This window comes from Bufo bufo, chromosome 6 (assembly GCF_905171765.1).
Source record: "Bufo bufo chromosome 6, aBufBuf1.1, whole genome shotgun sequence".
Classification (NCBI taxonomy): domain Eukaryota; kingdom Metazoa; phylum Chordata; class Amphibia; order Anura; family Bufonidae; genus Bufo; species Bufo bufo.
The window spans coordinates 232,442,505-232,514,593 of record NC_053394.1 but is presented as its reverse complement, the minus strand read 5'-3'; the positions used below and the strand labels follow the sequence as shown (position 1 = coordinate 232,514,593).

At 43.2% G+C, this 72,089-nt stretch overlaps 1 protein-coding gene across 2 annotated transcripts; it reads right to left on the bottom strand.

Moving 5' to 3' along the window:
- Nucleotides 1–12,523: 12,523 nt before the first annotated feature.
- Nucleotides 12,524–56,516, bottom strand: GHITM (growth hormone inducible transmembrane protein). 2 transcript variants are annotated; one of them, XM_040436324.1, is made up of 9 exons: nt 56,398–56,516; nt 55,440–55,607; nt 50,301–50,403; nt 45,724–45,835; nt 38,665–38,806; nt 21,252–21,360; nt 20,734–20,922; nt 20,479–20,650; nt 12,524–13,123 (listed from the first exon to the last, which is right to left on the bottom strand). In XM_040436324.1, exons 2-9 carry the CDS (start codon nt 55,566–55,568, stop codon nt 13,036–13,038), a joined length of 1,044 nt encoding a protein of 347 aa, XP_040292258.1. In that variant the 5' UTR covers nt 55,569–55,607; nt 56,398–56,516; the 3' UTR covers nt 12,524–13,035. The 2 variants fall into 2 exon arrangements, with proteins under 2 accessions (XP_040292258.1, XP_040292260.1); XM_040436326.1 differs by having other exon boundaries at nt 56,402–56,499.
- Nucleotides 56,517–72,089: the final 15,573 nt, after the last annotated feature.

The window sequence follows — 72,089 nt, the reverse complement described above, 5'->3', positions numbered from 1 at the left end:
GGCGCCGTGAAAAAAAACCAAACTCCCCAGAACCTGTCCTGCCGCAGAGTTCGTACAGGTAGTCGTTAACGGCATCAAGAATATACAAGGTGGAGTTCCAGCACGTCGGGCAGTCACAAATCAGACGTCTGATGGGCAAGTGGTGTCGCCGCTGAACGTCAGCAAGGCGATCCATGGCCGTATAAGATCTTCTAAAATGGCCAAAGATTTTCTTGGCTTGCCGCAAAATGTCCTGGACCATGGGGTATTTGGCAACGAATAGCTGTAGGACTAAGTTCAGGACGTGTGCCATGCACGGCACTTGTGTCATTTTGCCCTGTTTCAGTGCGTTCAGCAGATTGGCACCATTGTCAGACACCACTTTACCAACTGTCAAATTGAGCGGGGTTAGCCACTGATCGACAGCAACAGCAGGGACCACCCTCCTTGGGCTGATCTGGCTACTGTCGTCAGACCGCTGGGTTGCGGCCATTGCTACCTCCTCTTCCTCATCCGATGCCAAGAATGGCTGCACATCAGTAAGGTCTGGGAATGGATGGGAAAATAATTCCTCTGACTCGAGTGGAGGGGCTATGGTGGTGGTGGTGTCTTTGGGGGTGCACACAGCAGAGAATTAGCAGGGTGCAGATACAGAGGATGAGTAGAGTGCAGAAAAGGAAGGCTGAGTGAGCCACTCAATCAACTCTGGTGCGTCTTTTGACATAATCACACGCACCTTTTCCAACTTCCCACTTAGGCTTCGGCCTGGTGCACCTGCCCTACCCATACCACCCCTGCGGAACAAGCTGCCTCTTCCTCTGCCTGTCATTTTCAAAATGACCCTGTGTTAAAGTCCCTAGAGAAGAGCAGTATTTGTGGAAGCTGATATATGGCAGTCCTCAATTAGTTGTTAGTTGAAGCTGGTATATCACCCTCAAGCAGTAATTTTGTGGACGCAGGTATATGGAAAACCTCTATCACTATTTTGTGGAAGATGATATATGGAATGCCTCAATCAGTTGTTAGTTGAAGCTGGTATATCACCCTCAAGCAGTAATTTTGTGGACGCAGGGATATGGAAAACCTCCCTCACTTTTTTGTGGAAGCTGATATATGGAAGGCCTCAATCAGTTGTTAGTTGAAGCTGGTATATCACCCTCAAGCAGTAATTTTGTGGACGCAGGTATATGGAAAACCTCTATCACTATTTTGTGGAAGCTGATATATTGCTGGCCTCAATCAGTTGTTAGTTGAAGCTGGTATATCACCCTCAAGCAGTAATTTTGTGGACGCAGGTATATGGAAAACCTCTATCACTATTTTGTGGAAGTTGATATATGGCAGGCCTCAATCAGATGTTAGTTGAAGCAGGTATATCACCCTCAAGAAGTAATTTTGTGGACGCAGGTATATGGAAAACCTCTATCACTATTTTGTGGAAGCTGATACATGGAAGGCCTCAATCAGTTGTTAGTTGAAGCAGGTATATGAAAACCCGCAATCTACAGTCGTGGCCAAAAGTTTTGAGAATGACCAAAATATTAGTTTTCACAAAGTTTGCTGCTAAACTGCTTTTAGATCTTTGTTTCAGTTGTTTCTGTGATGTAGTGAAATATAAATACACGCACTTCATACTTTTTAAAGGCTTTTATCGACAATTACATGACATTTATGCAAAGAGTCAGTATTTGCAGTGTTGGCCCTTCTTTTTCGGGACCTCTGCAATTCGACTGGGCATGCTCTCAATCAACTTCTGGGCCAATTCCTGACTGATAGCAACCCATTCTTTCATAATCACTTCTTGGAGTTTGTCAGAATTAGTGGGTTTTTGTTTGTCCACCCGCCTCTTGAGGATTGACCACAAGTTCTCAATGGGATTAAGATCTGGGGAGTTTCCAGGCCATGGACCCAAAATGTCAACGTTTTGGTCCCCGAGCCACTTAGTTACAGTATCACTTTTGCCTTATGGCAAGGTGCTCCATCGTGCTGGAAAATGCATTGTTCTTCACCAAACTGTTGTTGGATTGTTGGAAGAAGTTGCTGTTGGAGGGTGTTTTGGTACCATTCTTTATTCATGGCTGTGTTTTTGGGCAAAATTGTGAGTGAGCCCACTCCCTTGGCTGAGAAGCAACCCCACACATGAATGGTCTCAGGATGCTTTACTGTTGGCATGACACAGGACTGATGGTAGCGCTCACCTTTTCTTCTCCGGACAAGCCTTTTTCCAGATGCCCCAAACAATCGGAAAGAGGCTTAATCGGAGAATATGACTTTGCCCCAGTCCTCAGCAGTCCATTCACCATACTTTCTACAGAAGATCAATCTGTCCCTGATGTTTTTTTTGGAGAGAAGTGGCTTCTTTGCTGCCCTTCTTGACACCAGGCCATGTTCCAAAAGTCTTCGCCTCACTGTGCGTGCAGATGCGCTCACACCTGCCTGCTGCCATTCCTGAGCAAGCTCTGCACTGGTGGCACTCCGATCCCGCAGCTGAATCCTCTTTAGGAGACGATCCTGGCGCTTGCTGGACTTTCTTGGACACCCTGAAGCCTTCTTAACAAGATTTGAATCTCTTTCCTTGAAGTTCTTGATGATCCTATAAATTGTTGATTGAGGTGCAATCTTAGTAGCCACAATATCCTTGCCTGTGAAGCCATTTTTATGCAAAGCAATGATGGCTGCACGCGTTTCTTTGCAGGTCACCATGGTTAACAATGGAAGAACAATGATTTCAAGCATCACCCTCCTTTTAACATGTCAAGTCTGCCATTTTAACCCAATCAGCCTGACATAATGATCTCCAGCCTTGTGCTCGTCAACATTCTCACCTGAGTTAACAAGACGATTACTGAAATGATCTCAGCAAAGAAGGACTATGCAATTCATCTGATCACTCTTCATAACATTCTGGAGTATATGCAAATTGATATTATAAAAACTTAAGCAGCAACTTTTCCAATTTCCAATATTTATGTAATTCTCCTCAAAACTTTTGGCCACGACTGTATATTTTGTGGACGCAGGTATATGGAAAACCTCTATCACTATTTTGTGGAAGCTGATATATGGAAGGCCTCAATCAGTTGTTAGTTGAAGCAGGTATATCAAAATCCACAATCTGTATTTTGTGGACGCAGGTATATGGAAAACCTCTATCACTATTTTGTGGAAGTTGATATATGGCAGGCCTCAATCAGTTGTTGGTTGAAGCAGGTATATCAAAATCCACAATCTGTATTTTGTGGACGCAGGTATATGGAAAACCTCTATCACTATTTTGTGGAAGCTGATATATGGCTGGCCTCAATCAGTTGTTAGTTGAAGCTGGTATATCACCCTTAAGCAGTAATATTGTGGAAGCAGGTATACGGAAAACTTCTATCACTATTTTGTAGAAGCTGATATATGGCAGGCCTCAATCAGTTATTAGTTGAAGCTGGTATATCACCCTCAAGCAGTAATTTTGTGGACGCAGATATATGGAAAACCTCTATCACTATTTTGTGGAAGCTGATATATGGCTAGCCTCAATCAGTTGTTAGTTGAAGCAGGTATATGAAAACCCGCAATATATATTTTGTGGACGCAGATATATGGAAAACCTCTATCACTATTTTGTGGAAGCTGATATATGGCTGGCCTCAATCAGTTGTTAGTTGAAGCTGGTATATCACCCTCAAGCAGTAATTTTGTGGACGCAGGTATATGGAAAACCTCTATCACTATTTTGTGGAAGTTGATATATGGCAGGCCTCAATCAGTTGTTAGTTGAAGCAGGTATATCACCCTCAAGCAGTAATTTTGTGGACGCAGGTATATGGAAAACCTCTATCACTATTTTGTGGAAGCTGATATATGGCAGGCCTCAATCAGATGTTAGTTGAAGCAGGTATATCAAAATCCACAATCTGTATTTTGTGGACGCAGGTATATGGAAAACCTCTATCACTTTCTTGTGGAAGCTGATATATGGAAGGCCTCAATCAGTTATTAGTTGAAGCTGGTATATCACCCTCAAGCAGTAATTTTTTGGACGCAAGTATGTGGAATACCCCTATCACTATTTTGTGGAAGCTGATATATGGCAGGCCTTAATCAGTTGTTAGTTGAAGCAGGTATATCAAAACCCGCAATCTGTATTTTGGGGACGCAGGTATATGGAAAATCTCTATCACTATTTTTTGGAAGCTGATATATGGAAGGCATGAATTAGTTGTTAGTTGAAGCTGGTATATCACCCTCAAGCAGTAATTTTGTGGACGCAGGTATATGGAAAACCTCTATCACTATTTTGTGGAAGCTGATATATGGCTGGCCTCAATCAGTTGTTAGTTGAAGCTGGTATATCACCCTCAAGCAGTAATTACATGGACGCAGGTATATGGAAAACCTCTATAACTATTATGTGGAAGCTAATATATGGCTGGCCTCAATCAGTTGTTAGTTGAAGCTGGTATATCACCCTCAAGCAGTAATTTTGTGGAAGCAGGTATATGGAAAATCTCTATCACTATTTTGTGGAAGTTGATATGGCAGGCCTCAATCAGTTGTTAGTTGAAGCAGGTATATCACCCTCAAGCAGTAATTTGTGGAAGCAGGTATATGGAAAACTTCTATCACTATTTTGTGGAAGCTGATATACGTCAGGCCTCAATCAGTTGTTAGTTGAAGCAGGTATATGAAAACCCGCAATCTATATTTTGTGGATGCAGGTATATGGAAAGCCTCTATCGCTTTCTTGTGGAAGCTGATATATGGAAGGCCTCAATCAGTTGTTAGTTGAAGCTGGTATATCACCCTCAAGCAGTAATTTAGTGGATATAGGTATATGGAAAACCTCTATCACAATTTTGTGGAAACTGATACTGTCACGGCAGGGAGTGGGGGAAACCCCCCACCGTGCAATAGCTGTGGCTGCAATGTCAGATAGCAGGGAACAGGGAGCAGGTCACTAATGTAACCCTGAGCTCTCCCTAGACTTCTAGTGCATGAGCCGCCTCAGAAGGTAAGGGGGCTCATGCTCACCAACCTGATGACAGGGCAGAGAATACCTGTGCATCCACGACACGGATGACAGGCGTCTCCAGAGGCCCAGTAGCTGACAGGATGCAAGGCTATGGTTGAAGAAGTACGGCAGGTAAGTCACACAGCAACATAACAATGCTATCTACACTTACCTGCCGCAGCCGAGATGGACGGAGGCTCCAGGCTGGGAAACCCACAGTCTTGCCTTCGCTTAACCCCTCCGGGAAAACACGCCCCTTCCGTCACACACCACAATCAAACCTCCAAGCAAAACCCACACCATAACTACATACACCAGGTGGGGGGAGGAATGACAGAAACACACCGGAGGGGACAACAGACACAGCAAAGGAAACAGAATAATAAATGAGGGTGACTCACACAGACATAATCACAAACAGCCCAGGAGCAGAGCTCCACACCAAGCTGACAACCAAAATCAAACTGACCTTCAGGCTCCACCACAGCAACATATAAGGAGGCCTGAGGTCACACCCACCACACCTACCAGACACACCTTAACCCCGTGCATACCAAAATGGGGAAACACCACATCCAAGGAAAAGTGCCTCACATGCAAATCACATTGCCAAAGGCAACCGCATGTGAAGACACAGAGTAACGACCTAACCAAGGGTCGTGACAGATACATGGCAGGCCTCAATCAGTTGTTAGTTGAAGTTGGTATATCACCCTCAAGCAGTAATTTTGTGGACGGAAGTATGTGGAATACCGCTATCACTATTTTGTGGAAGCTGATATATGGCAGGCCTCAATCAGTTGTTAGTTGAAGCAGGTACAGTCCTGATCAAAAGTTTAAGACCACTTGAAAAATGGCAAAAAATCATATTTTACATTGTTGGAGCTTAACAAGGTTCCAAGTAGAGCTTCAACATGCAACAAGAAGAAATAAGAGTGAGACAAAACATTTTTTGAGCATTTAATTAATTGAAAACAACGATTAAACTGAAACAGGCTGTTTTTCAGCTGATCCAAATTTTCGGAACACATGCCTTTAAAAGGCCAAATCTGCGCAAAGATGTGGATTCATTGTCATTTTCTGTCAGGTAGTCACACATTGTGATGGCAAAGGCAAAAAAACTCTGCCTTTTTTAATGTGGTCGGGTTGTTGAACTGCATAAGCAGGGTCTCTCACAGCGCGCCATCGCTGCTGAGGTGGGACGCAGTAAGACAGTCATTTGGAATTTCTTAAATGATCCTGAGGGTTATGGAACAAAAAAGTCAAGTGGAAGACCCAAAAAAATTTCATCAGCACTGAGCCGGATGATCCAATTGGCTGTCCGTCAAGACACTGGACGATCCTCGACCCAAATTAAGGCCCTTACTGGTGCTGACTGCAGCACCATAACCATCAGACGGCATCTGAAACTGAAGGGCTTCAAAAACAAAACACGTCTTCAAAGACCTCGTCTCCTTGAACGCCACAGAACTGCTCGTTTGGACTTTGCAAGAGAGCACCAAACATAGGACATTCAAAGGTGGAAGAAAGTTTTATTCTCTGATGAGAATTTTTTTTACCTTGATGGTCCTTATGGTTTCCAACGTTACTGGCATGACAAGCAGATCCCACCTGAGATGTTTTCTACGCGCCACAGTGGAGGGGGGCGCCATAATGGTATGGGGTGCTTTTTCCTTCAGTGGAACAATGGAGCTTCAGGAAGTGCAGGGGCATCAAATGGCCTCTGGCTATGTCCAGATGTTGCAGAGAGCATTCCTCATGACTGAGGGCCCTCGTCTGTGTGGTAACGACTGGGTTTTTCAACAGGACAACGCTACAGTACACAATGCCCGCAGGACAAGGGACTTCTTCCAGGAGAATAACATCACTCTTTTGGCCCATCCTGCGTGTTCCCCTGATCTAAATCCAATTGAGAACCTTTGGGGATGGATGGCAAGGGAAGTTTACAAAAATGGACAACAGTTCCAGACAGTAGATGGCCTTCGTGCGGCCGTCTTCACCACTTGGAGAAATGTTCCCACTCACCTCATGGAAACGCTTGCATCAAGCATGCCGAAACGAATTTTGGAAGTGATAAACAATAACGGCGGAGCTACTCATTACTGAGTTCATGTTTGGAAGTTGGATTTCTGTTTTGGGGGGTTTAGTTTTTTTTTGGAGGCGTGGTCCTAAACTTTTGATCAGCTGAAATACAACCTGTTTCAGTTTATTCGTTGTTTTCATTAAATTGAATGCTCAAAAAATGTTTTGTCTCACTCCCATTTCTTCTTGTTGCATGTTGAATCTCTACTTGGAACCTTGTTAAGATCCAGCCATGCTAAATATGATTTTTTGCCATTTTTCAAGTGGTCTTAAACTTTTGATCAGGACTGTATATACTCATGTCGAGGTAGAAATGTATGTATTATGTAACCAGCTGATTTGCTACATGTCATACTAGTTAATAAGTAATCATTTGTAAAGGGATGAAATACTTATTTTCATAACTGTATATATACATCACAGAGTGTTGGCGAGAGATACAAAAGTAATGTAAGCATTGTACCTGGACATTTTCTGTCACAGATCTCTCTGATCCACTCCGAATTCCTCCCCTTCAAATCTGTCAATTTTTTTTGTATGGCCATCCTACGGTCATTGCCCTTAAACTTCCTCTTGAGGTCGAAACGGATCTCACTCACAATGGCCTGCTTCTCAGCGTGGACCTGGGTCCGGTCATAGCCCCACTCCAACATGCGCTGCAGGATAAAGATGCAAGCATATAATCCCAATTCTGGGTAACTAAATGAACCAGCAAATACTGGCGGTAAGACAAAGAAAGCTTCTCCTGAGTCCTGACCAACAGGACACAAACTCTAATCTATAGACTGTGTTTGTGGGTGTGTGGGTGTGTGGGTGTGTGTGTGTGGGGGGGTGTATATAGTGTGCGGCAGGAAAATGGATGTGCAATGTGCATGTGAGAGATATTTTTAAGCTGTCCATATGTACATGCTACAGACATAGTGCTGTGATGTTACAACAATACTTAGTGCACGAATCAGTAATATCTACTTGGACATAATAAAAAGTGAAGTTATATGCGAAAAAAAAACAAAAAAAACATTCGGATCATAGGTGGCGATTTTCGCAATCACAAATATTTTATAAAACTCTATCTGCATATGAAGTGATTGGTCTGACATGCATGTGAAATGTAATCAAATACACTGGATTAATGTGAAATTACTTACAGTGATCAGGAGTTTTTCCTCACTGTCTCGAAAATTGCTTCCGACCATCTTTTCCAATCTCCTCAAACTTCAGGTAGTTTGAAAACAGTTGCCCCTTTTTGCGCATGCGTATTAAGCAAATTTTACATTGCGATTTTAGTAATGAAAAACGAAACAGTAATGTAAATGAAGACAGCGAATTCGCAAATATATGACGGATATTCACCCATATATTCGCAAAATATCGCGAAATATAATATTGCCCCTGCCACACTAATAATCACTTGTTCTTTTCTGTCAGGTGAATGCCTAATTTTTGGGGCCTGTACTGGCCTACAGTAAAATTGTTTTCCACTGACCGTCTAATATACCTCCAGCCACATAATCACTTGTTCTTTTCTGTCAGGTGAATGCCTAATTTTTGGGGCCTGTACTCCACTGGCCTACAGTAAAATTGTTATTCAGTGACCGTCTAATATACCCCCAGCCACATAATCATTTGTTCTTTTCAGTCAGGTGAATGCATAATTTTTGGGGCCTGTACTCTACTGGTCTACAGTTAAATTGTTATTCAGTGACCGCCTAATGTACTTTCAGCCACATAATCACTTGTTCTTTTCTGTCAGGTGAATGCCTAATTTTTGGGGTCTGTACTCCTGTGGCCTAAAATAAAAATTTTCTAGGCTCCAGTAGGGCACATTTTTGAGAGTTTCCCTTTAGGACACATAAAAACGGCCCCTGATTAAAATACATATTTTTTGTGGGAATTTTTGCCATGGATCCCCTTCTGGTATGTCACTGTCCATGATGTGGGACTATTTGTGCACTTCTAGTAAGTATTTGGTGGCTGCAAATATGACCTGAAGGTTTTTCAGGTTCGCCTGCCATTAAAGTGAATGGGGCCCGCAGCGAACGCGTGGTTTGTAAACCTTTGATCGCGAACACGTGTTCGCGAAAAGTCCCTGGCTGATGTTCGTCTATCACTAATAACAGTGTTATCCAGTTATTAAATGTATAGTGTAGGGATTGAATCAAGTAATTAGACACAAAAATCCTCGATGCAAATTTTTTGCATCAAGGATTCGTTTGTGTCATGTGACCCCAGAGCGGGAGTGAAGCGACCGCTCCGTGGTCACCAGCCGGCCCATACCACGCTGCACCCGCCGGCTGTTTAAAAGCAGCTTCATCGCCAACCTCCCGAATGGCTACATGACCAACCTGCAGTGCCCCGAGCAGGTGGCGGGGGGCTTCTTCTCTTCCATCACCAACGTGGTCAGACGGCAGCCTTGGCGGGCTTGGAGTAAGTCCCGTATCCTGCTGGTGGTAGATGAACCCCACACCGACTGGTGAGTCCTTGGCCATTATATGTGTGCACTGGATCATGGGGGCCCTTACCTGCAGGGGCCCCGATGTACACAAGGTGTCCCCTGAGACAGTGCATTAGGTTCCGAATAGACTGGGGGGAGCCCCTGGATCATGTCAGCTGTGGGGTCCCCAGGTCCCCCCAATGTACTGGTGTGCAAACTGGGTTACATTCCACAGGGACTGGGGGACTCCCTGTTAATGTTAGGGGTCCCCAAATAAATGTATGAAAAATATTTCTTTATATTCCACATCCTGAATTCTAGGGGCCCCTGTGTTATATTGCCATAGGACCCCCCAAAAAATATATGGAAAATATACGCGCCCCAACCGCCGTTTTCAAGCGCCACTCAGCTCATCAATATTCACTTCGCTGGGCAGCTTCTGCTGTCCCCGACGTTCCGAGATCCCATAGCTTTCTATTGGGCATGCGCGGGATCTCGGAACAGCGGTTGGGGCGTGTGCGTGCGCCCATGTGGAGCTGAAACGCCGCCCCTTGGGCAGAAAGAAGAGCGATTATATCAGGTGTTATCAAACATGATTTTGCTGTATTTATAAGGGTGACAGGGGTTATACTTATATGTTTTTAATACGCATAACAAGCCATGAGGGGAATATCGGACATAGCCCAACAAACAGTGTAAGCATACAGTAAATGACAGTAGGCTAGACAATTAAACAAAGTGCCCAGAGGGAGCATATAGCAGTTATCTATAAGTCAGTCCTAAAACTGGACATCTAATAGAGATCATGGTGAGGGAAAAGAGAAAAATAAAAAGGGGAGGGGGGAGGAAGGGAACAGTAAACTGCACTCTCACGCAGAGGATAATAGCAATCGACACTCAGCGGAGTCGTGGAATTCAATCCAATGACTCCAGGTTTTAGTGAACAACTTCTCTGTGTCTCATAGAGGAGGTGAGGTCTTCCATTCTCATGGTCTCCTGAACTTTGTTGATCCACATAGTGACAGTGGGAGCAGAAGGTTGCCTCCACATGCATGGGATGCAAGCTCTCGCTGCATTGACCAGATGTCGTATCACAGACTTGCCATAGGTAGAGAAAGGAATCTCGCATTGATGGAGCAGGAAGAATGCAGGCGTCTTAGGCAGGGCATAGGAGGTGAATTTAGATGTGATCAGCCACACTGAGTCTCAAAAACTCGTGAGAGTAGGACAATCCCAGAAGATATGCAAGATAGTGCCTCTCGCAGAGCCACATCGCCAACATAGCGGTGAGACTGTAGGGAAAATGGCATTAAGTCTAGTAGGGACCCTATACCATCGGGACATGAGTTTGAATCCCGCCTCTTGGACACTGTTGGCTATATACTGCAATATTTTAAATGGTTTTACTATTTGACTTTAAATGCTTTAAAAAATAAAAACCTTTAAAAAAAAAAATTTGATTTGCCATATTTTGACTTTCAATTTCAATGAGCTGCATGAGGACTTATTATTATGTGGGGGAAAGCTGTCATTGGTACGATTTTAGGGTACATATGACCAAGACATTTTTATTAAATTTCTTTTTTTTTGGGGGAGCACTTCCCTACCAATATTTCACTAGCTGACATTTTTGAACATGGCAATGCCAACTATGCTTATTTTAATATGTAGAAGTGGGAAAAGGGAAGATAATTAGAAATATATATATAATATATATATATATATATATATATATATATATATATATATATATATATATATATATATAGATAGGACTGCACTCCAGACGGTTTCTTCAGTAAAACAACAGGTAGTGTTTATTCACTCATGTGGTGGCAGCAAAAAAAAGACATTTCGGCTCAACATGAGCCTTTCTCTTGAGAAAGTTTCGGCTCAACATGAGCATGAGCCTGAGCCTTTCTCTTGAGAAAGGCTCATGTTAAGCCGAAACTTCGCTTTTTTGCTGCCACCACATGAGTGAATAAACACTACCTGTTTTACTGAAGAAACCGTCTGGAGTGCAGTCCAATTTTTTTCTATTATCTACAAGTGGGTAAGATCCAGTTACCGTACTTGGACTTTGCACCCGTCCTTACTTGCTTCCAAGGTGGTGCTGCCAGTAGTTTTTATTATATATATATATATATATATATATATATATATATATATATATATATATATATATATATATTTTAAACACACACACTTTTTTTTTAACTTTCATTTTAGAACCCCTTAGCGAATTTGAGTCTGCAGTTGTTCAAACACTTATACCAGTATACTATTGCACAGTCTATGGGATTTTACCTAACTCCCTATTAAGGCAGTTTCTGTTGGCAGCCCTGGGAGCCTTGAGATGGCCCCGGACTGCCATAGCAAACAATCTGATCCCCGCAATTTAAGAGCCCTCTGTCTAACCCCTCAGATGTAGCAGTTGTCACTGCCATTCTGAGGGGGTTAAATGACCGGAATTTGAGTTCCAGGAGTCATCTGTATTATGCTTGTCACCTATGGAGTTGGATCAACTCGTGAGCCCGCTTCATATCCATCTTGCACCTTTGATGGAAAGTTACGTCCAAATGTGAGAACGGTTAAAAAAAAAAAAAATTTTAATTACAAAATTGAAGCCAGAATGAATTGACATAGCCAAAATAATTGTTGTTTTTGATTTATGGCAATTGTTACTTCTGTGGCCATCTTTCCACAGATGACAGAATTAAAACACTCATAAGCCAAGAAGTATTAATGTAAAAGATTTAATGAATATTTAACACATAAAAAAAAAAAAAAAAAAAAAAAAAAAAAGAAAATTACAACCAAATGGAGTACGGTAATTGTTCCATGTGAAATGTGCTTCACACTTCACCAAAAGCGTAATTTATATAGTTACCATGTCACACACTATTCAAGCAAATAAAAGAAACAGACCAAGGACGATTTTAAATATTTTTAAGACAAAAACAAACAAACAATTCTAAATTATTTCACGCATTGTGTTTGCGTGAAGGCGATGCAGTGAGATTTTGACCTGCTATTTCTAACAACTCCTCAGGACTGAAAGGGATAAAATAAAATGTTACTTTCTGAGGTTGGCATAAATGCTATCTTTTTGCTTCAGTAAATATGCTTCAAAATATGACATGACTTCATTGAATTCTGTTGCACATAGGTAATTGCAAACAAATCTTCTCACCTCTACACCCTCTGCATTTATGGAAGGCTTTCTTGAAGATGTACTGTTTTACCATGCAATTTAATTTCAGAATATGAAATCATTTTCCTTGCATCCTGCGCTGTTACTGCTGGAGAGATGAATGGTTCTATAGCATTCTTTGTTCCTATCCTAAATTATTCTTATGAATTGTGTGTTTATTCAGAGTAAATGCTTTTTAGAACAGATTCAATCAACTTGATTCTGGCTCTATTGCACAGATAAACGTAGTCTTGTTGATGATGTATACATTAGCATATATTTATAGTCCAACAGATAAGTAAAGTGCTCCGGCAATCAATACAAGATAATGAGAGCTGCACCAATTTATTTCTTCCTGCTTCCGCCTCCACCAGCCAGCATCATGGCCACACGGATAAAGATGTTCAGAGTGTCGGTGTAAATTCCCATGCACCTGCAGAATAAAGTGAAAAACTTCTGTTTCTAGAGTATTTCAAATACATAAAAAAAATTCATAGTATATTTGTATTATTAAAAAAAAAAAAAAAAAAAAAAAAAAGAGGCAAAATGGCACCTAGATGTGGTGAGGTTCACAGTGTTATTCAATGCTTCAGAAACTTCTGAGTGTCCCATTCATTTATTGATTGGGACATGTAGAAACCCATGTGTATGCTGCAGAAACACATTCATATGCACGGGAGTCATGTCAAATTTGAGTGGAAATATTATCTTAGGAATAGTTCACACTTCAGTGATTTGGTCAGTGATTGAGATGTTGGAGAAGTTTTGGAAAACTTGATTAGGCTGCTTCGTCGAATTTTACAAAAAAATTAATAAAAATGAGCTTTGTCTCACTCTATCCAGTTAGTGCTGCGATTGTCAAGCCTAATAGGTGGCACTTCTTATTTGTATGTATCACTTTATTGCAGTTACCTGCTTATCTATCATTCTAATCCTGCCTGTAATTATATAATCTCTGTGTGTAGATAAGACAGTACCCACCATTCACAATAGGTTTATCTATTCTTTCCTTGTATAATGACCTCTGCACAGGACACAGAGCATGCCTAGAAATCGCTCCCATAGAAGTCAATACTATCCCCTCCAAACCATTGTGTCATAACATTTTTGGTGACACATTTCCTTTAAGGGTAACTGCCATAAGGAAGAACATTACAGAGAAATTTGAAATATGTCCTTAGTATACTGTAGGTGTTCATTTAGATTTCTGCTCCTAGGCAACACCATCATGACAGGCACAATGCCCCGCATCCACTGCTCCCAGTTGTAATACCCAGCTGATCAGTTTGAAAACAAATGAAATATGCCAGCTGAAAGCCTAATTGTTTCTTTTGACATGCCCATATGTATTGCTTATATGTCTGATGAGATGCAGCTTAACACCCATGTTGATGTGCTCTTTTGCCCAGAGACTTTCATTTCTGTCACTTGACAGCTGATAAACCAATAGAAGCCTCCTAGAAGAAACAAATCTTCGAATCGTACGGCCCATGCCAGCCATCGATAACCCAGGTACTGAATATGGAAGGAAGTGGAGGTATACACTGGGGGAAGGCTTTTCAACTATAAAACAAGAGAAGTTTTGGAAAATTACTTTATCACAAAGAGCATATTTTTTGTAAGTAGCGGGTGCAATGACAGGGAGCTGCGAAAGCGCCGCCCCACGTCATTGTATCCCTCAGGTGCTGCGTTCATACATGATTGCGGCATCCGGGAGTAATAATACAGTGTAAAATGAACACTAAAAAAAAAAAAGAAAATCATACTTACTGCCTCCATTTGCTTGCGACAGGCCGGCCGCCACCATCTTGCTTGAAGATCTTGCGTGGCCCGAGATGACGTCACCACGCATGGGATTTCGGCCGAGATCTTCAATCAAGATGGCGGCGGCCGGCCCATCGCAAGCAAAAGGAGGCTGCAAGTATGATTTAATTAGTTTTTTTTACACTTTCAGGTTAAATCGATTCGCTACCATGAAGCACGAGGAAATTCAGCTGAAATTCGAGGCAAATCACCAGTACAACTAGTTATATACACCAGTACAACTAATAAAGAGAAATCTAGAATGTCACTGCTGAGATCATAGGCAGCAGACATATACTATCCCAATACACATGCTGATAATACTGTGAGCCCTACTGCAGTATAGTAAGTATTAATTCCATACTTCATGTAAGATTCTAATAAACCTGTTGGAATAAAACGAAAGTTTTATATATAGTTAGTGAGTGAAAAATAGGGCAAAATTTTGTCTAATATGACTGTGTAAACAAGATATATTTGTTAAATACGCCCATCACCCACTAAGTGGGTCATTTTGGTATTTACTAAATCCGAAGTGAAGCCTACAGAGAGATAAGGTATAATGGAAAGATTTACACTTGTTCTGCGTTGTTGACTTGCACCTGGTTTTGGCTCAATCACTGATGAAAATCGCTGACCAAATCACTGTAGTATGAACTAGGAGAGGTAATCTGGGTCATTTTTGGTCAAAAGTGTAGATCGAAACCTGCAGTCACTTTATTGGTCACTATAGGATTCATTTTCTTAAAGGGAACCTGTCATGTGGATATTTGTATATAATTAGTTAGATTATAATCAATCATTAACTACTAAAAAGTACCTTAGATGTATTCACTTACTGGTGTGACAGATGGTTACCTCATAATATACACACAAAGATGCCGCATGCTAATGAGCTGATTGGAGTCCAGCGTGATGTCATTGAGTCCAGCGTATATTTAATTCAGAGCTATAGCCACTCCCCTGCCCACCTGCTGCTGATTCATATGGAAAAAAACTGTCATTCAGCAGCAGGTAGGCGGGGAGAGTCAGGAGCTCATGAATATTCAGGACTCATCATTATCAGCTGGAGCTTTTCAATACAAGATGTTGGCAGATTCACTGGGTCAATTCAAGAAAGTGACCCAGTATTTTGCTAAGAGAATCAGTCACTTACTTATGTTGCCCTTAGTTAGGACACCATAAAACTGGTGACAGGTTCCCTTTAACCACCTCAGCCCCCCTAGCTTAAACACCCTTAATGACCAGACCACTTTTTACAATTCTGCACTACACTACTTTCACGATTTATTGCTAGGTCATGCAACTTACCACCCAAATGAATTTTACCTCCTTTTCTTCTCACTAATAGAGCTTTCATTTAGTGGTATTTCACAGCTGCTGACATTTTTACTTTTTTTGTTATTAATCGAAATTTACCGAAAGTTTTGCAAACAAAAAAATGAAATTTTTCACTTTAAGTTTTTCACTAAATTTATTGTTCTACATGTCTTTGATAAAAAAAAAAAGGTTTGGGTAAAGGTTATAGCGTTTACAAACTATGGTACAAAAATGTGATTTTCCGCTTTTTGAAGCAGCTCTGACTTTCTGAGCACCTGTCATGTTTCCTGAGGTTCTACAATGCCCAGACAGTAGAAAAACCCCACAAATGACCCAATTTCAGAAAGTAGACACCCTAAGGTATTCGCTGATGGGCATAGTGAGTTCATAGAACTTTTTATTTTTTGTCACAAGTTAGCGGAAAATGATGATTTTTTTTCTTACAAAGTCTCATATTCCACTAACTTGTGACAAAAAATTAAAACTTCCATGAACTCACTATGCCCATCACGAAATACCTTGGGGTGTCTTCTTTCCAAAATGGGGTCACTTGTGGGGTAGTTATACTGCCCTGGCATTTTAGGGGCCCTAATGCGTGAGAAGTAGTTTGAAATCAAAATGTGTAAAAAATGCCCTGTGAAATCCTAAAGGTGCTCTTTGGAATGTGGGCCCCTTTGCCCACCTAGGCTGCAAAAAAGTGTCACACATGTGGTATTGCCGTACTCAGGAGAAGTCGGGGCAATGTGTTTTGGGGTGTCTTTTTACACATGCCCATGCTGGGTGAGATAAATATCTGTGTCAAATGACAACTTTGTATAAAAATAAAAATGGGAAAAGTTGTCTTTTAGAGAGATATTTCTCTCACCCAGCATGGGTATATGTAAAAAGACACCCCAAAACACATTGCCCAACTTCTGAGTACGGCGATACCACATGTGTGACACTTTTTTGCAGCCTAGGTGGGCAAAGGGGCCCACATTCCAAAGAGCACCTTTAGGATTTCACAGGGCATTTTTTACACATTTTGATTTCAAACTACTTCTCACGCATTAGGGCCCCTAAAATGCCAGGGCAGTATAACTACCCCACAAGTGACCCCATTTTGGAAAGAAGACACCCCAAGGTATTCCGTGAGGGGCATGGCGAGTTCATAGAAGTTTTTTTTTTTGGCACAAGTTATCGGAAATAGATTTTTTTTTTTTTTCTCACAAAGTCTCCCTTTCCGCTAACTTGTTACAAAAAGTTCAATCTTTCATGGACTCAATATGCCCCTCAGCGAATACCTTGGGGTGTCTTCTTTCCGAAATTGGGTCACTTGTGGGGTATTTATATAGCCCTGGCATTTTAGGGGCCCTAAAGCGTGAGAAGAAGTCTGGAATATAAATGTCAATTTTTTTTTACGCATTTCGATTCCGTGAGGGGTATGGTGAGTTCATGTGACATTTTATTTTTTGTCACAAGTTAGTGCAGGCATCCTCAAACTGCGGCCCTCCAGCTGTTGCAAAACTACAACTCCCAGCATGCCCGAACAGCCTACAGGTATCAGTCTACAGCAGGGCATTGTGGGAGTTGTAGTTTTACAACAGCTGGAGGGCCGCAGTTTGAGGATGCTTAAGTTTGTGAAATTTCAGACTTTGTAAGAAAAAACAAAAAAAAATAAAACAAAAAAGAAAATCAATTTCCGCTAACTTGTGACAAAAAAAAAATTAAACTATGAACTCGCCATGCCCCTCAAAAGTGATCTTTTTATAGCACCGCAGCGATTTTGCTGTGTTTTTGCAGTGATCAGAAAAAAAAAAATTCTGTCACTGCGGTGGGGCGGACTGAACGCAAGTGTGCGCACAAGATCAGGCCTGATCGGGCGAACACTGCGTTTTTTGTAGAGCCTATAGAACATGTCCTATTCTTGTCCGTAATTGCGGACAAGAAAAGGCATGTTCTATATAGTTCTGGCAATGTGCGGATCCGTAAAATGCGGAAAGCACATTGCCGGTGTCCGTGTTTTGCGGATCCGTGGATCCGCAAAACACATACGGACGTCTGAATGGAGCCTTACAGGGGGGTGATCAATGACAGGGGGGTGATCAGGGAGTCTATATGGGGTGATCAGGGGTTAATAAGGGGTTAATAAGTGACAGGGGGGGGGTGTAGTGTAGTGTGGCGCTTGGTGCTACACACAGAGCTGCCTGTGTCCTCTGGTGCTCGATCCAAGCAAAAAAGGGACCACCAGAGGACCAGGTAGCAGGTATATTAGACGCTGTTATCAAAACAGCGTCTAATATACCTTTAAGGGGTTAAAAAAAATCGTATCTACAGCCTGCCAGCAAATGATCGCCGCTGGCAGGCTGCAGATCCACTTGATTACCTGCAGTTCCTGTGAACGTGCACGCGTTCACAAGAAATCTCGCGTCTCGCGAGATGACACGCCGGCGCGTCCACTCAGAATAACAGGGCTGCCGCAAAGATGCAATCCTGCGTACGGCGGTCCTGTAGTGGTTAAGGTGTAAAAATTGTACTGTTTTTATTGCATGAATAATTATTCCGTAAAGAGGAAAAATACATTTTAATATAACAAAAATAATGCTCAGAACAAGCAGCAAAAGCAAACAAAATCCTATTGTCCAATTATATCTGTCCAAATCAGACTGAGCAGATGCACAAATTGAGCAAATAAGGCTCGTTGTAAATCTAAAGGAGTTGCTTTTATGTATACACTTGTGGTATATATGAGAACTGCACACCATATATTACATTTACATTGTTTTTATGGGTAACCTTCTGCTTGGATGTGAGTTTTAGATCCAAATTTTTTTTTATTTTTTTTTTATACATTTTGTTTTAAAATAATTCCCATTTGTCACAAAGTTACCTGAAGGTGGACATCAAGGCAACAGCAATCAGGTTGCCCGCTTTCAGGAAATATATAGGTTTTGATGGTTCAATTACTGTCCAAGGACTCTAATGTAAATTTTATAGGTTGCCATTTAAAAAAAAATATTTCAGCTTAAAACCAAATTTTTGGTCTTTCCAGTTCTGCCATATACACATAAATTTAGGCCTAAGTGGTGTGTATGAATTCTGCACATGTTGAACATCTAATTTTAAGATGTGCAGTCCATATACCTTTCTGCTTGGGTTACACTTTTACCCACTGTGACGGATCGCCTGCCACCCCAACTGGGTGCCTCCGAACGATGCTCCTAGTGCTCGCCAAGGACCATCAGGACCGCACTCGACACCATAACCACCGCAAACCCCATGAACCACTGCAGCTTGTTTTGGGGTTTCGCCGTACTCCACCAACCCTGAACCCAAGGCCGGGCTCCAGCTTCCAGTGGGTGAACCTCTTAGTCCAGAGAGCGAAACAGGAACAGCTCTTACAAGAGCTAGGGATTATACTCTGGAAAGTATAATGATTATAGAGTGTAGTTCTCCAATCCCCCAAACATAAGCCCAGACTTCATGGAGGGTAGAACAGGACACTTTAATGCCAGCCAGCACTCACAATTTATACAATTCCACAGGACAGAGGCGCACACCCCCTCCGCCTAAGACAATGGACAGAGGCGCACACCCCCTCCGCCTAAGACAATGGACTAACTCAGTATACATATACAGTTCAAGAGGTCTAACATAACTTAAACATGAACAGCATGCAAAAAGACATCCCCTCCCCAGTATCTTAATGAAAGAATAGGGAGAGAGTAGACACATGAGATGGGATTATCTCCTGAGTGTATCAGAGGGTGATATACTACTCTACACCGGAGCCGGCTACTTAATCCCATCACTAACACAATAGAAAAAAAAGGGACAAATTAACTAACACATTTCCTTGGGAGCCTCAGTGCAGAGTTAACCCTTTTTTGTGTTGCTGGGTTCACCTCTGCACCTTTAATGGGCAACAGGAATGATATGGCCTATAATACTCTACACAAGACAGGGTTAATAGTTCCTTGTAACCCCAAGAAACTGAGGGGGATCTCCATAGTTTTGGGTCCGTAGGAAGGAGGCTAGCCCTCAGGCCTCTCCAGCAGCCCCAGTGACGGTTCAGTCCTTCACACCCACTAATATCAACTTTTTTGCTATTTTATGACACAAAGTTGCATGAAGATGTCTGTGTGTATAAAGTGTCTATAAAGTGCTGAGCTGCATTTTGACATGCTGGGTGTCCACTTAGAGAATATATGGGTATGGAGGTTAGTACGATTTAGTTTTTGTACTTTAGGTTCATTTGTAAATGTCAAAACTGAAAATTGTCCTGGCTACCAGAGATGCAGAGAACATCATTATATACGCTGTACACCCATATGGCTTTTATGGATATTTCTATTTAAGTACTTAAAAGGGGTTATCCAATTTCTTAAAACCCCCCCACATGTGCCAGGCCCCCCCACCGGTAATATACTTACCCCGCTCCTGATCCCCACAACGCTGATACCGCTTCTCCCTGAGCACGGATGAAAACATCCGGTGTCGGGGGGTGAGCAGCCAATGGCAGGAGGGGATGGGGACAAACCTCCCTAGCATCGCGGGACCAGGGACCAGGAGCGGTGCGGGGAGCGGGGTAAGTATATTATCGCTGAGGGGTCCAGAAATTGCATAACCCCTGTATAAAAAACAAAACAAAAGAAAAAAACAGGGATAAATCTTCAATATACTTACGCATTTATAGGGTCATATTTCACCATCCCATACATGGGAGTGGTCTCCGCACGTTTTATGACTTTCTGTGTGTCATACAAAAGGAACATGCCAAAAAGAACTAAACCTCCATACACAGCTACTGAATAAAGTCCGGCGCCAAGTACAGATGTAGCAGGAAGGAATGCGCTGCCTTAAAAAGGAAATAATAAATAATTAATAATAATAATTTGAATTAATAATAATAATAATAATAAATAAGTAACAAGTACATACCAATAGAGGAAACAAGAACCAAGCCCAAACCGATACCAAGCGGAGCCCCCATGTTTAGAAACTTTTCACTGGGTGCGCACATTGCTACTGTTGAGAGTCCACCTACAATTCCAGCGGTGTACCATGCAGCTTTGATAAGCAGAGGACCACCAAGTAAGGTTAGTGGGGCAATCACTGCTCCCATCACACCTGCACAAGACAAGTCAAAGCAAAAATTAGTTCAAAATGTGTGATGAAGTGTAAACTACTAAACAGTGTTGCATACATTTCGGGGCTCATTTCAGTAAGGAAAAATCAATAGGGTAACGTAAAAAAAAAAAAAAAAGAATTAGGCCATTCCCATTTAACCAACTGCATGACTAGTAAACTCTACTAGCTAGATTTATATTTGCTGGACAAAATTTCTCACGGAGCCAACAGGCCCTATGGGTGCAGCATTAGAAAATATACGCCGAGATCAGTATTGATGAAGTGATAACAGGACCTTATAACCACTGTGGCTTTGGGTTGGACCTTACCAGCATGCAACATCCAAGCCAAATGCTTAGCTCCAGGACTTTGATCATATGATATCGATCTAACCAGCATGCCAGCGCCTATCATAGCAGCAAAGGTTGCACCAATAGCCTAGGAAAAAAATAAAATAAAGTACACATAAGTGGTGCATACATTTACAACACTTTAAAAGCTTACAACCTTACTTAAAAGGAGGATTCTCCGTGCAGAAAACACCTGCAAGAAGCTTCCATATTAGAAAATTATTAATCATAAATAAACATTTTAGAATTAAAAATAAAGCATAATTTTTTTTTTCTAAATTATGGTTTCCACAGCTCCTATGCTCCATGGTAGCAGACAAATCATGTGTAACGTAATGCTACAGTCCTGCATTCTCATAATTTGTGCTCCAATTACAAGCCAAATGTAGCACAAATGACACACTAATATGACCACCAGCTAAAACCCAGAGTAACCGCTAGACAGAAGAGACATAACGCTGCCACCATCAGCTTGTGTTCTTCCAGCATTGATTGCAGTTATCCGATGTTTCTCGCCCAACACGCCAACATCCATCTGTTCCAATTTCAAATACTGCCGCAAAAACTGAGGCCTTTTCTACCTATGCAATTACGTTAGCAGAGGCGAAGCGACCATCTCTCTGCTTCAGACTCCCATACACAGCCGGGTTTGCTAAACTGCGACGACACATGGCTGGTAGCCCCCTGGTTCATTCTGGTGGCGATATTCTCCACTGTAGCATGTTGATCTGCTCTCGCGCACCTTCACAGCAGAGTTTCACCTCTCACATCAGTGGCATGTGGTTCTCTGCAGTTTCCATGCCACTTATTCGCAATGGTGCCATTTGTCCACTCACAATGCACTGTCACCACAGCAGAATGTGAACAGTTCACAACCAGTTTCTGAAATACTTCTGCCCTTGCACCGAAAGCCAATAATCATCCCTTTTTGCAACTCTGATAAATGACCCCTTTTACCCATGACAGTCATGAGGGATGTGCGTGCCAACATCCCATCACACACCCCTTATATACCCACCAAGCTGTTTTATAACACACTAAAGGAAGTCGCAGAGCTGTATGGGAAGCTTTATTGACGAGGTGTAAATGCAATCCGATTTTCCTGACAGTTGAAAAACGACCATATGTATTTTGCGGTATGCAAAAAAACGATCCGCATAAATACAGATGACCTCCCTGTGACATCCGTATTACATCAGTTTTTTTTTGTTGCAGATCCGATGTTACTATGCCTATCCTGGACAAGAACAGGACGTGTTCTATCTTTTTTGCGGAACGGACATATGGAAACGGAATGCACACAGAATCATTTTCTAAAGTTTCTTCCGCTTAAAAGGGGTTGACTCACTTCAGCAAATGGCATTTATCATGTAGAGAAAGTTAAATACAAACCACTTACTAATGTATTATGATTGTCCATATTGCTTCCTTTGCTGTCTGGATTCATTTTTCCATCACATTATACACTGCTCATTTCCGTGGTTACGACCATCCTGCAATTCATCAGTGGTGGTCATGCTTGAGCACTTGCCTCTCTGATTGCCTGGACAGTGGGAGCGCAAATAGGCTAGTGCTTTTTCCTATGGATTGCAGAGTGGTCGTAACCATGGAAACTAGCAGTCTATAATGTGATGGAAAAATGAATCCAGCCAAAAGGAAGCAACATGGACAATCACAATACATTAGTAAGTGCCTTGTATTTAACACCTCTACATAAATGCGACTTGTTGAAGTGAAAAATATGACAATTACTCTTAACAGTAATTTGATTTCCCGAAGCCTCCACAACGGCACTGATAGGAGCTTAATCCCGCCTCCCAGTGAAAGGAAACAGTGGTAGCCAAAATAAAGACACCTCCAACCTACTCCAGTTAATAACAGGGAACCGAAGATGATTTATGATATTATTTTGTTATAAATTAACTGTGAATAGGACCCACAACTATATATATATATATATATATATATATATATATATATATATATATATATATATATATATGTGAAATGTTTATATACACAAAAGAACATTTTTATTTTTTGGGGGGACCCCAGTGCCGTTGTTGGAGACTACAGGAAATCAAATTACCGGTAAGAGTAATTGTCATCTTTCCCTAATGCCCCCACACCAGCACTGATGGGAGATTTTCAGAGAAGAGATTTTTTAGGGAGGGACTACAGCTGAAAAGGACTTTACATCCAAAAGCCAAATCCTGGTTAGCCATAACATCAAGTTTATAATGCATGAAGAAGGTCATGGGGTTGGACCATATGGCAGCCCTACATATCTTATCCACATAAGCAGATCCCCTTTCCGCCCAAGAGGTGGACAGGGCCCCAGTGGAATGAGCCTTTAACCCTAAGGGGGAAGAAACCTTTTTCGCTTTATAACACAGGACGATTGTTTGTTTTAGCCATCTGGCTATTGAAGCCTTAGAGGGTCCAAGACCCCTATTTTTTCCTTGAAACTGGACAAGGAGATGATCAGACTTTCTAAAAGAATCTGTAGCCTCAAGGTACTGTAGAAGAGAATGCCTGACATCTAGATGATGAACCATTCTTTCCTGATCTAAAGCTGGAGAAGCGCAAAAGGATGGTAAAACTATTTCCTGCTGGCAATGAAACCTCGAGAAGACCTTCGGTAGGAAAGCAGGGGAGAGTCTAAGAATTACCCTATTATCCAAAACAGCGAGGTAAGGCTGCCTGCAGGAAAGAGCCTGGATCTCCCCACCCTCCTAGCCGTTCCAGGGGGAACTTTAAAAAAAGAGGAAGGACGCAGCCTGCTTGTGCCTTTAAGGAATCTCCCAACTAGGGGGATTTCTGCCACCCTAAAGCACTAAGGGCCAACACTTGAACTTTTAGGATACTGGTTCTGAGCCCCTTATCAAATCCTGCTTGCAAGAACTCTAAAATCAGGCTCACATTCAAACTACTCTGAGGATCCCAATGGTCACCCGCAAATAAAAGAAAGGCTTTCCAAGTTCGGAGATAAATTTTGGAAGTGACCTGCTATGTAGCAAGGTCGATATGACAGCCTCAGAAAACCCCCTTTCTTTTAACAAGATCCGTTCAGTCTCCAAGCCACTAAGTGTAGATGTTGTATGTTGGGATAAAGGGCCGGACCCTGATGGAGGTCCGGAATCTGAGGCAGAAATCAGGGTTCCCTTGTTGCGAGGTTTTGAAGCAGGGGGAACCAAGACCTTTTTGGCCAATAGGGGGCAATCATTATAACTTGTGCCTCTTCTTCTCGTATCTTCATCAAAGTCCTTGCAATCAGAGAGAATGGTGGAAATGCGTAAAGACGACCCCTGGGCCATGGCAGGGAAAGAGCATCTATCTGATTTAGATTTTCCTTGGGGCTGATGGAATAAAACTTTTCTACCTTCCTGTTCTGTCTTGTTGCAAACAGATCCAACACCGGAAGCCCCCCACCAGTCTGTGATCTGACTGAAGATCTTCTGATTTAACCACCATTCTCCTTCTCTGAGAGACCATCTGCTGAGAAAATCCGCTAAAATATTTCCTTTTCCTTTTAAGTGAACTGCTGAAATGGGCTTTAGGTTCTGCTCTCCCCACCTGAATATTCTTCTTGAGACAGCCATCAAGGATTTGCTTCTTGTCCCTCCTTGACGGTTTAGATATGCCACCGTTGTTCCATTGTCCGAGAATACCTTTACATGGTGGTGTTGGATAGTTGGTCTCCAACTTAGGAAAGCTTGGAAGACAGCTGTAAATTCTCTTAGGTTTGAATACGCTAAAGACATCTGAGGACTCCCTGTTCCTTGTACCATTTCTTGCAGAGCATGTGCTCCCCAACCTTTGTTGCTTGCATCGGTGGTTATTGTAATCTGATTCTTTGGCCGCCACTGCACCCCTGTTTGTAGATGTTTCTCCACCAACTCAGGGATTGTTTTTCCTTGGTATGGAATTATTATTTTCTAGGAAACTCTGTCCCAAGATGACAGGAAGAAAGACTGCAGGATCCTGGTGTGGGCCTGAGCCCAATTCACAGAGGATTGTCGATGTTAAAAGTTCCAGCAAGCGCATGATGTCTCTTATCGAAGCTGTCTTTCTGGAACAGAAGATTCTTAGGCTACTTTCACACTTGCGGCAGTGTGATCCGGCGGGCAGTTCCATGGTCGGAACTGCCTGCCGGATGCGCCGATCTGCATGTGACAGAAAGCATTTGTGAGACGCATCCGGATGCGGATCAGTCTCACAAATGCATTGCAAGAACGGATCCGTCTCTCCGCTTGTCATACGGACAGACGGATCAGTCTTGTATCTTTGTTCAAATTTTTACCGGCATTCCGGTATTTTGAATGCCGGATCCAGCACGAATACATTCTTATGGGGAAAAATGCCGGAAAAGGCATTCCGGAAAGTATTCTGTTTTTTTCGCCGGAGATAAAACCGTAGCATGCTACGGTTTTATCTTTTGCCTGATCAGTTAATATGACTGAACTGAACACATCCTGAACAGATTACTCTCCAATGTATGAGGATATGCCTGATCAGTTATTTTCCGGTATAGAGCCCCTGTGACGGAACTCTGTCAGAAAAGAAAAACGCTAGTGTGAAAGTACCCTTACCCGAGCTACAAGGTTGATCTGCTTCTCTTGTGGTAAAAAGGAAGATATATGGTGGGTGTTCAGTAGTACACCTAGAAATAATCTCTGTTGACTTGGAAATAGTCTTGACTTCTCCTGGTTGATAACCCACCCTAAGGAAGCCAGGGTTTCTTTCACAATTCTGAGATGGTCCAGAAGACGAGAATAGGAACCTGCAGTGATTAGAAGGTTGTCCAGATAGGAGACCACCATTATTCGTTTTAGATGAACGTAGCCCACTACATCTGCCATAATCTTCGTGAACAGACGTGGTGCACTGGAGAGGCCGAAAGGTAAAGCCCGATATTGGAAATGACAGAGCTCTCCCATTATGTAGACAGCGAACCTGAGATATTTTTGACTCTCGCTGTGAATGGGAACATGATAATAGGCATCCGCCAGATCGACTGTTATAAATGACCCAGTGATTTAGGTTCTTCAGATTGAAGATTGTTCTGAACTTCCCACTTAGCTTTTTTTTTTTTTTATTATTATTATTATTATAGGAAATAGGGGAGAGTAGACCCCCTGACCCCGCTGGGCTATCAGAACTTCTGAAACTACCAGTTTTTCTAATAGGGAAAAAAACTCTGACTAGGACCTCCTGTTTGAGAGGATCCGTTTGCAAGGAATCTTGCAGGCGGCAGGGAACAGAACTCTATTTTGTGACCCGATCTTATTTGTTTTAGGACAAAGAGGGAGGCTCCTATAGAATCCCAAGCTTGGCTGAACACTGAAAGCCTGCCCTACCGGACTTCTGGCAAGAGGAGTCAGGATTTAATAAGAAACCCCTATCCCGGCCTCTAGAAGATTGCCATTTACCTGAAGACTCCTTTTTGTTTTGAGTCTGCTTAAACCTGTTTTGGGAACAAATTTTTTTCTATGCTGGAAAAAATGGGATTCAGAAGGAAACCCCTTTTTTTCTGTCTGAGGCTTTATCCAAAATATAGAGAAGTAGACCTGGCCGAGAGTCTCGCCAGATCTGCAGAAGCATCCGCCATAAAATTTGAGGCCTGCTTCAAAACCAGGAGAGGGGATATAATTTCCTTCTGCAGGGTACCAGCTGCTAAGGGATATTCCATATGATTGATCCAGAGAGAAAGGGACCTCGCAGCACAGGTGGCTGCGATCCCGTCTCCCAATGTTTTTAAGAAGACTCAAATTTTTTTCATGGGGTCCTTCAGTAACCCCATGTCTTCAAAGGGGAGGAAGAATTTTTGGGAAATTTTAGCTATCGGGGCATCAACCCAGGGGGGTGATTTCCCATGTTTCACAATCGGAATCTGCAAACGGATATTTTCGTTTGAAGGCTTTTCAAATAACGGGTCTTTTCCCTGGGTTTCCATTCCCTAGATATAACATCCTTTATATTATCATGAATTGGGAATACCTGTCTTCTCTTTTCACCCAAATCCTGAAACATCTGGTCGGTGATAGATAAGTGTTCTTTAGTGTCTTTAATTTCATAGTCGCCTGAATAGCTTTTAACAGAAAGTCCGTATCCTCCAGGGAACATAACGGACAGCCAGAGCCGTCATCTGAGGAATCAGTCACCAGAGAAAAGTTCTCCTTCATCCAAGTCAAATACGTCCGAGGAAGGATCCACGGATTTTTAAGTAGATGGATGGGGAGAAGAGGGTGCCATACGTTGGTCTATTTCTGAATTAACCTCGTCCCTAATAAGGGTTCTAAGGTTTTCCATAAAAGATGGTGACTCTTCCGCCACCACCTTTTCCGTACAGCGTGGACATAGCTTTTTTTTTACTAGAATGGGAGAGACCCGTTCTGCACATGACATTTTTTTTTTGTGGGTTCACCACCCGAGGATTTTGCAGGGCCAGCCTCTTTTACCTAAAGAATATATACATTATATTAGAACTAGACCCACACCAGCACCCGAGTGGTGATCATGGGATAGGAAAAAATCATCCTTCAACACAAAATGGAGGTGGTCATTTACCGGGCTGAGAGCCTTTCAGGGATCAGCAGGTCTGTGTGGGGTGTCAGCATCAGCGGAGGACATTTTTGCAGGGATCAGCAGGTCTGGATCCTTGCCACAGAATTCCTTCCCAGGGAAAGCAGAGCCATATTTGAACTCAGCGCCCTGCTCCTATTGGCTCCGCCCCCACGCCAGTTCCAAGCACACGCCACGCTTGCTCATGGCCACACCCCCTCCGGCCGGCCGACCTGAGAGCCACTGCCGGATGTGCGCCGAGGAAGGGCAATGCAGCGTGTCACAGGAATCCTCCTGCAAGAGGCACGAGGCGTCGATCCCCTCTACCCAGAGGTAGGTACAGCCCGGGATACCCAGCACGGGACTTACTCCTATGAACAGAGAAGGAGAGCACACGTTCCACCCGGAGCCTGGGTCCCCTGCTCAGCCCTCTCCAAAAAAAAGTGGAAGGATCCTTAGGCTGAGCACAGTACACTGACAAGGCTTCCATCCATCCTAAAGGGCAGGAAACAACAACTGGAGGAGGTGTCTTTTTATTTTGGCTTCCGCTGTTTCCTGTCCCTGGGAGGCAGGATAAAGCTCCTATCAGTGCCGGTGTGGAGGCGTTAGGAAAAAAACCTTTAAAAAAAAAAAAAAAAAAAAATTTATATATATATATATATATATATATATATATATATATATATATATATATATATAATCAAATAGAAAGCAGGACTGCACTCCAAAATGTGATGAAAAAATCAAAGCTGTTTATTCACCCATGTTATGGCAAAGTTTGCGACGTTTCAAAACGTCGCAAACTTTGCCATAACATGGGTGAATAAACAGCTTTGATTTTTTTCATCACATTTTGGAGTGCAGTCCTGCTTTCTATTTGATTATACTATTGGGGATTGCCGTTGCCCCCTTTTGGACATTGCACCCGCTTGTCAGGTTGGTGCTCCCGTTGGACTTTCTTTATATATATATATATATATATATATATATATATATATATATAAATAATTTTTTTTTATGGTGAATAAACACTTACGTTTTTACTGAAGGAAGTGTCGTGGATTTCATAGATTTATACTGTTTTTGAAGCCTGGATTGCTTCATCAGCCGCTGGCACCCGCCATTACAAGTTTACAATTGCTGAACACTTGCTATATCTATCTATATATCTCCATCTATATATCTGGACACACCTTCTCATTCAAAGAGTTTTCTTTATTTTCATGACTATGAAGGCATCAAAACCATGAATTAACACATGTGGAATTATATACATAACAAACAAGTGTGAAACAACTGAAAATATGTCATATTCCAGGTTCTTCAAAGTAGCCACCTTTTGCTTTGATTACTGCTTTGCACTCTCTTGGCATTCTCGACTGACTGACCTTCATTTCTTAAAGTAATGATGGCCACTCGTTTTTCTTTACTTAGCTGCTTTTTTCTTGCCATAATACAAATTCTAACAGTCTATTCAGTAGGACTATCAGCTGTGTATCCACCTGACTTCTCCTCAACGCAACTGATGGTCCCAACCCCATTTATAAGGCACTAAATCCCACTTATTAAACCTGACAGGGCACACCTGTGAAGTGAAAACCATTTCAGGGGACTACCTCTTGAAGCTCTTCAAGAGAATGCCAAGAGTGTGCAAAGCAGTAATCAAAGCAAATGGTGGCTACTTTGAAGAACCTAGAATATGACATATTTTCAGTTGTTTCACACTTGTTTGTTATGTATATAATTCCACATGTGTTAATTCATGGTTTTGATGCCTTCATAGTCATGAAAATAAAGAAAACTCTTTGAATGAGAAGGTGTGTCCAGATATATAGATGGAGATATATAGATAGATATAGCAAGTGTTCAGCAATTGTAAACTTGTAATGGCGGGTGCCAGCGGCTGATGAAGCAATCCAGGCTTGGATCGCTGTATTATCGCTGTGTGCCCAGTAACAATTGGTTATTGAATATATGACCAGTATAGATGCTTCGCATTTGAATTTAGCGACATTTTTATGGTGCGGGTAGAAATATAGAACTATAGAAATAGTCCAACTATTAAATAGGATGTATTGGTTTATCATTTTATTTTATTTTGTTTTATTTCATTTTATGCATATGGATGTCACATACAGATTATTATGGAGTTTGTGACTATTACTCCTTGACAATTGTTATACAGGATGATCCCTTATCTATGTATTACTACACCATGCCGTATGAACGAATATGCGGCTTATATATAGATCAAATTTAACAAAATGACTGGTAATAAGGTAGATCCACACAGAGTAATAAAGCTTTGGACACGCATATCGTACTAATTGCCATCACAAGGTGGAAAATAGGAGGAGCAACACAAAATTGGACAATTGGATAATTGGATTCAGCAGCACATCTTGGAATAAAAAGGCCTTTTGTAAGGGGGATTGTTTATCACTGAGGAAGGGGCAACGTGAAGCCCCGAAACGCGTTTGATGCAAGACCCCCAGCTTACCTACAAACGAACTCCTGTGTACCCATTGCCGCAGTCATTCTAGGTTGGCGCTATAAATCCGGCACGCTTCTCAAGCAAAGAGGACCTGGCACGCTGACTCACGAGGAGCCTGTAGTTCTCATATCCAGAGAACAAGCTCTTTTTTCTGCAGAGTCATACCAGTGTGGAAGCAGGCAAATAGAGGCTTGGAGGACATCGGCTCTTGAAAACGCACGGAGCGGTGCCTAGAGCCACATAGACCGGAGGCAGAGATAACCAGAAGGCGAGCAGTCGGAGACACAGAGAACCAGAACCCCAGCAGTGACTTTAACATCAGTAACTACTGAACAGTGAGTAAAAGCGGGACGCCGCAACCAAATACTCACTACAACAGATTACTGCTTTCTTTGTCCTTTGAAATAATCGGAGACTTTTTCCCAACCTATTATCTATTCCCAAATTGGAATGAGACATTACTTATGAAACATCATCGCTGCTATCTTTTATTTCAACTGTACTATTAATTCCTTGTATTTATTGTATCAATTTTAGTCTAACGTTACTTTACGGTTTTTATACCTAATGTATTCATTTTTTGACTTTTAAATAAGCCCAGTGTAGTATATTGTGTATTATTTTATTTTATTTTATATTATTCACATCAAGCTTATTAATAAACTGTTTAAACTACTATATTGTCGTATGTTTCCACGTTTAGTGCGAGTGCCCAGTATATTGTTTTGTATTGTTCATTTGTTAAAGGAAGGGCGAATCCTTTATTACTGAGAGCACCTCCCTCTGTGGTTTCACTCACTCCTGTGCGTCTCATATTAGCTACTCAATAATTCCACATGTGTTAATTCATAGTTTTGATGCCTTCAGTGTGAATCTACAATTTTCATAGTCATGAAAATAAAGAAAACTCTTTGAATGAGAAGAGGTGTCCAAACTTTTGGTCTGTACTGTATATCTCTCGATAGAGAATATATATATATATATATATATATATATTCCAGAATCTGATGAAGGCACAGAGTTGCCGAAACGTTACCGCGCCGCAGTAAACTAATTGCATCCAATACGGTCTAACTGGAGTTTTTGTACTAATTGTTAAAAGGGGTGGGAAGCCTACTCCAGCAAAATATCCACTGAGTGCTACAAGGGCTCTGCTTGTGAAAAAAATAAAAATAAAATTTTATAATTATATATATATATATATATATATATATATATATATATATAGAAAAGGAAAATAGTGGCGGCACCGGAAAAAACACAAAGAGGGTGCTAAGTCCAGGGATGTAGCAGCTTACCCCGTCAATAAGAGATGAAAAACGGACAGCACTCCAGATAAAAGATAGTGGTGTTTATTCACCCATGTGGATGGCAACGTTTCAGCTCATACAAGAGCCTTTTTCAAGCAATGAACACAGTGTAAAAGTGGGGTATATATGGTCCAACCCCTATTACATCACAATATAATCAATTAGTGAACATGTGTACATAAAGTGCAGATAGTGCATATATAGAAAAAACAGCATATATAAATAGCAGTGACATATACAACAGTGTCAAAATACAACACTGGTGTATGCAAAATACATAATAAAGTGAATATAATATCACATAGAGATATAATGATCAATTAATAAAAATCAGGTGCACATAAAGTGGGAGGGACTAAAAGAAATTATGCCAGAAGGTGGGGGAAGCGACGACATACCCGGTTCCATTATCCATACCGTACATGTCATGTACCGCCACGTCCGGCGTTCGGCTGGAGACAGTGCGCAGGCGCCAAGTCGCCTGAAGATCACGATGTGACTACCTCAAATGACGTAACCGGAGCATGCGCACAAGTGTGGAAAGGCTTCGTCGGCCATCTTGGAAAAGGTACAGATGCCCACATGTAGAGGAGAACACAAATACCAACCCGAATCAGCGGTATAATGTAATGTATTGTCCTCACATATGGTGACGAGAGTACAAGCAAGACAAAAAACACTTAGTCAGCCATAATAAGACTAAACAAAACAAAATGCCTCATCGATGTGTGTGCGCATAACCTAGTGTTAGACAGGATAGCGCAACACGGAGACAGTGCCGTGTACCTAAATGTGTACCCATGGGGGACAGTGGAAAAGTTGCAGCTAAGAAAAGCTGCACCTAACCTCACAGATGGATGAAATGAGAATGCACGCCGCAGAAACCGCAGCGGACATACCGCATAGAGGCCACTATTCCCCAATGGGGACACATATAGTATAGGACACACAATAGGAGGCAAAATGTAACAGGCATAACTAAAAAAATATATAAATAAAATAAAAACCATCACAGAATAAGGGCATATTAACAAATACGGTAACCACCGGGTACGTCTCACTTCTCCAACCCGCAGCATCATTCTTGTCTGTGAAAATAAAAACAGAAAGTAAAGAAATGGCTTAATAGTGTTCATAATACACTATGTATCAACAGAAGAAAGACAAATATCGCATAAATGACAATGTGGGGCAAACTACTCCTCTAAGCATATATCCCCGGATTGTAATCCACATTGAGCCCATTAGGTCTCAAACTATTGAGAGTGTAGATCCAAAAGAGCTCTCTTTTTCTAAGGATCAACACCCTGTTGCCCCCACGTCTTGGCATGGGTACATGGTCAATAGCCCAACATTTAAGGTCTTTTTCGGAGTGTTGAAACTCCGTAAAGTGTTTGGCAACAGGGAGGTCCTTTCTTTTTTTGCGTATAGACAATCTATGATTGTTCAACCGCGTTTTGAGATCCGTCGACGTTTCACCCACATATAATAATTTGCATGGACAAATTAAAACATAGATAACGTAATTGGAATTGCAAGTAAGGTGAAATCGAATCGGATATGTAATACCAGTAATAGGATGGACAAAAGTGCTGCCCTTACCCATATATTTACAGTCAATACAACAAAGACAGGGAAAACTACCCTTACCATGTACAGTTAGAGAGGTTTGAACAGACTTGGACCTAGGTCCAATATCTGCTCGGACAAGTTGATCACGCAAATTTCTGGACCTGCAGTACGAAAAAAGGGGAGGGGATCTAAATTCTAAGATCTCACTGTGACATCCACCCAAAATCCCCCAATGTCGTTTAATAATACGGTTGATTTCCTCACTCTGTTCAGTGTACTTGGAGATAAAGGGAATCCGAGAAGTAGATCTATCGGACGTCCCCCTCTCCAAAGTACTGGTCCTATCTAAGCCACGAACCTTGTGTATATGGGAATCAAGAAGTTGGGTGGGATACCCTCGTTTTTGAAATTTCCTGGCCATGTTATCCAAAGCCAGATCCACCTGTTCAGGTTCAGAAACTATGCGTTTGACCCTAAGGAATTGGGAAAAGGGCAAATACTTCAGCATGCTACGTGGATGACCACTGTTGTAACAAAGGAGAGTGTTTTTATCCGTGGGCTTAGTGTATAACTGTGTATGCAACTTGCCCTGATTATAGATGACTGTAGTATCTAAAAACTGTAACACAGTGTCAGAATGGACCAAGGTGAACTGAAGGTCCCTATTGACACTGTTAAGGAACAGATGGAACTCATCGAGTTGGGCAACACTACCCGTCCATATGAGGAAGATGTCGTCGATGTATCTCCACCACCGCAGCAAATGGCTGCGGTGGTGTGACACATGGACGACATCCTCCTCAAAGCACCTCATAAAGATGTTTGCGTAGGTGGGTGCTACGTTCGATCCCATCGCCACGCCCCTTTTTTGTTGAAAAAACGTTTCCTGGAACAGGAAATAATTCTGTCTTAGAATGATCTGTAGTAAATCAATAATGAACTGTCTAGCAGCTGTGGAGTGAGTTGAGGAACCCAGCATACGTTCAATGGCACCTATACCTAGATCGTGATCAATCGAGGTATATAAAGAGGTGACATCAAAGGATGCCAGGTGGACCTCATGGACACCAGCAAAATCAATCTTATCCAACTTGCACAGGAAATCAGTCGTATCTTGTATATACGACTCAGCCCCTGTAGCAAAGTCATGCAAAACCTTGTCAAGGAAGATGGCGATGCGACTAAAGATGGAGTCCGACCCGGACACAATAGGGCGTCCGGGCGGATCCTCAAGTGACTTGTGCACTTTAGGAAGTATATATAAAACCGGCGTAACCGGATGATCTACAGTAAGAAACGTGCACAAGTCATCATCAATAGTGCCTGCCAACATGGCATCCGCCAAACATTCCCTGATGAGTTTGGCTATCCCAAATTTGGGGTCATTATGAAGGACAGAGTAAACATCTCCGTCGTCCAACTGACGTTGAATCTCACTCACGTATCTGCTGGTGTCCATGACGACCACCGCGCCGCCCTTATCCGCTGGTTTGATCGTCAAAGAAGGGTCCTGTCTTAATTGGTCAAGTGCCTCAATTTCCAACTTAGAGAGATTAGGATGTTTAAAAACATAGTTACTACATCTCATCTTATATGCAGATATATCAGATTTAACAGCAGTGATAAATGCATCAACAGAAGCCTCGTTCACAATGGGAGAGAAATGGCTCTTCATGGACAGATCGAGGCGTCTCAGGGAGAACTCGCTAGCCTGAGGCGCCGCGATCTGTGCCCTAGTGTTGAACCACACTTTCAATTTGATTCTACGAAAAAATGCAGACAAATCTGTATCTAAATCAAACCAGTTAGAGGAAGACATGGGACAAAAAGAAAGTCCTCTATTGAGAACACTCACTTGAGCTGGAGTGAGCATCTTACTGGATAAATTGATGACGGTCACTTCCTCTTGTTCATCTGTAATTTGTTTGTCTGAGCTCTGGTCTTGTTGTTCCTGAGTACGGTTGGTTCTGTGGTGTCTACGACAACTTACAGATGAACAAGAGGAAGTGACCGTCATCAATTTATCCAGTAAGATGCTCACTCCAGCTCAATGCTTCTGTTGATGCATTTATCACTGCTGTTAAATCTGATATATCTGCATATAAGATGAGATGTAGTAACTATGTTTTTAAACATCCTAATCTCTCTAAGTTGGAAATTGAGGCACTTGACCAATTAAGACAGGACCCTTCTTTGACGATCAAACCAGCGGATAAGGGCGGCGCGGTGGTCGTCATGGACACCAGCAGATACGTGAGTGAGATTCAACGTCAGTTGGACGACGGAGATGTTTACTCTGTCCTTCATAATGACCCCAAATTTGGGATAGCCAAACTCATCAGGGAATGTTTGGCGGATGCCATGTTGGCAGGCACTATTGATGATGACTTGTGCACGTTTCTTACTGTAGATCATCCGGTTACGCCGGTTTTATATATACTTCCTAAAGTGCACAAGTCACTTGAGGATCCGCCCGGACGCCCTATTGTGTCCGGGTCGGACTCCATCTTTAGTCGCATCGCCATCTTCCTTGACAAGGTTTTGCATGACTTTGCTACAGGGGCTGAGTCGTATATACAAGATACGACTGATTTCCTGTGCAAGTTGGATAAGATTGATTTTGCTGGTGTCCATGAGGTCCACCTGGCATCCTTTGATGTCACCTCTTTATATACCTCGATTGATCACGATCTAGGTATAGGTGCCATTGAACGTATGCTGGGTTCCTCAACTCACTCCACAGCTGCTAGACAGTTCATTATTGATTTACTACAGATCATTCTAAGACAGAATTATTTCCTGTTCCAGGAAACGTTTTTTCAACAAAAAAGGGGCGTGGCGATGGGATCGAACGTAGCACCCACCTACGCAAACATCTTTATGAGGTGCTTTGAGGAGGATGTCGTCCATGTGTCACACCACCGCAGCCATTTGCTGCGGTGGTGGAGATACATCGACGACATCTTCCTCATATGGACGGGTAGTGTTGCCCAACTCGATGAGTTCCATCTGTTCCTTAACAGTGTCAATAGGGACCTTCAGTTCACCTTGGTCCATTCTGACACTGTGTTACAGTTTTTAGATACTACAGTCATCTATAATCAGGGCAAGTTGCATACACAGTTATACACTAAGCCCACGGATAAAAACACTCTCCTTTGTTACAACAGTGGTCATCCACGTAGCATGCTGAAGTATTTGCCCTTTTCCCAATTCCTTAGGGTCAAACGCATAGTTTCTGAACCTGAACAGGTGGATCTGGCTTTGGATAACATGGCCAGGAAATTTCAAAAACGAGGGTATCCCACCCAACTTCTTGATTCCCATATACACAAGGTTCGTGGCTTAGATAGGACCAGTACTTTGGAGAGGGGGACGTCCGATAGATCTACTTCTCGGATTCCCTTTATCTCCAAGTACACTGAACAGAGTGAGGAAATCAACCGTATTATTAAACGACATTGGGGGATTTTGGGTGGATGTCACAGTGAGATCTTAGAATTTAGATCCCCTCCCCTTTTTTCGTACTGCAGGTCCAGAAATTTGCGTGATCAACTTGTCCGAGCAGATATTGGACCTAGGTCCAAGTCTGTTCAAACCTCTCTAACTGTACATGGTAAGGGTAGTTTTCCCTGTCTTTGTTGTATTGACTGTAAATATATGGGTAAGGGCAGCACTTTTGTCCATCCTATTACTGGTATTACATATCCGATTCGATTTCACCTTACTTGCAATTCCAATTACGTTATCCATGTTTTAATTTGTCCATGCAAATTATTATATGTGGGTGAAACGTCGACGGATCTCAAAACGCGGTTGAACAATCATAGATTGTCTATACGCAAAAAAAGAAAGGACCTCCCTGTTGCCAAACACTTTACGGAGTTTCAACACTCCGAAAAAGACCTTAAATGTTGGGCTATTGACCATGTACCCATGCCAAGACGTGGGGGCAACAGGGTGTGGATCCTTAGAAAAAGAGAGCTCTTTTGGATCTACACTCTCAATAGTTTGAGACCTAATGGGCTCAATGTGGATTACAATCCGGGGATATATGCTTAGAGGAGTAGTTTGCCCCACATTGTCATTTATGCGATATTTGTCTTTCTTCTGTTGATACATAGTGTATTATGAACACTATTAAGCCATTTCTTTACTTTCTGTTTTTATTTTCACAGACAAGAATGATGCTGCGGGTTGGAGAAGTGAGACGTACCCGGTGGTTACCGTATTTGTTAATATGCCCTTATTCTGTGATGGTTTTTATTTTATTTATATATTTTTTTAGTTATGCCTGTTACATTTTGCCTCCTATTGTGTGTCCTATACTATATGTGTCCCCATTGGGGAATAGTGGCCTCTATGCGGTATGTCCGCTGCGGTTTCTGCGGCGTGCATTATCTCATTTCATCCATCTGTGAGGTTAGGTGCAGCTTTTCTTAGCTGCAACTTTTCCACTGTCCCCCATGGGTACACATTTAGGTACACGGCACTGTCTCCGTGTTGCGCTATCCTGTCTAACACTAGGTTATGCGCACACACATCGATGAGGCATTTTGTTTTGTTTAGTCTTATTATGGCTGACTAAGTGTTTTTTGTCTTGCTTGTACTCTCGTCACCATATGTGAGGACAATACATTACATTATACCGCTGATTCGGGTTGGTATTTGTGTTCTCCTCTACATGTGGGCATCTGTACCTTTTCCAAGATGGCCGACGAAGCCTTTCCACACTTGTGCGCATGCTCCGGTTACGTCATTTGAGGTAGTCACATCGTGATCTTCAGGCGACTTGGCGCCTGCGCACTGTCTCCAGCCGAACGCCGGACGTGGCGGTACATGACATGTACGGTATGGATAATGGAACCGGGTATGTCGTCGCTTCCCCCACCTTCTGGCATCATTTCTTTTAGTCCCTCCCACTTTATGTGCACCTGATTTTTATTAATTGATCATTATATCTCTATGTGATATTATATTCACTTTATTATGTATTTTGCATACACCAGTGTTGTATTTTGACACTGTTGTATATGTCACTGCTATTTATATATGCTGTTTTTTCTATATATGCACTATCTGCACTTTATGTACACATGTTCACTAATTGATTATATTGTGATGTAATAGGGGTTGGACCATATATACCCCACTTTTACACTGTGTTCATTGCTTGAAAAAGGCTCTTGTATGAGCTGAAACATTGCCATCCACATGGGTGAATAAACACCACTATCTTTTATCTGGAGTGCTGTCCGTTTTTCATCTCCTATCTATATATATATATATATATATATATATATTTATTTATATTTATTTTTATTTTTTTATTATAGAAACTTCAATGGCAGGAATTTTACTATTGATCTCTGTTGAGTCATGTGTATGCCATGTACCAGTGACTGAATGAATAAAGGTAATATAAAAAAAAATGACTAATAAAACTACTCACCAGCCAGGATCCTCTCATCATAAGACTCATAAGAGCAGGAGACCTACTGACAGCAACAGCAGAGAGGGCTGTAAAGCCAATGCTGCCAGCAAAGTACATATATGTGGATCTTATTCTGTCCTTCACATACTGAGGCCAAACACTGCAAGACAAATCACACACAAATTACACAATACATATTCTATACTCAGAGATGGTTTACTTCTAAGCACAATTCAACAGCTTAAAAACTGTGGTCACCTTTGGAGGGCATTATTTTTATCAATGAATTCTAATTATTTCAGGCTACAAATAATTTTTGCAATTGGTCTTTGTTTCACTAGTTTTCCTCTAAAGTTTTCACTTTAATGCAGTTCCGAGACTTAAATACGCATGACCTATCATCTGGATAGGTCATCATTATCTGACTGGTGGGGGACTGACACCTGGGACCACCATCGATCAGCTGTTTCAGAAGGCAGTGTCACATGCCGTAGTCTTCTAGGCCGAGTGACGACAAGTTCAAGGATTACGTGGCCTAGGCGCATTTCAGCCCCATTGAATTGAATGGGGCCGATCTGCGATACCAAGCACGCAACAACAATTTTTCTGTTGACAAAAACATATGAGGACCCGTTTTATGCGGTTTGAGCTGTATTTAGAAAAAAAAGAGTTAAAAATGTATTTTATAAATGTTAAAAATGCTTTTCGTGTGAACATAACTCCGCCACTGTTTTTAGGGTTTTGTTTCAACTGTGTTCACTATGCGGTTAAAATTACATGTTAAAGGGGTTGTCTTACATCAGGAAATGGCATTTATCATGTAGACAAACATAACACAAGGCACTTACTAATGTATTATGATTGTCCATATTGCCTCCTTTGCTGGCCTAATTTATTTTTCCATCAAATTAAACACTGCCCATTCCCATGCACAGCAGCTCTCATTCCAGCCACCTCGTATCTGCACTGCAGCAATTGTCTTAAAGGGAACCTGTCACCGGGTTTTTGTGTATAGAGCTGAGGACATGGGTTGCTAGATGGCCGCTAGCACATCCGCAATACCCAGTCCCCATAGCTCTGTGTGCTTTTATTGTGTAAAAAAAAAAAATTATTTGATACATATGCAAATAAACCTGACATGAGTCAGGGACAGGACTAATCTCAGGTTAATTTGCATATGGATCAAATCATTTTTTTTACACAATAAAAGCACACAGAGCTATGGGGACTGGGTATTGCAGATGTGCTAGCGGCCATCTAGCAACCCATGTCCTCAGCTCTATACACAAAATCCCAGTGACAGGTTCCCTTTAACTTATGGATACGAGCCAACAAAGGAGGCAAAATGGGCAATCACAATACATTAGCAAGTTCCTTGAATAAGCTTTCTCTACATGATAAATGCCATTTGCTAAACCCCTTCCTGAAACAGCCATCTTCTGTTCACATAGCTGTATGAGTGCTTATTTTTTGCGGGACGATCTATAGTTTTATAATTTTTTGGGGGGGAAGTAAAGTGATGAAAAAACATTTTTTGCCCCATTATGCTATTCCTCGTATGGGATAAGTTGATTTATATTTTACTAGTACAGGCATATTCACATGCTGCGATGCCCATTATGTTATTTTATTTTTTATGTTTATTTATTTTGATTTTGGGGAAAGGGGGGGCAATTAGAATTTTTATATCCTTTTATATTTTTCAAAACTTTCTTTCCTTTTTTTTAGGTCCCCAAGTGGACTCCAACTTGCAATAATCAGATAACAATTTGTATAGAATAATGGAATTTGCTCCATTATTCTATATAGAAATGGTATATTACAGTTTAGTGCTGCCACCTGCTGGTCTAAACCGTAATATACAGGTAATGAGAACGCCTTCTCTGATCTCCGCTGGGGGAAATCTTTCTTGCCTAGAAAGCACACGCTTCTTGGTTTTAGCCCTCTCAGAAGCGTGGTCGCATCTGAGGGGTTAAATGCACCCGGCGGCTAAAGTTCTTGATCCGGAATGGGTGCCATCTTTAACCCCTTAAGGACACAGCCTTTTTACACCTTAGGACCAGGCCATTTTTTGAAAATCTGACCAGAGTCCCTTTAAGTGCTGATAACTTTAAAACGGTTTGACTTATCCAGGCCGTTCTGAGATTGTTTTTTCGTCACATATTGTACTTCATGACACTGGTAAAATGGAGTCAAAAAAAAAATTTTTTTTGCACCAAAAAATACCTAATTTAACAAAAATTTGAAAAAAATTAGCAAATTTCAAAGTTTCAGTTTCTCTACTTCTGTAATACATAGTAATACCCCCAAAAATTGTGATGACTTTACATTCCCCATATGTCTACTTCATGTTTGAATTGTTTTGGGAATGATATTTTATTTTTTGGGGATGTTATAAGGCTTAGAAGTTTAGAAGCAAATCTTGAAATTTTTCCGAAATTTACAAAAACTCAATTTCTAGGGACCAGTTCAGGTCTCAAGTCACTTTGCGAGGCTTACATTATAGAAACCACCCAAAAATGACCCCATCTAAGAAACTACACCCCTCAAGGTATTCAAAACTGATTTTGCATACGTTGTTAACCCTTTAGGTGTTGCACAAGAGTTATTGGCAAATAGGGAGGAAATTTGAGAATTTCATTTTTTTGTCTAATTTTTCATTTTAACCCATTTTTTCCACTAACAAACCAAGGGTTAACAGCCAAACAAGACTGTATCTTTATTGCCCTGACTCTGCCATTTACAGAAACACCCAATATGTGGCCGTAAACTACTGTACGGCCACACAGCGGGGCGTAGAGTGAAAGGTGCGCCGTTTGGTTTTTGGAAGGCTGATTTTTATGGACTGGTTTATTTACACCATGTCCCATTTGAAGCCCCCTGATGCACCCCTAGAGGAGAAACTCCCTAAAAGTGACCCCATCTAAGAAACTACACCCCTCAAGGTATTCAAAACTGATTTTACATACGTCGTTAACCCTTTAGGTGTTTCACAAGAGTTATTGGCAAATGGCGATGAAATTTGAGAATTTCATTTTTTTGCCTAATTTTCCATTTTAACCCATTTTTTCCACTAACAAAGCAAGGGTTAACAGCCAAACAAGACTGTATCTTTATTGCCCTGACTCTGCTGTTTACAGAAACACCCCATATGTGGCCGTAAACTACTGTACGGGCACACAGCGGGGCGTAGAGTGAAAGGTGCGCCGTTTGGTTTTTGGAGGGCTGATTTTGCTGGACTGTTTTTTTGGCACCATGTCCCATTTGAAGCCCCCCTGATGCACCCCTAGATTATAAACTCCATAAAAGTGACCCCATCTAAGAAACTACACCCCTCAAGGTATTCAAAACTGATTTTACAAACTTTGTTAACCCTTTAGGTGTTGCACAAGATTTAATGGAAAATAGAGATACAATTTCAAAATTTCACTTTTTTGGCAGATTTTCCATTTTAATATTTTTTTTCCAGTTACAAAGCAAGGGTTAACAGCCAAACAAAACTCATTATTTATGGCCCTAATTCTGTAGTTTACAGAAACACCCCATATGTGGTCGTAAACAGCTGTACGGGCACATGGCAGGGCGCAGAAGGAAAGGAACACCATATGGTTTTTGGAAGGCATATTTTGCTGGACTGGTTTTTTTGACACCATGTCCCATTTGAAGCCCCCCTGATGCACCCCTAGAGTAGAAACTCCAAAAAAGTGACCCCATTTTAGAAACTACGGGATAGGGTGGCAGTTTTGTTGGTACTAGTTTAGGGTACATATGATTTTTGGTTGCTCTATATTACACTTTTTGTGCGGCAAGGTAACAAGAAATAGCTTTTTTGGCACCGTTTTTTTTTTGTTATTTACAACATTCATCTGACAGGTTAGATCATGTGGTAATTTTATAGAGCAGGTTGTCACGGACGCGGAGATACCTAATATGTATACAATTTTTTTTATTTATGTACGTTTTACACAAGGATTTCATTTTTAAAACCAAAAAAATGTTTTAGTGTCTCCATAGTCTAAGAGCCATAGTTTTTTCAGTTTTTGGGCGATTATCTTAAGTAGGGTCTCATTTTTTGCGGGATGAGATGACGGTTTGATTGGCATCTATTTTGGGGTGCATATGACTTTTTGATTGCTTGCTATTACACTTTTTGTGACGTAAGATGACAAAAAATGGCTTTTTTTACACCGTTTTTATTTTTATTTTTTTACGGTGGTCATCTGAGGGGTTAGATCATGTGATATTTTTATAGAGCCGGGCGATACGGACGCGGCGATACCTAATATGTATACTTTTTTTTTATTTATGTAAGTTTTACACAATGATTTCATTTTTGAAACAAAAAAAATCATGTTTTAGTGTTTCCATAGTCTAAGAGCCATAGTTTTTTCAGTTTTTGGGCGATTATCTTGGGTAGGGTATGATTTTTGCGGGATGAGATGACGGTTTGATTGTTACAATTTTGGCGTACATGCGACTTTTTTGATCACTTTTATTACCTTTTTTGGGAAGTAAGGTGGGCAAAATTTCAATTTCATCATAGTTTTTTATTTTTTATTTTTATGGTGTTCACCGTTCGGGTAAAGTAACATGACCGTTTTATAGATCAGGTCGTTAAGACGCGGCGATACCAAACATGTGTAGGGAATTTTATTTTTTTCATTTTTTATCAGTGATAAATGTGTTTTTTGATTTTTACTTTTTTTTCACTTTTATTCACTTTTTTTTGACCCAGACCCACTTGGTTCTTGAAGATCCAGTGGGTCTGATGTCTGAATAATACAGTACAGTACAATATATATTGTTCTGTACTGTATTTTACTTACACTGAACAGATCTATGCCATTCAGCACAGATCTGTTCAGCACCATGGACAGCAGGACGCCTGAGAGGCGTCCTGTTGCCATGGGAACCTTCCCCGTCTGCTCAGTACTGCTCAGAACTTCGCAGACGGGGAAGGGTAAGGAGGGGATCTCTCGGGGGGCTCTCTCCCTCCCCATCGGGGGGCTGCAAAGGCACAGCAGCCCCCCGATGGGAGAGGGAGGGAGCTCCCTGCGCTGTTAACCTTTTCCATACAGCGGTCCGTACGGACCGCTGTATGGAAAGGGTTAAACGGCTGACATCGCATCGCAGATGTCAGCCGTTTATACCAGGGTGCCAGCAATGTGCTGGCACCCTGGTATCCCCACTAGACACCAACGATTATACAAGGGGAGGCGGGCGGGGGATCGCGATCCCGCCTGCCGCACCGCCCGCCTCCCGCACCGCCCACACCGCCCGCAACCCTCCCCCTGCACCTCCCGCCACCATAAAAATCATTCGGGGGTGCAGGGGGGGGTAAATAAAACTTTTTTTATGGCATATAAAGTTTCTGATCCCTGCGGTCAGGGACTGCGGGGACCAGAAACTTCAGAAATCGCAGCAAACCGCAGGTCTGAATTGACCTGCGGTTTGCCGCGATCGCCGACATGGGGGGGTCACGGGACCCCCCCGCGCATTTAGCCTAGGTGCCTGCTCGATGATTTGAGCAGGCACCGGGTTCCGATCACTGCCAGCCGCACGGCAGTGATCGAAAATACACAGGGCGTACATGTACGCCCTGTGTCCTTAAGTACCAGGGCACAAGGGCGTACCTGTACGCCCTATGTCCTTAAGAGGTTAAAGACCCTTTTAAATACATGTATGGCAAATGTTGGGAAGGGGTTAATTCAATTATTTTTAGGTGGCAAGGTGACAAAAATAAAAATCTGGCATTGTGTTTTTTTTTTTTTATGCCACTCCCATACAGAGCTGATCTGGAGCCCAAACGACAGAGTGCCGGTCAGGCTCGGAACAGAAGTGGCAGTGGAACAATGGAGTATACTTTTTTTTTTTTATATATATTTAGAACAGGCTGTGTACCCAAGCATAATTTTGCTTCACTGGAAACCTCTAAAGCACCACTCTCGTGAGACAGTGACACTTATAGTCAGGGCTGTGGAGTCGGAGTCGGGGGAAATTTTGGGTACCTGGAGTCGGAGTCGGCAAACAATGAACCGACTCCGACTCCTACTAAATTTAGATTGGAAAAATTATATCATTATAATTAATGACTTCTCTACTGTAAGAATAAAGACCAATGCATGCAGTGCCTCACGTAACCGCAAAACAAACACGTTAAGTGACCGTGAAGAAGCATGCTTTTCATGTGCTTCACTATATGGCACGCAACGCACAATTAGGAGCTGCAATACTTATACTTTCCATAGTGTTGTGTTCTGCTTTTACAGGGAACGCAGCGTCCATGTGTAACCTAGCCTCTCACTGATAAGGGATTAAATAAATATGTTTTTTGCAGGACTAGAGAGTGAGACACTTGTATAAGTGAAGGGAATGGAGGGCCAATAGTTCAAGACTGAAGCTGTAAACCATTGGAAAAACTGCTGTCATTTAGCTAAGGCTATAAAAACTTGTAAACTCCGATTGTTAGCTTAAACTTTAAACATGACTATGGGATTCTCCTAGGAAAATCATGTTTTAGAATAAATGCCCCTTCCTGGATCCTCCCACTGCCCTATCATCAGCAGAAGATCAGCACACAAAGGAGAAAGCAGCTTCCCAGCCAGTAGTCCTGTGGTAGGTTGCGTTTCTTTCCCTCAAGGAATGTATAAAATAAATTTGCATATTAATACAGAGGAGTCGGAGTCGGGGAGTCGAAAGTACATAAAACTGAGGAGTCGGAACATTTATCTACCGACTCCACAGCCCTGCTTATAGTAACGTCATAAGAATGGGTGGTCTCCAGCAGTAATTTGCTAGTGCTGAACATCCCTTCCACGAAGACTGTGCGAGTATGCCTCAGGAGAGCCCTCGCTATTCGCTCTCCTTCAATCAGTGTTACCGAGCACTCGTTTCTGATCTGACTGAAGGAGAGCTGCTGACTGACTCTCTTCCTGAAGCAGACAGCCCCTTTTAGGAAGGCTAAGGAAGACGCACTATACGCTCCTGGACTCTGCTTTGGGAAGGGGTGGTCAAAACTGAGCAACAAGTATGCATGTGCACATTTCTGAGAAGAATAAATAATTGAAAGGAACTTACAGAGCCTTCTCAATGGCACCAATTTCATTAGACATTCCCAATCCATAATAACAAAGCGCCCCAAGACCAATCACAGCACTTCCAGCAACAATCAGTCTCCCTGTTGCATCAACTGAAGAAAAGAAAAATCATTAATATTTATATCCATTTATAAAAGCACAAAGTAAACCATCCTTTATTGATTATTAACCATTTTATCATTATAAAATAATAAAAGAATGTATACCCACCCATTTCATCCTCTGCCACTCGGATCCTGCCTGTCGGGCTGTAGATGTAATATGCCAGTATACTCCACATGACCACTACACCCAATTACTGGTCCCAACGGACTCCCACAAACCATTCAAAGAAGTACTTGTTAGAAGGTTACAGGATATAAACTGTTGTGAAGGTTATATTTTTTCAGGTGGCTGTAGATGTGAGTTATCCACCCCCTTCTGGTCCTCAGCTGTGTCATGTGACCGACAATGACTCTCCAACAGTTGTGTGTGGACAGGAAATGAATTTCTCTATTCATTCCTCTGAGACTGCCATTGAAGCTCCCATAGGAATGAATGGAGAAACTTACTTCCTGTCCACACACAAGCTACTGTGTTAGTTGGAGAGTCAGGGCGTTGGTCACATGCTCACAAAGTGGAAAACTTACAAATACAGTTACCGGTGCAAATATTCCCTTCACTACAATTTACATCATGTACCTTTCTAACGGGACAAAGAATAATTTTTGCGGGAGTGCTTTTTTAAAGGGGTTTACTAGGAATAATTACTTTTTATTTAATGACTAGCTCTACCGGTGATGTGCTACTTGTGACTCTGCTCAATAAGGGCTTATCCTATTGCCCTACTATGTTCATAGACTGGTTTGAATACGAGGTTGATTTGTATATGTTTTTTAGACGTTTAAGGCTCAAAGGTTTTTTTTCTGAAAAGGATGGTAATATCACTAATGAGGGGAGGGGTGATAGGGACAACATTATGACCCTTAAAGAGTTTAATCTCTCATTAAAAAGCAGGTTCCAACCCCCGCCAAATATAGAGGTTATTGAGGCCTATATAGCATTGGTCAAGAAAGGTATGCAAAAATTAAGAGAACAATCTCAGATTAGATTTAAATCTAATCTAACCAGGACAGAAAGAGAAACACTTAACAAACTTAGCAATAGGGATGAAATAACCATTAAGCCCGCCGACAAAGGCGGAGCTATCGTCATCATGGATACGGTGAAGTATGAACAGGAGATACAGAGACAACTGGATGATGCCTCGGTGTATCGCCTCGTCGACCATGACCCTAAATTCGAGATTTCTCGTAAGATTAGGCTCCTGGTCGATGACGCATATGCCGAGGATATCATTGACAACTCATTACATGACTACCTTATCGTAGTGCATCCCGTGACACCGGTTCTGTACACCCTGCCGAAGATTCATAAGGACAGAGTTGATCCACCAGGACGCCCTATAGTGTCTGGGATCAACTCTGTCCTTTCACGATCGGCCATTTTTTTGGATGGAGTACTCCAAAAATATGCTATTGATGCAACGTCCTATGTGAAGGATACCACCCATTTCTTACTTAAGTTAAGGGAGTTGACATTTCAGCCAGGGGACACACTGGTCTCATTTGATGTGGTCAGTCTTTACACCAGTATTGACCATGACAAAGGACTTGAAGCAGTTAGGTATGCCTTACGCAACTCAGAGTATAAACCTGTTATGGTGAATTTTATTCTGGCGTTGCTAGAGATCATACTAACGTGCAATTATTTTAAGTTTAAAGATCAATTCTTTGTGCAAAACAGGGGGACCGCGATGGGGTCTAATGCTGCACCGGTGTATGCTAATATCTACATGTCCTATGTAGAGAGTTCGTCTGTGTATCCATCCAGCTTCTTCAGTAAAGTGAGGGGCTGGATGAGATACATAGACGATATCTTTCTTATATGGACAGGTACTGAATCTGAATTGGAGGCATTTAATGAGCATTTGAATAACATCCACCCAGCATTGAAATTTACTAGAGAGTCAGTTCCAAAACCCAATTACAATTTCTGGACACACTGGTGTGTGTACAGGGGGATGTATTGGGCACGGACATCCACATAAAGAATACTGATAAGAACAATATCTTGCAATATGACAGCTCACACCCACGAGCAATGATAAAATCGCTCCCCTATAGTCAATTCCTGCGAGTACGCAGAATAGTTAGTGATGAAGAAAGGGTGGAGGTCAGATTGCAAGAGATGAACCAAAAATTTATCAGGAGAGGCTATCCCCTACAATTGACGAACAAACATCAGGATAGGGCTCGTAGGATGGAGAGGGAAATGTTGCTCAAGAAAAATGAAAATAAAAACACAGATACAAGCCAGAATCCCCTTTGTATCTAGGTACACAGCAATGAGCAGACAGGTTGCCACGGTGATCAGAAAAAACTGGACATTGCTTACTCAGGCATTTCCAGATACCCCAGAATTCAAAAATCCTCCCCTGTTTTCATACAGGAGAGGCCCCAATGTCAGGGATAAATTGGTACACACAGATAAACCCCTGAATGTACAACAGCATAAACAAACAGGATGTTACCCATGCCTAGGCTGTTGCCACTGTAATAACATGGCAAAAGGTAAAACATTTGTACATCCGCACACAAGGAAAAGATATGAGATCAGGCAGTTCTATACCTGTAATTCAACTCATGTTGTGTATATCCTTCAGTGCCCGTGTGGGCTCCTTTATGTGGGGGAGACCACACAGGAAGTCAAAAAGAGGATTACACAGCACAAGTCCAAAATCCGCAAGGAAGCCCTGGACCTTCCAGTACCGGAACATTTCCACAAATTGGGACACAGTGTGTCACAATTAAGGTTCCAGGTAATAGATGGAATACCACCACTTAGGAGGGGGGGAGATCGAGAAACCCTTCTAAAACAATTGGAACTTAAGTGGATATATAGGTTAAATACACGGGAACCAAGGGGACTCAACAGGGACTTCAACTTGGGGGTCTTCCTGTAAGGGATCCCTGTTTCTTTCACACAGTATAGATGAACAAACTCTTTTTTGTTTTTAGTAACTAAGTTTTGTGCCCAACAAAGGTTATTGTTGTGAGGATTTTATGTATGGGTTTCACTTAACACTTCTTTTTATATTTATTCTTGTCCCCCCATAGGATGGACCTCACCGGGACTATCCCTGATCCGCAAATTTTCCCATGCTGACCCCGTTTAACTCAGCCTGATATCTGACATTGTATGGTGCTTGGGTTTGGCAGGCGGTGGTAAGTGCATGACGTTGGTCCATGGCCACTGAACATATAATGATGCATGAGTGGACAGCCGCGGTGGGCCACCTGGACTGTTGTCACTTTGCGGTGATCGATCCGTGTGGTGCCCTTAGCGACTGAAAATAACCCTGAAAAGTGTACACATGTCTCATCTGATGTCACGGATGGGGACATGTACACTTTTATAAGGAGAAGTATGCATGGGTATGGGGTATCCTCAGGAAGGAGGGAGAACCGAGTGAAATCGGTATTCCACCTGGAGGAACCACATATAACATTTAGGGACTTGAACCCGTGATTTAATAGAGTAATTTTAAATGTTACTGCCTGAGGACCGATGACATTGACCTTTCCACCCACCGCCACTCACCCTTTCACTATCTATATAATGAGGAGGTAGTATGTGGGGTAACGCGGATGATCCAGCAGTTTGTTGTGTCAATAGCCGCGTCCCCATGGTAACTACCTGCGTCATGACTCGGGTCATCTGGTGCGATGCCGGGAAGCACTTTTGCCTGTGGATACTGACAACAGATGACGCGATACTTGAAAAAAAATTTCTATTGGCTGATGGTAGGCGGGCACGCATGCGCAGTGCGACTTCCGGGACGCTAAGAATACTGCGGACATGGGTTAGAACCCCGGGGACGTCACCTTAGGGTAGGAGACAATGTTATTATTATATAGAAGTGTATATGTTTATATGTCACTAAGATTGTTCACCATACTGGATCGGAAACGATCCTCATTATTATGACGATGTATATGTATTTGGATATAATTGGATATATCACCTCACCTGGGGAAGCGATGGCTCCACCCACTTTGTATGGTATAAAGCACATACAGACTAAATTCATTTTGTTGCTTGAGAAAGACCGGGTTAGGTCGAAACGTCGCACCATCTTGCTGTATATGGAATAAACCACCTTGGATTTATCACATTGACAAGTGCTGCGGATTTCTTGTATATCTACTTGTGGCCACGTCACCAATGAATCTAGTCAATGGCTGCAGCAGAGCATGTGAATATAAAGCGCCAATGTAAACATTACGGGGACTGTAACATGGACACAGCAGAGACAACGCAAAGGACCGGAGCAGCAGGGAGCAGGTAAGTATCAATTTTCTGTATCAGGGGGAAGGGCTGTGGGCATTACATAAAAAGTAATTATTCCTGGACAACCCCTTTAAGTCTAGTGTTTGTATTAGTTACTACAAAATATATGCATCAGAGGTCAAAATTATCTAGAAACTGTAGAAATCCTAGTCAACTCATACTTACAACGTGCTGCTGTTCCCACTGATGGCTCCAATGCTGCTTCTTTGACTTCTTCACGTGCGGTCTTTGCACGACGCATACCAAATCTAGTTTTAGTGGAATAACCCTGTTTAAATAAAATACACAGCATGAGAAGTCTTAAGAATCAGGTTACATATCCAGATAAAATGTGATTCAATATGGTCAATTGTAGTATGAAAATGAATATAAGTAAGAATCTAGAAGATTAAATATGGACAACCACGGCAAAGGTCAATGTCGTGGTCACTGAAAAGTGAATTCGGGAGATATGTATATATATATATATATATATATATACATACATATACATATATACATATATACATATATACATACACACACATATATATACACACACACACATTCAAAAGGTTCTATCAGGACTGTCCCTGTCCATATGTGCTATAAGGAAATATGGAGATGTCCCCCACAAGTGTCAGAGAGAGTAGATGGTAGAGGGGAAATGATCAAGGTTGGTAACTTCTCATTTTCATGTGATGAGCACCCCTTTAAGGCTAGATCACACATGACTACATGGGTTTATATGCTAAGAAAATTTCCTGGTGTATACATCTAAAAAAATCCAAATAAATCTTTCATGCTTTATTGATCCATGTTAAAATGCTCACAAACAGTACCTGTTGCACTGCACTACCACTCACGTGTTTTGGATGCAATTTACATTCTTACTCATGAATAGGGATGCCCATCACGTCTGAAACACATAAGACGTAGTGCAGTGCAAATGTACGGTTTGTGAACATGGATCAATAAAGCATGCACGTTTTACTCCTGGCACTAGATTTATGTGGCTGGACTGGAGTGGGGTCCGTGCTGCCGGCATCCTGTAGTGCAGGTGAAGCTGGTTTACGGTTCTCATACATCGAACACACTGACTAGAAAAATGTATTAAGATTGGTGTTTTATAGTTCATTCTTAATCAAAAGCCTGATGGCATTAGAGTTGTTGCGATACCAAATTTTTTATCAGATTTCCATACCATAAAAAAAGTATTGCGATACTCGATACCACGTGAAAAAAATAAACCAAAAAAGCCACGTGCATTCCACATTTAAAAAAAAAAAGAAAATGACGAATCGCACAGTTTTTTTTCCTGTTCCGGCGTTCACCGCATAGATTTTTTAAAATATTTTAATAGTTTGGACTTTTCGGACATATCGATGTTTTTTTATTTATTGTTTATATGTTAAATTGGGAAAGAGGTGATTTCTACTTAATATTTTGGTGGCTTTTTTTCAACTTTTTTTTTTTTTTACTGTTTATTTAATAACTATCCTAGGATCTTTTCATCCCTTGTCCTATTCACCCCGATAGAGCTCTATTAGGGTGAATAGGACTTCACACTCTCCCTGCTGCTCTGTGCATAGTACACACAGCAGCAGAGAGATTACCATGGCAGCCAGGGCTTCAGTAGCGTCCTGGCTGCCATGGTAACCGATCGGAGCCCCAGAATTACATTGCTGGGGCTCCGATCAGAAGCTGCCAATGCACCACCAATGGAGGAGGAGGGGACCCTGTGGCCACTGCCACCAATGATTATAATACTGGGGGGGGGCGCACTGTGCCACCAATGCTAATTAACCTTTAATACAGGAGGCGGGTATTGGCAGCAGATCAGCGGCAGTTAACCCCTCAGGTGCGTTAACTACCGCTGATCACAGCTCCCTGTCAGAGGCAGGATGTCGGCTCTGCAATTCTGCTGCCAGCACCCGCCTCCTGTATTAAAAAGTTAAAGACGACCTTATATGGCTTCGGACTTTGTTAAGTAGCAGGCTACATAGAGCGGCGCCCAGGGATCTCCCTGCACTTACTATTATTTCTGGACGCCGCTCCGTTCGCCGCTGTGCCCCCGTTATCTTCTCCTGCTCCGTATGCTAATTACTACTATCGGAGCAATGGGGAGGAGACATCAGCTTCTCTCCTGGGCGTTCCTTCTCCCTGGCTGTGACGTTCTGCTACAGCCAGGGAGAAGGAACGCCCACCAGAGAAGCTGATGTCTCCTCCCCATTGCTCCGATAGTAGTAATTAGCATATGGAGCAGGAGACAGTAATGGGGCACAGCGGGCGAACGGAGCGGCGCTCAGGAATAATAGTATGTGCTGGGACATCTCTGGGCGCCGCTCTAAGTAGCCTGCTACTTAAAAGTCCGGAGTCATGAAAAGTCCTATCATTGGTGGCGTAGTGCGCCCTCCCCTCTCTCCCCATTGGTGGCAGCAGCAGCGGCACAGGGGGGAGGGAGAGACAGCTTCCTTCTCCCCTGTGCTGCTGAGGGAACACGAGCGCGCCAACAGCAGCCCAGTATCAATACCGGGACAAAAGTATCGATTGGGTATCGAAATTTCGATACCCACAACAACCCTAGCTGGCATAAGATGTGCCACATTTGGCATATTTTCAGCTATCTGTTCACTAGAAACTATATTAAGCTATAAAATTTAAGGCAGTGAATTATAATGTGTTAGCCGAGGAAGCTGCGACCCTTCTACTAAAGCCAGCCCAATTATAAAAAAGTGATCCGAGTGGTAGAAAATGTCAAAAAGTCACAGGTTTCTACTCAACATTCAGCTCATGCAAAATCTGCACTAAGCAGTTTCCGTAAGGCCGGCCACCTGAGGTCTGCACTTTGTCCCAATATCACTGCCGAAATGGTGAGACGGAACAACTCAGGGTAACCTTCTTTTCAATGTGTATAAATAATCACATGATAGGTGATCACTTGCATTGTGTCCCCAGCTTTGAACGGAGGACTGCAGCATGCACACTGCCACTACATTAAAGGGGTTGTCTCACTGCAGGAAATAGCATTTTCTATGTAGAGAAAGTTATTACAAGGCACTTTCTAATGTATTGTGGTTGTCCATATCGCTTCCTTTGCTGGCTGGATTAATTAATGGTGGTCGTACACTATAGGCAAAAGTGCCAACCTCTCTGGTGGCCGGGACCATGGGAGCTCACATAGACTGGTGCTTTTCTATAGTGTGCAAGCACAACCACCACTGCTGGATTGCAAGGTGGTCGTAGCCATGGAAACAAGTAGTGTATAATGTGATGGAAAAAGGAATCCAGCCAGCAAAGGAGAAAATACATTAGTAAATGCCTTGTATTAACTTCTTCTACATGATAAATGCTATTTGCTGAAGTGAGACAACCTGTTAAATTCTGTGGAAATGTCAGCGCTGTACTCCGCTGCTCTGGTTCTCCCCACAGACCCACATCATTGGGCTCAAAAGTATACTTCACAAGACCTCTGAGGCCAGTAACTGTATATGGGCACATTACCACTGCAGCTATGTATAGAAAGCCCTGCAGGGTGGGCCAGTATATTGGCGCTGGAGCGTTGATAGCGTTAACACTTGAAAATCAATACATTTACAGTGGCTCTACCGACTATGAACTATGGTATCGGTGCTCACTCCTCGACACACCGACTGTCTATTTGAACAGTAAAATTGAAAATAATTGAGTGGAGGGCACTCTTATCTGGTGTTTTACAGAATTATCCACTTGGATTAACATAAAAAGTTTATTACCAAAATAAGGCACATTTAGGTGCACCTGTGAGGCCTGGGCCTTATCAGTCTTGGGTGGGACTCACAGCCTCCTCCCATTGCAAGCATGGCTGCATGCTGGAGCTAACTGGGAGTTTGCTGCGAGTCAGACCTTAGGCTACATTCACACTGGCGTTTTGGTTTCCATTTGTGAGATCCGTTCAGGGCTCTCACAAGCGGTCCAAAACGGATCAGTTTTTCCCTAATGCATTCTGAATGGAAAAGGATCCATTCAGAATGCATCAGTTTGCCTCCGTTCCGTCTACATTCCGCTCTGGAGGCGGATATCAAAACGCTGCTTGCAGCGTTTTGGTGTCCGTCTGACGGAACTGAGCCAAACGGATCCGTTCTGACACAAAATGTAAGTCAATGGGGACGGCTGACACAATTTTGCACAATAGAAAACGGATCCGTCCCCCATTGACTTTCAATGGTGTTCAAGACGGATCCATTTTGGCAATGTTAAATGCAAGCGGTTGTATTATCGGTGCAGATTCGTCTGTGCAGATCCATGACGGATCCGCACCAAACGTGAGTGTGAACGTAGCCTTACACTCCTGTAATTTGCCCACTGGCTCCTGGTATTGCCCATACGGCACAGGTAGGTTAGCGTTAGGTCCCGAGCTACTTGAGATACCTTGGCGCGGTGCTAAGGCTCAGATAGGTCCTTAATATAAGGATATATTGGTCTAACTTCTCAATTTTAACACCAGTTTGAGGGTTTAGTCATATTTGGCTGTTTGCATCCACAGTAGTGCACCTTTCTTACTAATGTTTATTTCATACAGCTATTTACATCCACACATTTTTCGATCTTGTGTAGGATGTCTTTTTGTGGTACTTGTGGTCCGCTGCGGGCATCCTCCACTGTATGCATTTCTGCTGGGGATCACCATTAGCAACGGGCCACAAGTGCGGGATCTGCCCCCCAGGGTATAGGATTCACAACTGCATATGGGGTTGAGCACTTGCTGCCTTTTAACACCACACCATTTTTTGTAGTTTTTATGACCAAACGATTATAACTGGGTACATGTAGATTAAAAGTTCATAAAAATACATAATGTATGTAATTATGTATTTTTATGAACTTTTAATCTACATGTACCCAGCTATAATCATTTGGTAATAAACTTTATATTAATCCAAGTGGATAATTCTGTACAACACCAAATAACCGAGTGCCCTCCACTCAATTATTTTAGATTTAACACCCGTTTTGTATTTGATCAAAATTCCTAATTCTTAATGATCTCATATAGCCTACACTGAGGGTTGCGTTGCCTGGCTTACGCGAGTAACAATTTGGCAAGTTGATGCTTCTATGAAAAATTGTCGATCACAATATCAGGATTCAGTTTATACTGTGGTTTCCATTATAGCGCTTTTTTCCCCTCACTGAAACATTTAAATAAATTAGGATGAAATCAAAGCAAAACCCCTAAATATATTAAATTCTTCTAGTCTTCTTCTCAAAAACTGGAACCCGGCCCCTATACAGGCACCATTAACCTCCATGGAGAAGAGCTTTTCCAAGGCATTAACTTCTTACCTGGTTCGGCTGCAAGAGCCATTGGTTTGTCTTGAGAGCGGTGTTCCTTAAAGTTGGTGCCGGCTGAATCAGCGCTGGGCGGATGAGCGTGGGAACGCTTTTAAGGCATGCTAGCCTTACAGCAAACATCTTGTGTCAGTTTGTGTGCAGAGGCCTTAGACGATAAACCTGAAAACAACACATATTTACAACAAAATTTACTAAGACTACTTACTAATATACGTTTTTAGCAGTACTAAATGCTTCTAAAAAGATAAAATAGAAAGAAGGAGAGGGGACACACTGTAATAAAATGTGTGGATAAGGCCCCATTCACACGACCGTGGTGCCGCCGTGAGCTTGTTGCAGACCGTGGGCGTATGCACTCCGCATCGAGGTGCGGACACACGGGGGACCACATTGTTTAATGTAAATGGCAACTATAAAACGGTGTGGGCATTAACACTGACAAAACAATGCGCTACGAATAAATTTCAGATCCAACGCGATTGAGTTGTGGTCATTCCCAAATTGACAGGTATCGCATTTCACCCTTTGTAACGCAGCGAAATCCACATGAAACTCACGCAGATTGAGTGCAACAAAATGCACCGTCACTGGTTTTCTGACTGCTTTACAGCCAGCACAGGACTAGGGAGTAGTGTTATACTAACCAACGCCTAGCACGTCACTAATCTATGTAATGTACATCCCAACATAGCAGAATATAGCCTGTGGTTTCTTCTAATATAGTGAAAATACATTATAATCATTTGTATTTATAACCAGAAATGATACAAATATAAATAAGCATCTATATGACAAAGGTATATTCATATATACACTCAATATACTATGCACACAAATATATATTATATACACACACATGTACGAACGTGTAAAGACATACATATATTAATATAGGAATGAACCTATTTAACAAAATATATAATCAGGTATATATAACCACAAAACTTACCCACAAGCTCCAAGAAACTCCAGCACTCTGAACACACTGCGCAGGCAGTGACACTCTGATGTAAGCGCTCAGTAACCTTCCCGAAGCTTCCTGGCAGCCGAAGTCATCACGCTGGGAACGCCGGGAAATGTAGTAGTTGACGTCTTGCTGCAGCTGCAATCAGAGTACAGGAGACTACAAGAAAAACTTCAAGTCCCAGAAGTCTGTTCGACGTGCGTCAGGCTCTGCTGTGTAGGGCACGGCGCGATAACAGGAGAGTTACGTAAGGCACGCTTGTTAGCGTGTTATTGGTGTGTGGCCTGGGATGGTTCCAGACGTTTGTACCTGTCTTACCGTTCAGCGGCCTCTGAGGATTCCTGTCAATACGGCATAGTGCAGGCCTCTCAGAGGTGTTATAGCCGTATACATTTCGCTTGGCTTGTGCCTGAAGTCATTTTCAAATCGCAGAATGAATGTCATGTACAGTACTAAACCGCAATGTTGTGTGGCACCTGTTAAACGAGAGAGTCTGATAACCTGGCGCTTTTCTCAGACCTGTGTAAGCATCTGGGAGACGGCTGTACCTTATTTGCTGTCTGCAAATATCTGGAGCAGTTGTTTAGCAAAATCTTCTGCATGTCCGCAAAAAACAGACAGAGTACGTTTCCGTATACATCTTTAGTAGGCCTATTGCACACGACCGTATGGCTTCTTCAGTGTTTTGCGGTCCGTTTTTCACGGATCCGTTGTTCCGTTTCCGTTGTGTTTCTGTTCCGTTTTTTCGTATGGCATATACAGTAATTACATAGATAAAATTGGGCTGGGCATAACATTTTCAATAGATGGTTCAGCAAAGAACGGAAACGGAAGACATACGGATACATTTCCGTATGTGTTCATTTTTTATGCGGACCCATTAACTTGAATGGAGCCACTGAACGTAATTTGCGGGCAATAATAGGACATGTTCTATGTTAAAACGGAACTGAAATACGGAAACGGAATGCATACGGAGTACATTCCGTTTTTTTTGTGGAACCATTGAAATAAATAGTACCGTATACGGAACGCAAAAAACAGCCAGTAAACGGGGGGGAAAAAACGTCCGTGTGCAGGAGGCCGTATTTTGCAGATCCGCAAATAATTAAAGGTATTTTAATCCCTTAGGGCTCTTTCACATGGGCGGAGCCCATACGGGTAATCTGCTTCGTGAAAGAGAGCCAAGCCCCTTTCCGGACAGCAGAGACACGGAGCATTAACATGATTGATAATGCCAGAATATGTTGTATGTGGATGAACCCGCGCTGACTCTGAAAACAGTCCTATTATTCGAAAACGAAGGCTAATTATCATATAGTGTGGACTATGTATAGAAAGTGGCCGCTGGTGGTTATTATCGTTGTATTGTGGAATCCTACTTGGTCTCACATTCATATACATTACTATGTATAGTGTAGAGGATACTTGCCCGTCACTGCGCTGTCAGTTCTGTCCGGGGAATCTCCCTTCTGTATTCTCTCCCGTGTGCTGGTGTCTTTTGCTCCGGCCGGTAGCTGCGCTCTCGCAGGGGGAAGCGGCGTTGTTGTTTCCAAGGGAACCTTCGGTGTGACGTCACACACTGGTGCTACGGGTGCCTCCCGGGTCCACAAAGCCTCCCTGATGGATAATGCTCTTTGCCTCTCTGTGATCTTTTTACTACAAAATCACGGTGACAACTTTATCTCTCTGTGATTTTGTAGTAAAAAGGTCACAGAGAGGCAAAGAGCATTATCAATAAGGTTAATGCTCCGTGTCTCTGCTGTCCGGAACGGGGCTTGACTGTCTTTCACGCAGCGGATTACCCGCACGGCATCTGCTTGTGTGAAAGAGCCCTTAGTGACCACGTGCATTTTTTTAAAAATTGCATTCCAAAAGCTATAACTTTTTTGTTTTTTCATCAATGTACTTGTATGAGATCTTATTTTTTGCAGGACAAGTTATAGTTTTTAATGCACCATTTTAAGTACATGTAATGATTGATTAACCCCTTCTACCCCAGGCCAGTTTTCACCTTCCTGCCCAGGCCATTTTTTGCAATTCTGAGGTGTCACTTTATGTGGTAATAGCTTTGGAATGCTTTTATTTTTCCAAGCCATTCTGAGATTGTGCCACATTGTACTTCATGACAGTCATAAATTTTAGTCAATTGCAGTTTTTATACATAACCAGGTCGACCTAGTATTCTAAATATTAAAGGGGTTATCCCATCATAATGATCACTGTTAAATCTGTTAATGGGAATCTGTCACCTGCTTTTACCATTTTAAGCTGTCATCATCGCCATGTTCACTAAAGTTCCTTATTTTCAGCAGTCTTCTTCTTACTTTATTTCATTTTGTCCTTTTGATAAAAAAGCCCTTTTTATGATATGCTAATGAAGCTCCAAGGTGCCCAGAGGGGCGTTTTTTTACCTCTCCGGTGCCCAGTGACGCCCCCCTGCAGTGCCCAGCCCCCCTTAATTTGAATCCCAAGAACGCCTCCTGATCCTCAAATAACCTCCCACACCCCGGCAAACGGTTCCGCCCCCTCCCCACGTCATCATCTACCTTCTAGAAATTCCCCGTCCTTCTTCCTGTCGGCGGCCAGAAAACTTGCGCCGGCGGCCTGCGCGATCATCAAGCTCCTGAGGGCAACAGCCTCAAAAGTCTCACTGGGCATGCGCCAAGCCCAGTGATGTAATCTGAGTGCTGTTGCCCTGAGGAGGTTGATGATCGCGCAGGCCGCCGGCGAGAGTTTTCTGGCCGCCGACAGGAAGAAGGACGGGGCATTTCGAGAAGGTAGACGATGACAAGGGGAGGGGGCGGAACCGTTTGCCGGGGTGTGGGAGGTTATTTATTTGAGGATCAGGAGGCGTTCTTGGGATTCAAATTAAGGCGGGCTGGGCACTGCAGGGGGGCGTCACTGGGCACCGGAGAGGGAAAAAAACGCCCCTCTGGGCACCTTGGAGCTTCATTAGCATATCATAAAAAGTGCTTTTTTATCAAAAGGACAAAACAAAATAAAATAAGAAGACTGCTGGAAATAAGGTACTTTAGTGAACATGGCGATGGTGACAGCTTAAAATGGTAAAAGCAGGTGACAGATTCCCTTTTATGATTTGACAGTGATCATTTTTGTAAATATATTTGATTAACAAATTCCCACCGTTTAGGATAAAATTCATCCCCACTTACCTCATTGTTGTCATTCGGTCTCCCCTGGTTACGGCCACCTCTCTTCTCAGGAATCCCGGTGGCCGTGCTTGCGCAGAAGACTCCTTCTTTTCTCCCGGCCGGGCCGCTCGCTGTCCTGAACGCACACGCCGCCGCGCATGCGCCATGGTGACTTCTTCCTGGCCACAATAGTACAGAGCCACGAACGCCGGCTCTGTACTATACTGGCCAGGAAAAAGTCACCGCGGCGGCATGCGCGTTCAGTCCAGCGCCCGGCCGGGAGAAGACTTCAATCAAGATGAAGCCCGCCCCCAGCCAGAATCCACTGCGCGCTGGCAGCAGGTAAGTATGAAAATGCGAAGTGGGATAACCCCTTTAAGGGTATAAATGAAATAAATTAAAAAGTAGGAATATAAAAATGTTCTAGGATGTTTAATGAGGTAGTGGGGGTTGTCTATATTCCATATATCCCCAAAAATAGTCCGGTCAAAGATTCCTTTTTCTGTTATATCATTAAAGGGAGTCTGTCACCTCCATATACAGTGCTTACATGGCTCTGTATCACACCTATACAGGATTGTAACGGTACCTTTGTTCTTTTCTTTAGGCTTGCACAAGCATGAAAAACGAAAGCGATGCCTTCTTTTCACTTTACTCCTCCCCAGTCTCTGTCTTTGCCCGCCCTCCAAGTCCTTTACGTCATCGCTAGGTCCGGCCGAGGGCATGCGCACTAGGTGAAGCGATTCAGTGCCCACAATGGGCATCACCGTGCACATGCCCCAGCCCGGCAAATCAGTGCACAGGCGTGGGATCTTGGCAGGTGTTCTGCCAGATCTCTATACCGGAAGTGACGCGGCTGCACAGGAATCGGGCGGGAAGAGGCTGGGGAGGAGTAAAGTGAAAAGAAGGCAGAGCAGCCTGGGCACCTACACACTGAATGCCGCCCCTGGGCACTTGCGAATGCCCATTTGCATATGAATTAAACTTCGTTTTTCCTGCTTGTGCAAGTCTAAAGAAAAGAACAAAGGTACCGTTACAATCCTGTATAGGTGTGCTACAGAGCCATGTAAGCACTGTATATGGCCATATGGAGGTGACAGACTCCCTTTAAGCTTAAAAAAGGCAATTGTAGCAAAATGTCTATATATTAAATTGGAATAATTATGCAATATTTGGTAATGTCACCACGTTTTTTACCAAATTGGTGAGCCACTATCATTTTCTCCATAAATTTTATGCTCCATTATGCCTATGATACTTTTAGATTCTTGGATACACAGATCTCAAAAGATTACACGGTTGCCATCTCGATAGACTTGTAAACGAAGCCCACAGATCACAATAGCTTACTCCATTTTTCACCCTCACAATACCATGAAATCCGTACTCATATCACAATATCAACGGGTTAAACTCATAGCATCAGATACCCAAACTCCCCAAAAAAAATACTAGAGGTAATGGCAAGCCATCTTTTAAAATGTGGCTATCCCTCTAAATTACTTGATAATGCTTCCACTTTCCAAGAGTCAAAACCAAAAATGAAACCCCTTTAAGAATACCCTTTATTCACCAATATCATCCATTTAGTAACAAAATCGTTCACATTTTGAGATGTCATTGGCACCTTCTAAAAAAAGCAAAACAGAAGAATTTAAGTCACCTATCATGCCTTGCTATAAACGCAGCAAAAATATTTGTGACATGCACACCCCCCTATTCAAACCTTTCTTTCCACCTCACGGAATGGTACTTTCCCATTCCTTCATTGTGAACAGTGTTATTCTATTACCACACACTTTACCCACCTAAGAACTTGTAAACGCTTCCCCATCAAAAGCTATTTGACCTGCACCTCCAGTTATGTGGTTTACCTAATCAAGTGCCCTTTGCGGCTTAGCCTATGTGGGAGAGACAATGCAACGTATAAGGGATCGTATTTGCCAAGACAAGTCCACAATCAGGTGTAAGAAGGATCTTCTACCTCTCCCATCTCATTTTTTGAAAGCCAATTACAGTATTTCACAATTACGTTTCCAGGTAATTGAGCATGTCCCACTACCTTGTCATGGTGGGGATAGAAACATCACCCTTAGGCCCCCTGCACACAAACATGTGCTTCCCGTTGCCGTAATCCGGAGATGCGATTCGTCCCGTACTTCCGTTCCGCAAAAAGATAGAACATGTCCGAACGGACTGTATTCGTGCATTGCGGCCCGCATTTTGTGCGCCGGAGCACGACCACGGGGTGCTGTCACGGCTGAGGATGGGAAAAACCCTCAGCCGTGCGATGACAGAAGATGGTGATCGCTGCTAGGCCAGGACAGGAATCAGGTCACATCCTAATACGTCCCTAATTCTGACCCTGTCTCCTAGGCGTATGAGCCGACCCGGATGGTGGGAGGGCTCATACACTGGAACCTGTAATCAGTACTAGCCCTCAGGGTGGCCCTGGACTAGGAGCAGGGTAAGACGACCTGTTCCTCCAAGACACGGACGAACAGGAGTCTCACTGGCCAGACTGCAAAGGAAGGGGAACATAAACAGCATATGGCAATGGCAGGTAAATGAAACAAGTATAACACCTACCTGCCACAGACACACAGCCTGGAACCCATGTACAAGTGCTGCTGTCCACAACAACACAAACCGACACAGCACACATCACACAGGAAACCATAGCTGCAGTAAACAAAGAGACCACAGAAACATCTTCATAACATCAGACATAAACTTATGACCACAAGGGTGGCCCTCACTGGCAGATGGTATATAACCAGGAAGATGACTCCAGCTAACCATGGCTGAAGTACTCCTCAGAGTCTGGCATCCATCCGGAGCTAAATAGCCCCAAGTGGCCACAACCACACACAGACACACCCAGTGTTCACACACAAGGAAGGGAGTTAACGCTTCCTACACCAGGCAAGGGAAGACTGCCACTTAAAGGGGAAGTGTACAAACAACAATCAAAGTGCAGCTGTCACGGCTGTAAGTGAGCAACTAGAGCTTACACAGAAAATAGAGCCACTGACCGGACCCAAACTAGGGAGGATAAAGGGTGACCCCTGTCAGACCCTCAAAGCTTTCCCTATGCTGCTAAGCACATACCCGGATCCTAATGGTGGAACGAGGCATGCCCGCGTACCTAAGACTGATTACCACTGTAACCCCTACAATAGTGGAAGGGGCACGGCCATCGGTGCCCTGCTCAGTATATGGAGGGAACCGAGGTCGCCTCGGATCCGGTCAGAAAACAAACAGATACACTACAATGTCTGCACACTTAGCTGAAGGTGCTGCGGCAGCAGAGAAGACGGATCCAAAGACAGGTGGCAATATCCGGAGTACTTGCTGCAGCAGAACAAAGGTCCAGTGAAAAGTTAGCATACAAGTGAAGATACTCAAGCAAGAGCTACAACTCAAATTAGAAATATAATCCACACTCTACAAAAGGAGGAGGGGTGATTTAAAGACAGAGAAATCAAACATAGGAGGAACAGCTGGAAGGAAGGAAACAGAAAGTAATGACCTCATCCCAGGGGCGGAGAAACAGAGCAGTGAGAACTCCTCCAAGCTCTGGTAGTGACATCATCACAGGGGTGGAGAAACAGAGCTGTGAGAACGTCTCAAAGCTCTGGTAGTGACAGTACCCCCCCCTCTACGGGTGGACTCCGGACACCCAGGACCCACCTTCTCAGGATGAGCCCTATGAAATGCCCTGATGAGGCGAGTGGCTTTAATGTCCGACACCGGAACCCACATCCTCTCCTCAGGACCATAACCCCTCCAATGAACGAGGTACTGAAGAGAACCGCGGACAATGCGAGAGTCCACAATTCTGGAAACCTCAAACTCCAGATTGCCATCAACCAAAATCGGAGGAGGAGGCAAAGAGGAGGGTACCGTGGGCTGGACATATGGTTTTAAGAGAGATCTGTGAAATACATTATGTATCTTCCAAACCCGTGGAAGATCAAGACGGAAGGCAACAGGATTGATGACTGACAAGATTTTATAAGGCCCAATAAACTTGGGACCCAATTTCCAGGAGGGAACCTTCAGTTTAATATTTCTTGTAGACAACCACACCAGATCACCCACATTCAGGTCCGGACCAGGTACACGTCTCTTATCAGCCACACGCTTATACTTCTCACTCATCTTTCTAAGATTACTCTGAATCTTTTGCCAAATGGTAGACAAAGACGAGGAAAATCTCTCCTCCTCAGGTAAACCAGAAGGAGCCCCTCCCGAGAATGTCCCAAACTGCGGATGGAACCCATATGCACCAAAGAATGGTGACTTATCAGAAGATTCCTGACGACGGTTGTTCAGAGCAAACTCAGCAAGAGGGAGAAATGAACACCAATCCTCCTGATTCTCTGCCACAAAACAGCGCAAATATGTCTCCAGATTCTGATTGAGGCGCTCAGTCTGACCATTCGACTGCGGGTGAAAAGCAGAAGAGAAGGACAGCCGAACCCCCAGGCGAGAACAGAAAGCCTTCCAGAATCTGGACACAAACTGCGTGCCTCTATCGGAAACAATATCAGAGGGAATGCCATGCAACTTAACAATATGGTCGACAAAAGCTTGCGCCAATGTTTTAGCATTGGGTAAACCAGGGAAAGGTACGAAATGAGCCATCTTGCTAAAACGGTCCACCACCACCAGGATCACAGACTTCCCTGAGGAACGAGGAAGATCCGTGATAAAGTCCATGGACAGGTGTGTCCAAGGACGGGAAGGTATGGGTAACGGGAGAAGGGAACCTGAAGGCCGTGAACGAGGGACCTTAGCGCGAGCGCACGTCTCACAAGCAGCCACAAAACCCTCCACCGACTTACGAAGAGCCGGCCACCAAAATCTCCGAGCAATGAGATCTACCGTGGCTCTACTCCCGGGGTGACCAGCAAGAACAGTATCATGATGCTCCTTGAAGAGTTTGTGACGTAGCTCAGGAGGCACAAACAACTTCCCAGAAGGACAACGGGCAGGTGCCTCAGTCTGGGCAGCCTGGACCTCGGCCTCCAAATCAGAATATAGAGCAGAAACAACTACCCCCTCCGCCAAAATGGGACCCGGGTCCTCGGAGTTTCCTCCTCCCGGAAAACAGCGAGAGAGAGCATCAGTCTTCACATTTTTGATCCCAGGGCGGAATGTAACGACAAAATTGAATCTGGAGAAGAACAGAGACCATCTTGCCTGTCTCGGATTCATACGCCTGGCCGACTCCAAGTATGCCAGATTCTTATGGTCGGTAAAAACGGTGATAGGGTGCCTGGCCCCCTCCAACCAATGGCGCCATTCCTCGAAAGCCAACTTGATGGCCAACAACTCCCTATCTCCCACATCATAGTTTTTCTCTGCCGGGGAGAGTTTTTTAGAGAAAAAGGCACAGGGTCACCATTTGGCAGGAGAAGGGCCCTGGGACAAAACCGCACCCACACCCACCTCGGAAGCATCCACCTCAACAATAAAAGGTAAGGAAACATCGGGATGCACCAAGACGGGAGCAGACGCAAAACTCTCTTTAATCTTAGAAAAAGCTGCAAGCGCCTCGTCCGACCAAGAGGAAAAATCCGCCCCCTTTTTTGTCATGTCAGTGAGGGGTTTGACAACAGAGGAATAATTCAAAATGAACTTTCTGTAATAGTTCGCAAAACCCAGAAAGCGCATCAATGCCTTCTGATTCTCGGGAAGCTCCCACTCAATTACAGCACGGACCTTCTCCGGATCCATGCGAAAACCAGAAGCAGAGAGGAGAAAACCCAGAAATTGAATCTCTGATACCATAAAAACACATTTCTCCAGCTTGGCGTACAATTTATTTTCTCGCAGAATCTGCAGAACCTGAAAAAGATGATCCTGATGGGTCTGAACATCAGGGGAAAAAATCAAAATATCATCAAGATACACCAATACAAATTTCCCCATTAAATGGTAGAAAATACTGTTAACAAAATGCTGAAAGACGGCCGGAGCATTCATCAGGCCGAAAGGCATAACGAGATTCTGGAAATGCCCGTTAGGGGTATTAAAGGCCGTTTTCCATTCATCCCCCTCTCTGACCCTGACCAGGTTGTACGCGCCTCTCAAATCCAATTTGGAAAAAACCTTGGCCCCAACAATTTGGTTGAAGAGGTCCGGGATCAGAGGAAGGGGATAGGGATCGCGAATCGTGATACGGTTCAGCTCCCTAAAATCTAGGCAAGGTCTCAGAGAGCCATCTTTTTTTTTAACAAAAAAAAAAACCAGCGGCAACAGGTGATTTTGAGGGACGAATATGCCCCTTATCGAGACTCTCGGAGATATAGGTTCGCATTGCGATTCTTTCCGGTTGTGAGAGATTGTAGAGGCGTGCTTTTGGAAGCTTGGCGCCGGGAATGAGGTTAATGGGACAGTCAAACTCCCGGTGAGGAGGTAGCTCCTGAACACCGCTCTCGGAAAACACGTCCGAGAAATCAGAGAGAAATGATGGCACAGTTTTAGTAGACACCTCTGCAAAAGTCGCTGTGAGACAATTCTCTCTACAAAAGTCACTCCACTCATTTATTTGCCTTCCTTGCCAATCAATAGTGGGGTTATGTCTAGTGAGCCAGGGTAACCCCAAAACTAGAGGAGAAGGCAATCCGTTAAGGACAAAACAAGAAATATCCTCCACATGAGTGTCAGCCACAGCCAACCGGATATTGTGAACAATGCCCTTCAGAGATCTCTGTGAGAGTGGAGCAGAGTCAATAGCAAAAACAGGTATATCCTTTTCTAATGTACAAACCCAGGGCCGTCTTTACCAAGGGGCAAAAGGGGCAGCTGCCCCGGGCCCAGTTGCTCCTGGGGGGCCCAAGGCAGCTGCCTCTTGAGCCCTGCTAGCCACTGCCCCGGGTGTCAAGCTGTCAGCTACACAGGGGTGCTGCCGTGCCTGCCTGCACTGAGTCCAGGCATCATGATCGTACTGTGTTAAAGTTGTGTGTGATCACTTCAGGACCTTAATGACATCATCACCATGTGACCAGTAACCTAGCAATTACTGGTCACATGGCTATGAGGTCATCACAGGTCCTACCAGGAGTGTTGCTGTGGAGCTTTTTTGTGTGAACATTACATCAGAAAAAGGTGACAGGGGCCGTTATGTTAATATACTGTAAACTACTATATAGTGGTGGGCTGTATATTGTGTGGGGGGCCTGTATATTGTGTGGGGGGCCTGTATATTGTGTGGGGGCCTGTATATTGTGTGGGGGGCCTGTATACTGTGTGGTGGGCTGTATACTGTGTGGTGGGCTATATATTGTGTGGGGGCCTGTATACTGTGGGGGGGGGGGCTCTATACTGTGTGGTGGGCTGTATACTGTGTGGTGGGCTGTATACTGTGTGGGGGGCTCTGTATACTGTGGGGGGCTCTGTATACTGTGGGGGGGCCTGTATACTGTGGGGGGGGGGCTGTATACTGTGTGGTGGGCTGTATACTGTGTGGTGGCCTGTATACTGTGGGGGGCTGTATACTGTGGGGGCTGTATACTGTGTGGTGGGCTGTATACTGTGTGGTGGGCTGTATACTGTGGGGGGGGGGCTGTATACTGTGTGGTGGGCTGTATACTGTGTGCGGGCCTGTATACTGTGGGGGGGGGGCTGTATACTGTGTGGTGGGCTGTATACTGTGTGGGGGCCTGTATACTGTGGGGGGGGGTTGTATACTGTGTGGTGGGCTGTATACTGTGTGGGACTGTATACTGTGTGGGGGCCTGTATACTGTGGGGGGGGGGGGGCTGTATACTGTGTGGTGGGCTGTATACTGTGTGGGGGGCTGTATACTGTGTGGGGGGCCTGTATAGTGTGGGGGGCCTGTATAGTGTGGGGGGCTGTATACTGTGGGGGCTGTATACTGTGGGGGGGCCTGTATAGTGTGGGGGGGGCTGTATAGTGTGGGGGGCCTGTATAGTGTGGGGGGTATACTGCTGTACTGTATACTGTGGGGGTCTGTATACTGTGGGTGCGGTATAGTGTGGAGTGCTATACTGCTGTACTGTATAGTGTGGGGGGCTGTATCGTGTATAGTTTGGGGTGCTGTGTACAGTGAGGTGTTGTATACTGTGAGGTGCTGTATACTGTGGGCTGCTATACTGCTCTACTATATACTGTGGGGTACTGTATAGTGTGGGGTGCTATACTGCTCTACTATATACTGTGGGGTACTGTATAGTGTGGGGTGCTAAACTGCATACTGTGTGGTGCTGTATACTATAGGGTGCTATACTGCATACTGTGGGTTGCTGTATATTATAGGGTGCTATACTGCATACTGTGGGGTGCTGGGGTGCACTGTAACACTAGGGTGAGCCGAGCCCTGGTCTCCTTCCTGCAGAGCGGTGCCCACTTCCAGCCTGAGCCCAGCTGCCCAGAGCACTGATCCTGAGCCACTGGAGTCTTCAGAACTGGAAGTATTTACAGTCATTCACTGTACTCTACCAGATGTGTGGATTTTTTTTTGTGTGTGTTGTGGTGGAGGGCGTGATTGCCTAAGGTGTGGGAAGGCGGGATCCAGGGGGCCCAAGTAAATTTTTGCCCAGGGTCCAATCAATATTAAAGACGGCCCTGTACAAACCTGAAAACCATGCATGGCTACAAATTGAGTGTCAATAAGATTGACGGCCGCTCCACTATCGACAAAAATCTCACAAGAAATGACTTTGCTCACTAGCGCCACCCTGGCAGACAGGAGAAAACGGGAACTGCAGGTCAGAGGAAAAGCATCAATTCCTACATCAACTTTGCCCAAAGTAGCAGATGAAGCAGAGTTTGATGATTTACCTTTTGAGGTTTTTCTCTTTTATTATCGCTCTTAGTACAGTTCAAGAATCTCCTAGACGGACAAACATTTGCCAAATGACCTATGCCCCCACAACAAAAACACACCATACTCTGAGGACTAAATCCTCTTTTATCAGGGGCAAGTCGACCTAGCTGCATGGGCTCCTCCTCAGAGGGGACCGAGACAGGATGAGGCCCTTGCACACTGAATGAGTCCGCACCACTGCCCCTAGACTGACAATGGCTGGACAGAGAGGTCTCGTTTCTTTCACTTAGACGCCTGTCAAGGCGTACCGCCAATGACATGGCAGACTCTAAGGACGTTGGTCTCTCATGGAAAGCAAGCGCATCTTTCAATCTCTCTGAGAGACCATGACAGAACTGACTCCGGAGTGCAGCATCATTCCAACCTGAATCAGCTGCCCATCTCCGAAATTCAGGACAATAAAACTCCGCAGACAGTTTGTTCTGGCATAAAAAACGTAAGTTAGATTCGGCCAGCGCAACACGATCCGGGTCATCATATATCTGCCCCAGGGCCACAAAAAATCTTTCCACGGATCGAAGGGAGGGATCCCCTGATGGCAGCGAAAATGCCCAAGTCTGAGCATTACCCCTGAGCAGGGAGATGGCAATCCTCACCCTCTGCTCTTCATTACCAGAGGAATGGGGACACAAGCAAAAATGGAGTTTGCATGCCTCTCTGAAGCGAACAAAATTCTCACTGCCCCCGGAGAACGTTTCCGGAAGTGAGACCTTTGGCTCGCAACAGACTCCATGGGCCGGAGCAGAGCCCAATGCTTGAAGCTGAGTCATAGATTGACGGAGATCCGCTACCTCCAAAGAAAGACCCTGCATGCGGTCAACCAGGCCAGAAAGCGGATCCATGTCAAAAGAGACGGTTTTGGTGGATTATAATGTCACGGCTGTAAGTGAGCAACTAGAGCTTACACAGAAAATAGAGCCACTGACCGGACCCAAACTAGGGAGGATAAAGGGTGACCCCTGTCAGACCCTCAAAGCTTTCCCTATGCTACTAAGCACATACCCGGATTCTAATGGTGGAACGAGGCATGCCCGCGTACCTAAGACTGATTACCACTGTAACCCCTACAATAGTGGAAGGGGCACGGCCACCGGTGCCCTGCTCAGTATATGGAGGGAACCGAGGTCGCCTCGGATCTGGTCAGAAAACAAACAGATACACTACAATGTCTGCACACTTAGCTGAAGGTGCTGCAGCAGCAGAGAAGACGAATCCAAAGACAGGTGGCAATATCCGGAGTACTTGCTGCAGCAGAACAAAGGTCCAGTGAAAAGATAGCATACAAGTGAAGATACTCAAGCAAGAGCTACAACTCAAATGAGAAATATAATCCACACTCTACAAAAGGAGGAGGGGTGATTTAAAGACAGAGAAATCAAACATAGGAGGAACAGCTGGAAGGAAGGAAACAGAAAGTAATGACCTCATCCCAGGGGCGGAGAAACAGAGCAGTGAGAACTCCTCCAAGCTCTGGTAGTGACATCATCACAGGGGTGGAGAAACAGAGCTGTGAGAACGTCTCAAAGCTCTGGTAGTGACAGCAGCTGTTACCGCCGGCAACGACATGGTGGCAACCATGTCCAGGGAATCAGCCAGAGGGCCGAGACACTGCCACCACATGTATACAACACCACACATTGCCACGGGCAGCCACAAGTGAAGGGAAGTGTCACAATGCACACATACAAAACCTCGTGCACAACAAAACGGGAAAGTGCACACATACAAAGAGAGGTTGTCAGGTGTAACCGCATGCACCTGACAGCAAGCTCCCCAGCAACAGCTCAGGCTGCTATACTGCCAAGTACAAACTTGTTGCCAGCAGCAACCACACGTGAGGCAACATACCAGCAGCCCCCACCATGTGGTTGACAATAAAACTAAACCGCAGGCAACTGCATGCGGATCCAGGAGTCACGACCATAAACATGGGCGTGACAGGTGCACACGTTCGTGTGCAGGGGGCCTTAAAAGAAGACAGGCTTATTTGATCCATACATTGCAAATCCTTGAAATTTTGGGCCTTTACTGGGAATATCAACGTGTATATTTTTGATTTGATGTTTTACCTTACACATCTTACAAGCTTATAAGACGTTACTAAATATGATTTTTCTCTGTCTATTGTACATCCCCTATATATTTGTATTGTTTTGCAATGGTACCCGGTATATAACCTTTGGATGCTATATTTCTTCTTCTTTCAGATAAAATGATCACTATCCTCCCAGGGGCAAGTGTACATGGTTATATATATATATTCTTGGATTTTATTTTATCCTGCGTTGGAGTGCTGCTCTTTTTTGCATACTACATTTGGGTAAGCTTTAGCCCCCAGAGCATGCACCCGGCTATTTCAAACCTACATGGGTGCTGCCTCCCATTTTGCCTTTAATATATATATATATATATATATATATATATATATATATATATATATATATACACACACACACACACACTGAAGAAAAATATAAACACAACACTTTCGGCTCCCATTTTGCATGAGCTGAACTCAAAGATCTGAAACATTTTCTACATACACAATAGACCCATTACTCTCAAATATTGTTCACAAATCTGTCTAAATCTGTGTTAGTGAGCACTTCTCCTTTGCCGAGATAATCCATCCCACCTCACGGGTGTGGCATATCAAGGTGCGTTTATATTTTTGTTCAGTGTGTGTTCATGCATTTGTGCTATGTTGTACCAACGTTCACCAGTACTTAACCCATCTTGTTTTGTATGTTTTAATGTGGGTGATTACTACATTATTTCCCCCTTACATTTTTTACTCTTTTTTTCCATGTTTCATTTTTTTTTCTTTTTTTAGTTCATTATTATATTATTTTCTATTTTATTTTTCCATTATTTTCCCTTTCCCCCCATTTTTTTTTTATTTATAATTGTTTATTTTATTAATTTTTATCAATAAAAAGTAATACAGGTACAATGTCATATTGCATATCATCAATATCAAGAATGTACATTGGTATATAAAACATACATTTTGTATCAAAAGCCAATGGTCACAGTGAGAGTTGGTACCAGAAAGACATAAAATAATGACAACGACCCGACACATGAGGAAAAAAAAAAATGGGGGAAAGAAGAACTAATGTTCAGAGGGCCCTTATTGTAGATGATCAAAAGTGTCATCCCGTGTCTGCCAGACCTTTGTAAATCTATCAACTGAATTAGGGCTCTTTCACACTTGCGTTCTTGTCTTCCGGCATAGAGTTCCGTCGTCGGGGCTCTATGCCGGAAGAATCCTGATCAGGATTATCCTAATGCATTCTGAATGGAGAGGAGCAGCATACTTACCGTCCGTGCAGCTCCCCGGGCGCTCCAGAGTGACGTCAGGGCGCCCCAAGCGCATGGATCATGTGATCGCATGGATCACGTCATCCATGCGCATGGCGCGCTCTGACGTCATTCTGGAGCGCCCCGGGAGCCGCTCGGACTGTAAGTATACTGCTCCCCCGCTCCCCGCTCCTACTATGGCAACCAGGACTTTAATAGCATCCTGGGTGCCATAGTAACACTGAAAGCATTTGGAAGACGGTTCCGTCTTCAAATGCTTTCAGTACACTTGCGTTTTTCCGGATCCGGCGGGCACCTCCGGCAACGGAAGTGCACGCCGGATCCCAACAACGCAAGTG

Bases quoted from the DNA above. Each gene is read 5' to 3' on its own strand.
- GHITM (XM_040436324.1), bottom strand. From the start codon at position 55,568: ATGTTTGCTGTAAGGCTAGCATGCCTTAAAAGCGTTCCCACGCTCATC. The intron at 50,404-55,439 runs GTAAGAAGTTAA...TTATTTAAACAG, and splicing joins GGCTCTTGCAGCCGAACCAG to GGTTATTCCACTAAAACTAG. The intron at 13,124-20,478 runs GTAAGTATATTG...TTTATTCTGCAG, and splicing joins AAATATGACCCTATAAATGC to GTGCATGGGAATTTACACCG.